The sequence below is a fragment of the Mchenga conophoros genome, linkage group LG3 (genome assembly GCF_057382185.1).
Source record: "Mchenga conophoros isolate Kocher_MC1m ecotype Shallow Benthic linkage group LG3, M_conophoros_male_GT1.1, whole genome shotgun sequence".
NCBI classification, from domain to species: domain Eukaryota; kingdom Metazoa; phylum Chordata; class Actinopteri; order Cichliformes; family Cichlidae; genus Mchenga; species Mchenga conophoros.
The window spans coordinates 18,833,416-18,905,504 of NC_140528.1; the positions used below are offsets into that span (position 1 = coordinate 18,833,416).

The window sequence follows — 72,089 nt, forward strand, 5'->3', positions numbered from 1 at the left end:
TTACCTTGTTTCTTCCTCTTAGAGTTCTTGATTTTTTTTTTAAATTGCAATAACTTTATGTTAATTTCAGTGCACTTTCACATTTCTTTAAATTCAAACTACAGTCCTGTGAATAACTAGAAACACTTCTAGCAGCACAAATGTGAGCTAATTGTTTTCTGCTTGACTTTATCAGTCTCTCATATTGTTGTGGAGGAATGTTGGCCCACTCTTCATTACAACGTTGCTTCAGTTCTTTGAGCTTTGTGGGCATTTATTTAAGCACAGCTCTCTGAATGTCCCAGGTTGAGGTCTGGACTTTGCTTTTCAGCTATTCTGCTGTAGATTTGCTGCTGTGTTTGGGATCATTGTTCGACTGCAAGACCTAAACTTTACCTATTAAACAGTTAACTCTGTATTTTACACTTTATGTGAATATTGTTGCAGATTTCAATTATTAATGTTTTTATAACTTTGTTCTTTCTTATATTTAATATTATACAATATTTATACTTCATGTCTCTGTCTTCTTTTGAACACTCCAGCACAGCATCACTATAACTTTGTCCTCACTGACAATAAAGCTGTTTTATATATTTCATTGCAAATGTTTCAAGCAATTTGTAGCTGTATCTTAAGATATTTTGTTAATAATATAGTATTTTATATTGTTTTTTTCCCCATATTTGAGAAATATTTAACATGTAAAAGTCTGTTTATGTACAATTTGGTGATATTAGCCCTGATTATTGGAGGAACTTGTACATGAAGCAGATTTCTGAGACTTCAGATTTGAAGGTTGTTGTCATATAATCTAAATGATGGCAGATTAACGTTCCCTACCTCTGTCCTACAACCACAGGACTCCTTTGCATTCGACTGATAGAAATTTCAAGCTCAGTGTTAATGAAGATTTCAAAGGCCTTAGTGCAGGGGTAGGGAACGTCTAAAACCTGCAGGGACACCCGCCCTCGAGGCCTGGAGTTCCCTACCGCTGCCTTAGTGTGAAAGGAATGAAGCTGTAGCGCCTCCCAGTGGTTGAAAAGAGGTACACAAGAGGTTTTTGCAACCTGCTGTTTAATGAAGGTAATCAGCTGGGACAAAGGTACATTATGAGAATAATATCTCTGACAAACCTCTACCTCAATTAAAAGATACATTTTGATTTACATGAATGCATTTCATCTTCTCTGCAAAGGCTACACAACCTTCTTTGCCATTTGAGTGTGTGCAGTCCAGCTGAAACCAGCTCATTACTGATGGCATGAAAACCATCTGTGAGGTAACATTTTTACTGTCATTCATTCCTGTTGAAAACTTGTCACGTGTTTGCTTAGGTTCTTCTCAATAATCCTCCCGTATCCTGTGTAAAAACTACCCGAGCTTAAAGTATACAGACTGCCGGGAGGGGCGAGACGGGAATTTTCATTGCATATATATATATATTAAAATACAGATAGCAGCAGCCACGAAAACATAGGCAAGAGAGAGCATAGCAGTGTCGTAGATGTAGCCAAATAAGACAGATAAATTAAGATGGAAAATCCCCAAAACAAAACCCAATCTTTAGTGTGGGAGCATTTCCATGTCATTCCCAAAGGTGTAATTATTTTCAGCGACTGCAAACTGAACACAAACTTTTCATAACTGAGTTTGTTTCTTCAGTTGTATTTTGGTAATGCTGTTGTACAGCAGGGAAGCAAACACAAGTGCTAACGCTAACAACATCCAATCAGGATTTATTGGTTAGATCAAAGCTAACATCTGCATTACATGTGAGCACTACACATGTTATTTAACATATATAACGTATAAGATTTTTACATCTTTCTCTTTCCCTCGAGAAGAACTGCTAAAACTGTAGAAATAACATTACAGAAAAGCAGGACATGCTCAAGCAAAACATTATAGAAAGTCTGTCACGGTTCTGGCTCAGTTTGACCCAGTATTTTGAGTTGTCATGTTTTTGCAGGTTTAGTTTAGTTCCATGTGTCATTTTCTGTCTCTCTCTCTATGTCGAGTCTGCGTCTTAGTGTGATGGTTTCTTGTTCCTGTTTTATTGTGAAGGTCTGCGTCTCATGTGAGTGTGTTCAGTTTGACCTCTGTCTCGTCTTGGTGATTATTCCCAGCTGTGTCCACCACCTGTGTGTAATTCCCCTGTGTTTCTCTGTGTATTTAAGTCGTGTCCTCTGTCATTGTAGTTGCTGGTCCGTCTGTGTGTCCACCATGTCTCACCCGTGTGTTTGTGCTCTGTAGTTTAGTTGTTTCCAGTCTAGTCTAGTTTAGTTCGTGCTCCATTTGCTGTTTGTCCATATTTATTTTTGTGTTCAATAAACCACCTTCACTTCTCCACTACTGCCTGCGATTGGATCCTCATTTATTATTTTCACACGGCTCTCCTCACCCGCCGTGACAGTACGGACCAGCCAGATATGGATCCAGCGGCAGTCACCCCACCTAGGGAGCTTCAGGAGGCCGTTATCGACTCTGCTTCTAAATTGATTTACCAGCTGTTAGAGCATGAGGGAGAAGTGTCTCTTTACACTGTGGAAGCCAGCCTACAACACCTTATTTCCAGTTACCCCTGGTTATTGGACTCACTGCATCTGCTCGTACAGAATTTTGTTCTTCACGAGCTTCACCTACACCCCCCCGCCGCTACCGCTCGCCTGCTCATGCAGTGATATCATCAGTGACAAGTCAGGTGATAGAGGCTAATGCAAAATGGTGTTTCAGTGAGGCACAATTTATTATGACAATACATTTTTTTTAAATACTCAGTGTGAATTAAACAGGTTAAAGGTCAATGCTCTGTTGTAATATAAAGACAAAATGATTGACAGCAGCCCAGCAATATCAGTAAAACGCAAATTAGCCACATGGTGCTATGTAAGGAGCTCTGTGATTGGTTAGGAAAGGACAGACTGGCCACCTCGATTTTTCTTCACTGCACATTGATCCATAGCTTTGCTCTGTAAAGGCTAACAAAGTGCTTTTGCTTTACAAAGACATTCAGCGTCGGTATTCACTCTTTTAAAATGCCACTGAACACTGGAGTGAAATGGAGCCCTGATCCTCAGAGTTTTATTGTTGCTAACATTTCTTATAGATAGCACAGATAGTGCCCCACTGCAGTAATCACTCATGTCTAGATATTCCTGTTAAAAAGGAGTTTTTCCTCCCCACTGTAACATGGCAAACATAGCAAACGGATAATCCAGCTGAAGCTTCAGACAGCCGTCAGACAGTGAAACACTGCCATCTGCTGGACGCGAGTAACACAGACGCTGAAGGAAAAGCACGCACACTTGGAAGACTTGACCATTTGCACAAAATGAACGTCTGACACTGGACAGATGAGAGAATGTGGATGGTCACACCCTCGTGCATTAAAGAGGGCTTTCAGTTCATTGAAAACACAAAACCAAACACACAAAAGACACAATGAGACAGCTGATCAGTTTGCTTCACTAAATCATCGACACAAGCCGTGTTGTAGAGGGTACTGCAGCCGTGGCAGGTTATCATCTTAATGTGGCCCTGACACTCCATCGTACTCCACAAAGCTGTGAATAAATGAAAAGCAAAGAGGCATCATCACTAACATAATAACTGTAGAAGTTATCCCGCTGCATTACATTTATCAGGATATCGTAATAAATGTTCATATGTTGCTTTGACCCATCATTGTTGTCATTAATATCGCTACGTGACACTGGACACTTCCTGTCATTCATATGTCCTGACTTTGTGATCAGTGTAGCAGCTTGAAAATAACTGCTTGGTTAACAGCAGGTGTACAGGCAGGTGCTCTGATCAAATAACATGTTTGGCTAAAGAAACAGAAAATAAAAACATGTAAATAGGAACACCCACATCTCTACTTCTTCTTCTATTTTCCATTTCACACTTACAAAAAAGTTCTCCTGCGTAGGTGTTGAGACAAATATATGTCAATTTAATACTTCAGACAGGCCCCAGAGCAGGTCTGAACAATTAGTCCACTTAAAATCAAAACTGCAATTTGAAACCATGCAATTAGCAATTTTGCAAAGAAAACTTGGCTAGGCTAAGCTAAGCTAACTGTTAGACAAAGTAGAGGAGTTGGAAGAGTAAAGGATTCTGGTTAACTCCAGTTCAACTTAACATTAAATTAAACTGACAAATATCATGTTTATATTCATATCTTAGTCTTCTGATGAGCTCTATCTTATAAATCTATTAGACTCAGATGAGGTCGGCACAGGGACAGGCCTCGGGGGTCCAGGCCCACCCGGTGAAGTCCTTCTTCCCCAACATCTTCTGATGTACTTCATTTATACATTTTGGTAATGAAGTACTTAAACTACCACCTCACTGATTAGTTATTGCAGTGTGAGTTCAGTTCAATTAATCAGGTCACAGTAGTTTAGCACTTCTACAGCAATCATGCAACCAGCATGACTGAGGAGGACACTGGGTGGACGGGCTTTGCAGGTCAGACTTTGAAACTCTCTTTTATTGTCATTATGCCAAAAGCAGTGAAATTATATGCGGTCCCATTCAGTGCAAATAAAGAATCTGTGTTTACTGACAGGACAAAGCACTGAACATGATTTCATCTGTTAACCTGGACAAATTCCAAAACAATTCCTTATTATTTCTTTTTCTTAAGTAAAACCAGTAAAAGCTTCTACTTCAAAAATATGGACTTAACACTGAGATCCTGATATTTTAGACCAGTTGAATTTAGATGATCTTTTTTAGTTCGTTCAGTTTGCTGGTTCTAACGACGACGGTCTTCATCAGTTTTAATGTCACTGTGACTCATATCTCTGCATGGCTGTTTTGTTCTGAGTGCACTATGACAATGAAGTTAAGATCCGGTGATCAGCACAGCAGCCTGGGAGTGACTGCTTGGTTAACGACAAGGTTTACAAGACCTGATCAAATGTCACACTGGAAATATTTTGCAAGTGAAACAGCAAATGAAAAAATGTAAATATGTTAACTGGACCACCTACATTGTTTCGAGAGCAGGGGTGAACTAAAGAGTGCGACCCATCACTTCAGTTTCAGCATATAATTTCTATTTAACACTCAAAAAAATCTGTTGTACAAGTATTAAAAATATATTCACAAATGAAATTGACATGCCTGAGATGAAAACATTACTCATACAAGTTGTCAGGTAAAGTCTATAGCACTGTTACATCTAAATATGGACACGGAGCTGGGACGATGTCACAGATCTGAGCCTCTGCACCTTCACTATACGTTTGTGTATGTCAGGCCTGTCCTGTATCTCTCCACCACCTGATCCAACACACCACCAAATCCTGATCAGCTGATCATCTCTGCTCCTCTAATCACCTGAATATCCAAGTATCCGAAAGTGTCCATCGATCTGACAATACAATTGTAAAACCGATCACTGACCTGTGCCCTAATGTGTTCTGTGCACTTGTGAACACACTTCCTTATGGAGTACGTTTATTAAGGACACTCTTTCATTAGCACACAGGTTCAATAACACAACAAATAACCTCCAATAAACCTTTTAATAAACTGTCATTGGAGGCTGATGTGTTCTCTCTTGGCTTGTTTTCTTGTTGTGTGCCACACAGAAAATAAATGCATGGTGTCTTAACTCACTGATACGGGGATATCAATGAGCACAGAGTCCAGCCAACGATGGCACAAAGTCAAACCTCCTTCAAGGAAACTGGAGAGTCCAACACTGGCATTGAGGCTACCCCAACAATATCAATATGGTGTAACTTCCTGCTCTAACTCAGGCTCCTTCCCCACAAGAAAGATGATATTTTATGTACTCGAAGTCAGACCTGGAATCTGTGGGTCAGACTTCCTGGGCCCCCGACCCCTGACCTCTGAGATTTTCATGTCTTGTATTTTATAATATTTATCTTTTGTTCTCCTGCCAAAATTGCAAACACTGTCATCATGCCATATTGCACTGTTGTTCGATCAGCTTCATTAAATATACTTTTATATATACTTTTATCCTTTGTTTTGTTATACATCCATTTAAACCCTCATATGAAATTATTACAACCAACTGGTAGTAAAACAAAAATAAAAAGATTGTTCAACATTTTAACTGCAAATGGTCAAAACACTCACTTTATTTGCCAAAAATTATACTTAAAAAAGGGAAAAAAGAAGTGTTAATAGTTTATTTGAAAGGTCAAAATATACCAACCACATCTTTTTATTTTAAATCTATTTGTTTGTGCATTAATTTTTTTTCTAAAGCCAGATGTGGAAAAACAGGCTGCATCTACATGCAGGTTCTTGTGGTCAGTGGTCATCATATTTGCATTATCTTTCTGAGTCACAAGCAGGGAAGTGTTAAAGTTTCCTAGAAGTGGTGGGCCAGTGATGTAGGTGTGGATGCAAAGGATTATTTGAGGTGGTGCTGATCAGAAGTATAAAAATCAAAGTGTCCAGATCCAAACACACTTTGTTCCTCTGTGACAGAAGTGAACTAGAACTCACAGCAGCATCTGAACTGCAGAAGAGATCTCTGCTCATCTCCGTCTGCATTCCTCTTTTGCTAAGAACTTATTATGTATCATTTAAAATGATTTTCCTTTTAAAGCTGGGCAGCAGGCTCACGTTGAACATCTCCATAAACTGTCATAATTCTGCTGCTACACTAAACACTGCATTCGGTGAGCACACTAAACTTACGTAAGCTGTATATTTGCACGGTGAGAGACCTGTTTTTGCTGAGTTGTGTTCAAATACAACAAGATCTTATTTAAACTGACTGTCAGATGTTGCCTATCCAGTTATGTAATGAACCCACTATATACATGAACCACAGACCCTTCACCACATCTTCATCACCTGCTGTTCCAGACAACCAACTTATACCTGAACCACTGCAGGTTAATCATCATCATTAGTAAAGGAAAAAAAAGGTGAGTGTCTTATTATTTTTATTTTGCAGTGTGTCACTGTTACTACAGAGCACACTGAAACATGTGACAGGAAAGAATAACTGAGTGCAGAAAGGCATTTATATTAAATCGGATTTAAACTTTGTTCTTAATGAACCGGATCTATTATGACCTGGACTTTTATCTATAAAATGGGCTTGTGAAACCCAGAGGAAAACTCTCTCAATATATCTGTAGATATAAATATATATTTATCCAAATCACATCAAGTAAAAAAGGCAAAATGACAAAATAAAAAAAAGAATAACAAAAAGTATAAATTAAAACACAAAATTTTAAGGCAAAAACAAATATCTTGATGTCTTAATACGATGAATATAAAATATAAAGTAATACAACAAGGTTAAATATCTAAACATTTAAACTACTTCAGCTTTTCAAAGCTTCTTTTTCCAGTTGAAAATGACATCATCACGCCTGAATCTGCTTCCAGGAGCCGTCCAGATCAGGCTTGTTCAGGATATTTAGAAATCGTCCTAACAGTTGAAAAATAAAAAATAAACAGAGAACAAAGTAATATATATGATTAGAAATAAATAAAAAAGAAAACTATAAATAAAACGACTTCTTTCATTTAAAGAAAAAGGTCTATCAGTCCTCTTGTCGTGTGTGTTTGCAGCTCACAAAGACGACTTACTGAGCTTCAGGATCCAAAAGGATGTATCTGCCAAATTCTTAATGTGGAAAAACGTCCATGTGTTTTCTTCTCCAGGAGACGATGAAGACACTGTTTGTCTGCATGATGCTCGTGCTGCTCTTTGCTTCCGGATTTTCCAAAGTGAACAATTTTCAACCAAGCGAGCACCGACCTGAAGAAACACCTTATGAAAAGTTTAGAAGACAGCATGTAGATGCTAAGATGACTGAAAAGCTGTGTAACACAGAAATATCAAATAGGAATATCTACAAACTTGACAACAGTTGTAAGGAAACCAACACATTCATCCTCAGCATTCCAGCAAAGGTCAAATCCATTTGTAGAGGTGATGGGAGGTACGATGAAAATAGCGGCATGACGTATAGTACCGCAACGTTTCGCATAATTAAATGTAAGCTAAAGCATCAGGGAGCCAGGAAACCCAGCTGCCAGTATGAAGGCAGGCTTCTCACTAACAGGATCATTGTCGTGAAATGTGAAGGGAAGTTACCTGTGCACTTCGATCGGGACCTTCTACCCTCTGAGAGCAACGATGGCGAGCAACTGTGAGGAAAGAGTGGTGTGGAGGGGGGGCGTGGTCTGCGATGCTGCTGCAGGTCAGATGGATGTACCTGCGCTGCATTTGCTATCACGCCTCGCCAACTTAAAAGGCTTTGTGCTGTCTGAGTTGTTGGTGTTGTGGATGTGTTGGCTGGCAGTCCACAGACAGACTGATTTACACAACTGTGGAAAAAATTAAATTAATAAATAAAATAAATTGGAAAACATAGATGTGTCATTATTTCATATAGATTTCAAATAACATACCATTTGATGTCAACATGTTTTAGTTGCATTTGCAGTGCTCGTGCTGTTATATTCTTATGATTCTGTTCATTTTATGAGTGTATCCTTCAGCCTTGCTTCACATATTTACTGCTGCTTGATCAGCTTTAGTCCTGCTAGCATCAGCACAGGTAGAAACAGATCACACATCAGAGAATCGGCCGTGCATCTAAATGCAAATGGAAACTAAAAATGAAAACATAGATAACTGAGCTGAACTTCATAGATCTGAAAGTTGACCAATGCATACATAGTGCTAAAAATCAGGTATCGGGAAAACACATTATTTTATATTATGCTGATGTCAGGGCTCTGAGTGCGGGCAGGTGGAAATGTGGATCCAAATGCAGGACTCCGAGACGAAATGTAACTAAAACCACAGCTTTTATTGCTGGCATGAAACAAAAACAGAAACCAAACCATGAAACCAAGCAGGAACACACAGGCAGGGTCTGAGGGTACGACGCGACACCAAGCGTGGGAAAACACAGGGCTTAAATACACAGGGTAGTAATGAGGGAATGGGCCACAGAAGGGAGACACAGCTGGGGGAGCTGAACTTCATAGATCTGAAAGTTGACCAATGCATACATAGTGACAACACATTATTTTATATTATGCTGAAGTCAATTTTTATCCAATTTTATAACTATATCATATAATAAAGTCTGTTTTGAAGTTTACTATGGTAACAATGCATCTTTTTAGGCTTTTCAGAAACACTAACTTCATAGGTATGAACCAACAAACCATTTTTCATCATGACAATAAAAAATAAATCTAAAGGAGATAAACATCACAACTGTTCAACCAAGCATTAAGTCCATTTTGAAACAAAGAACGATGTACACTCAGCCAATCACATGGCAGCAACTCAATGCAGTGTAAAAGGTGAGATGTAAAATAAAACAATTAAAAATATTAATTAATCTTAATCAATCTTAAAATATGAAGCAATCTTCTAACTCCCCTTTACATACAAAGCTGTGGCCAACCTTACAAACCATTTTGAATTTTTTCCAGCCGAGGCGTTCAAAATAACCAAACTGCTAATAGTCACGGTTTAATTTGGGCAGCTGCCTGCCTAATATAATGTAAAATCATCACAATATTTTACACAAAGAGAGTAAATGTATCCTTGTACTCAGCTAAGACAGCTGGGCTGCTGTGGCTTGTGTTTATGTTCAGAGTGACATCTGATTTAAAAGCAGACTGTCATGGTTGCGGCTGTGTGCAGGCAGGATGAGGACCCAAACGCAAGCTCACGGAGGCAGGAATGAACTCAAAACACAGCTTTATTGCTGGAGAGAGAAACCATACAACCTAAACGAGGAAACTATAACGTAATACACAGAGAAACACACGGCCATGAATGAGGGAGAACGCGACACAGAACTGAGGGAGACGCAGACATAAATACACAGAGGGTTAACGAGGGAAGTGGGAGCACACGGGGAACACAGGTGACACTGATAATCATAACAAGACACGGCAGGAGTGAACGCAACACTGACGGGAGACTGTCAAAGTAAAACAGGAAGTACACGGAGGTTCAGAGAGGAGGAGAGACAGCACGGGGAGAGCACGGACATAACAGGCTGGGAAAACATGGAATAAAACTCAAGGAGGGGAAACGAGGGCTCACAGATACACAGAGGGGCACACAGGAGGTAATCAAATAAGGAACATCTTAACAGAAACCATGGCATAAATAAAGAACAACACACAAAACATATGAAAACTAAGAATGCTGGGCCAACATGGCCCAGGATCATGACAGACAGCAAAAGACACTGAGCAGCATATCAGTCAGCATGGGAAAAATGCCATAGATTTAAGGAACCAGGCTAAAATAATTGGTTTCTAGTGGGTTCTATTGTAAGTGCTCTATATTTCAGCATGACATACTGTATGCATCCTACACTGAGAACCCTTGAAGCTGATCATCAGGGTATGCTGTGTACTTCTTACACAGAAGATAAAATAACATGCAAAGATTTTAGATGGTTGTGGTTGGTCCTTACACACAGATGTAAGGTCAAAAAAAAAATCACCCACAATGGATCGTTCACAGACGCTGGTCCAGTGGAACCCACTTCCACAAAGGCTGCACCTGCTCTGGCAGAACAGGAAGCATCAACTACATAGTAGCTATTTTCATAATTAAGACATCAACTATAGGTGTTCCCAAAATGTGCCATGTTGTCTGCACACCTGACAGTTCAATAAGTCCTGTGTTGATTACAGATGGTGGTTGTTTCCAGAAACAGCACTTGCATAAAACAAGTACAGAGCACTTTATGAGCCAACCTGCTTCTTTAATGAGCATTTAGGTTGTTTGTATTCAGTGTTCACAGATAATATGCTCATTAAAAGGGGGGATCCACTATGTCCTTCTTCACAATCCTGTCTGCCAACTTTAAGAAGAAATCAGAGTGACGCAGAAGCTTTAAAACAGTGTTCAGAATAATCAGTGATGCTTTTATCTGAACTGATGACAGATAAAGATGAACGTGAGTGTGGCAGAAGAGTCAGTTCTCCCTCTTTCTTGGAAGTATACAAAAGTCTGTTGTTTCTAAAAAGTTCATAAACAAACAACAAGTTCTTACAGAATGAAACGTGAAGCCTGGAGACGAGCAGTTCAGACACGCTGTTATTAAATTCTACCTGAGCAGGTTATAGTTCACCTCAGTTACGGAAGAACAAATAACACTTGGCTCTGGGAGCTTCAGTTTTTATACACTGTCGTAGCACCACCCTAAGCCATCATTTGCATCAACACCTACATCACTAGCCCAGCAGTTCTAAGAAACTTCTCTGTTTGTGGTTCAGAACCTAATGTGACACCAATGAGCACAACAGCATGCAGCTGCAGGTTGTTGTTCATACCTGGCTTTACAATAAAGAGCCATGTTTGCAGGCAGCTGTTTGAAGTTTTGTGTAAAATATCATTTTTATAGAAATAAACCAAATGTGTCTAAATATATTAAGTAAACAATCAGAATAAGAACATTTTGAAATAAAATCCAAAAACTGCATCTGGCTTAGTTTTTGTTGAATAAATAATGACTCTGTGTAATATGTCATGTGTTGTATATGTAAGTTGTATTAGTACAATGAAGCCAGGCTTTCTTTGTGTTAGCTGCCTGACAAAACCTAAAACTCTAGTCAGAGATTGCAGGTGTCACAACAGACATGATCAGCTTTCTCTGTCGATCCTATCTTTCTGTTTCACACTCTGTGCACTCATATAAAAAAATCTTTAAAAAAAACAATCACATGACTCTTCTTCCACACAACATGATCCCTGAGTGCCGCCTGCTCCAACCAGACATGTTCTCACAGCGACGATGGTGATAATTAAAATCTACAAAGAACGTGATAAACATTATTAAAATGCAGCACTGTTAAAGCAACGTGATTAATGCTGCATTAAAATGAGCCTTTAGCACATAGAGATGATTCAACAGTTTCATTTGACTTCATTGTTTCTAAGGCAGATGCTACACCAGTGAAGGTGCACTTAGTTTTCACACACTGCTTCTGCATTGTGTCTTAGTTTTAGTGGATTAAATAATGACACAGTGTTTGTTTGTTTTTCTTTAGTAACAAATGACCTCAGACCAGCTTATAATATTTTATAAACAAATAAGCATAAATGCATAAACTCAGCCTGGAATCACATGGGATAAACATGGGATGTGCATTTTTTTATTTGTTTTGTGTTACTGAGTCTTGCAAGAATGCCAACCTTACCAGCAGCAGCTTGGTTTTTTTGTTTGTTGTTTTTTTAATTGAATGAGTGCTGAAAGTTGAGCAACAGCTGTGACAACGAGAGAAGATGGAGCCAATCAGAAACAACTGTGAAAATGTACAATATGCAAGCTAAGAAAGCAAAGTGTAGCAATGTTGCCATCATTTTTGTTATTGTGGGATTTTTTTCAACATTCACTGAAAATCACTTCTCTCATATTTCCTCTTTATTATTTTCATCACTGTTTAAGAAACGTAACAAAGTCTTATAAAGCATCTAAACCAGCATCATGAAGTGATGTTTAAAGATGGCAGCAAGCTCACAGCATCTCTCAACTCAAGAGCAACATTCAAAGTGCACAGGCTGAAGGAAAGTATTGATTTTATCACATGCAATTACAATACGCCTTTTCATCTGTATCTGGATGTACAATGGGTATCGTTGTTTGTCCCAGCAGTTTACAATACAGAATGTGCACGTCTGTGGGGCTTTTATAAAGATTTCTATTTGCATTGATACAATTGCTTGGATCACAAATTGTTCTAACTTGATTAAAGTCACCAATGATAAAGGTATTCTTGCGCTTACAGTTACCATTATTATCTCTGTTTGCTATCAGATCATCACATCCCCCTTGTGGGATCATGTTGATGATATGCTGGTTTTCTGAACACGTCCGTTAGTCATGCAGAGCACAGTGCCAGAGAGCGCCACCAGCAGGAACATGGAAGTCTTCATTGTATTTCTATATCGAAAAAGTAAACAGAGTGAATATATAAATCAGTATTATTTCATTTCATTTATTAACTTGTTTATTTTTCCATTTTCCTAAATGTTAATCGTGCTTAACTATTAAAGTAAAAATACAGATAGATAGGAAACTCTACCTAGGAAACCTTTTGCATCTCTGTGAATAGATTTCCCTGGACCTGCCCCTGTGTTACCTGAGCGATCAAGTGTGTGAGGATTGGAGCGAGCTTTTGTGTTTCTTGTGGAGTGTGAAGAGGAGCGTGGAGCGTGGATGGAGTGAGGACTTTGGAGCGTGTGTGGACTGCAAGTGTCTTTCCCCCCTCCTGTTCGTGTGTGGATTCCCGGAACCCGTCTTTTCCCCACTGTGTAAATAGATCACCTGGTGCTTCTGTAAATAAAAAACCTTTATTGTTCCCTACTCAGAGCCTACGCGTGAGTCCGTTCAGTCCCGTTGTGACAGAGGGTAAGGACGTAAATCGACTGGTAAAGAGGGACTGGTGAAGAGTCTGCAGCCGCAGCACCGATCCATCTGTCCATCTCCTGTTCCCTTCTCTGATCACTCGTGAACAGGACTGCGAGTTTTGTAACTTAATAAAAGCAGTAATTTGTTTGCCAGAGGGCCCCTTCCACGTCACACCCTGTTCTTTCCTTCTTGTCTTATATGAAAATTCACTTTGTGGAGCTTTTTGGGAAATTGTTAAACTTCAGGAAGATTCTGAACATGCCCCATCGTTTAGCCAGCTCTTTGGAGCTAAGCAGGTTCAGGCCTGTTGTTGTAAGTTTTATAAAACGATCTCATTTAAACGGATAATCCAGCTGAAGCTTCAGACAGCCGTCAGACAGTGAAACACTGCCATCTGCTGGACGCGAATAACAAAGACGCTGCTTTGACGGGTGAGGGAGTTTCAACAAGTCTGCAACGACTCAAGCATCAAACTACAGAACTATTGTAGCGGACATGGTGCTCTAATGACTGCTTCATTAACGCAGGTCAGAAAGGATCAAACATATCAATAAATTATGAAATTAAAAAATTACTGTTTCACTGCACACACAAACCTTCTCTCATTAGCACAACACTGCCCAGGCCTCAGAGTGTATTCCTTATAGACTATTAAACCTTAGCATGTTATTTTAAAGTCTTACAGGTGAAACAGCCAACCAGTGATCCTAACTGTAATTTAAAATATTCAGCTGCAAAAATGCTTTTAGCAAATAGTTTTTTATGACTGTGCTAAGATTCAATACTAGATTTTTGCTGGTCTGATTAAAAGGTTAAATGTAGAAGTTTTGGGATCATATATTAATACTTCCAAAACAATAAAGTTGTTGTAGAGAATCTATGTTCATTATTGTTGCTCATCATGGAAAGACAAAGACATCAGACTCTGCTGAAAAATTTTACACTCCTACTCTCTGCACACAGCGGTCTGAGGGACCTTCCAGGATCGGGGATTTTATTTATTTTGTTCTTTTTCGGTCTTACTGGTTAGTAGGTGGTGATTTTCTACCTGTTGATCTCTCATTTGGAACATGATTTGCTGTGGAGCAGATTAGGTTCAAAGCATGAGTTGACCTGGCATTATGTCTTGGATTACAAAAAAATCCCACATTAAACCTTGAAGTTAGCCGGATAAGACAGCGTTCTGTTTCACAGTAAAGGCCTCAGAGAGTTGTTGCTAACCAAAGTCTATCTTGTACAGCCACGCAGCATCTAATGACGTTTTGTAACCTGTCACTACAAAGGAGCAGTGAAATGATTGCTGTTTTAGCGCACACACACAGTGTGGTGATCAGTATAAGGACATTAAAGTGATGTTGCAGAAAGCTGCATCTGGTCAGAAGGAAAAAAAACACGCACACTTGGAAGACTTGGCCAGATTTGCACAAAATGAATGGCTGACAGTGCACAGATACAAGGATGTGGATGGTCACACCCTCGTGCATTAAAGAGGCCGTTCACAAAACCAAACACTCAACAGACACAATAAGACAGCTGATCAGTTTGCCTCACTAACTCATCTACACAAGGCGTGTTGTAGAAGTAGAGCAGGGCGATATGGCCAAAAATATTCATCACGATATAAATTTGAAAATGTGCGATAACGATATAACTGACACGAGACAAAATACTTTACAACTCCACTTCATTTGTGCAAAAAAACAACAACAATCCATGTATTTTCACTTAAATAAGCAGCTGCTTTTCATGTGCATTAAACTTATATAAAAATGTAACAGTGCAAATGCAAATTCCTCCCTGACAGTTTAACCAAAAGGCATTTCCAGTGGAAACTGGCCGACATATCCTCAGCACAACCATGTATAATATCCACAAAACTTAAAAAGAGGTTAAACAAACACACAATACAGTAATATTATGTTGAAGCACAGTACGTATCACTCCGCGAGGCTCCTGCCTACGATAGCCGTAATGCTCCAACAATCCATCAAGCGGTGCGGCTTCATAGCTTAGCAAAGTCGTACTAAAACATTTGACAGATTTTCGAGCGCCGTGCACATAAAATCGTTTCCAGGTCAGTAAACACAACCAGGATTCATACAGTGGCTTGCAAAAGTATTCGGCCCCCTTGAACTTTTCCCCATTTTGTCACATTACAGCCACAAACATGAATCAATTTTATTGGAATTCCACGTGAAAGACCAACACAAAGTGGTGCACACGTGAGAAGTGGAACGAAAATCAGACATGATTCCAAACATTTTTTACAAATAAATAACTGCAAAGTGGGGTGTGTGTTCAGCCCCCTTTGGTCTGAGTGCAGTCAGTTGCCCATAGACGTTGCCTGATGAGTGCTAATGATTAAACAGAGTGCACCTGTGTGTAATCTAATGTCAGTACAAATACAGCTGCTCTGTGACGGCCTCAGAGGTTGTCTAAGAGAATATTGGGAGCAACAACACCATGAAGTCCAAAGAACACAGCAGACAGGTCAGGGATAAAGTTACTGAGAAATTTAAAGCAGGCTTAGGCTACAAAAAGAAACAACGTCCCACGGAGCACTGTTCAAGCGATCATTCAGAAATGGAAGGAGTATGGCACAACTGTAAACCTACCAAGACAAGGCCGTCCACCTAAACTCACAGGCCGAACAAGGAGAGCGCTGATCAGAAATGCAGCCAAGAGGCCCATGGTGACTCTGGACGAGCTGCAGAGATCTACAGCTCAGGTGGGGGAATCTGTCCATAGGACAACTATTAGACGTGCACTGCACAAAGTTGGCCTTTATGGAAGAGTGGCAAGAAGAAAGCCATTGTTAACAGAAACCATAAGAAGTCCCGTTTGCAGTTTGCCACAAGCCATGTGGGGGACACAGCAAACATGTGGAAGAAGCTGCTCTGGTCAGATGAGACCAAAATGCAAAATGCTCTGTGTGGAAAACTAACACTGCACATGACTCTGAACACACCATCCCCACTGTCAAATATAGTGGTGGCAGCATCATGCTCTGGGGGGGCTTCTCTTCAGCAGGGACAGGGAAGCTGGTCAGAGTTGATGGGAAGATGGATGGAGCCAAATACAGGGCGATCTTGGAAGAAAACCTCTTGGAGTCTGCAAAAGACTTGAGACTGGGGCGGAGGTTCACCTTCCAGCAGGACAACGACCCTAAACATAAAGCCAGGGCAACAATGGAGTGGTTTAAAAGCAAACATATCCATGTGTTAGAATGGCCCAGTCAAAGTCCAGATCTAAATCCAATCAAGAATCTGTGGCAAAATCGGAAAACTGCTGTTCACAAACGCTGCCCATCTAATCTGACTGAGCTGGAGCTGTTTTGCAAAGAAGAATGGGCAAAGATTTCAGTCTGTAGATGTGCAAAGCTGGTAGAGACATAAGGCAAACCGGATTATAAGGAGCACTGTCAATTTCCAGAAAAATCAAAGGACTGATTTTTAGAGTGCCTCATTTTCCGAAAAGCACAGTAATAACATAATAACAACGGCCCGCTAGCATGCTCTTGGTTGCTGAGGGCTATGCTGTGGCTGAGCTGCAAGATTAACTCTGCAAAACCAACTTTCATCAAGTAACAGGGCTCTAGAGTGCAACCAATTTGGTCGCAAATGCGAATCCGTGTAAATGAGAGCAGGTACACTGATTCCACACAAAGACGTAAACACAGAACGGACCGACGCATCAGAATCAACTTTGTCTTTCTCGGCTTTCTCACCCGACGGCTCGTAGACGGACATGCTGTCGGAGCTTAGCGATCCTGATGCGTCCGGTCCGCGCTGCGATTACGTCTTCTTGCGCTGATTCTGAGCTGCAGGTTTTGTCTCTCCAACCTACTTGGTAAGATTTTGAGTTTTTGCAGTGCATGTGACAATCTGATTGGCTTAGGAGTGATGATGTCACAAGGATGTCACAAGGATGTCACAAGGATCCTTTGAAGTTTTTCTATAAATAGGGGTGAGAAACAGCAATTTTCAGTTCGTTTCTTCACAGCCTTTGTGTTTGCAGCCTTCAAACGTTGACTACAGAAAAATTTGGAAACCTCTCAGAGTCATCGGATACAAACGCCAACATGTATCCAAGATTACGGCAACCGAGACAAAAAGATTTCGCCGCCTCTCCTTCCACGCGTGGCCGGCCAATTTCTCCAAATGGCCTCTTATCCATCCAAAGGGCATTACAGGAGAGTAGGAATGAAAACAACCATCTCCAGAACAAAATTCGACAAATTGAAGAAGAAAAACGTCACCTGGAGAAGAAGTGCTTACAGATGGAAGCACAAAACAAACACCTGGAAGAAACACTACAGCGCCAGCCCGACATCAACATTATTAATGAGGGCTGGGGGATCAAGTTTGCTCAAGCCAGAGAGCAGATTGTATCCCTCATCAAAGAAAACAAGAAAAAGAGCGCTGAAGTTAAAGAAATGTCCGAGCAGCTTCAAGGCAGGAAAGCCACGATTGATAAAATGGAGTGGGATCTGCAATACATGGACCAAATGAATCACCTGCTCCAAAGAAAGCTTGATGAAGCTGAAGAAAAAAATAAAGAAGTCCTCCAACAGAAGGAACAACAGGACACAAAGCAAAAAGACCTGCAGCGCGAGCTCCAAGGCATGCAGGAAAAGTACAGAATGGTGAAGGCAGAGTTGGAACAAACATTGGTCCAAAATAAAGACCTCCTTCAAGAGAAAGAGCAACAGAAAGAAAGACTGCCAGAAGAAAAGTGCATTATCAAGGACTTTGAGAGTAAAAATCAAAAGTTGCAAGGATTCTGTGATGAACTGAAGGTCAAAACAAGTGAGCTGGAGGGAGAAAAGGAAACACTAGAAAAACGATGCTCACACATGCAGAAAAAGATTGATCACATGGCCAAAAACAACTCAGAGCTCATTAAGGGGATATTGTTGGAATTCAACAACTTGAAGCGGGAAAACACAGAAATGCAGGCCCAAAAGCAAAAACAAGACAAAACGCATGAGGACCTGCAGTGTACGCTCCGCGATATCCAGAAAAGAAATGAGCAGCTAGAAGGCCTGCACAAAGAAGATCAAGTGAGAAATGCAGACCTGCAGAAGGCAAAGCTGACACAGGAGGCAACATCCAAAGACCTCAAAGAAAAGCTTGAAGAAACACAAGCAACATTAGAACAGGTGGAACAAACATGCAAGAAACTAGAGAGGCAAAACACAGAAACCATCGATGAGTTGAGAACCCTCATCCTGGACAAAAAGGCGCTCGTGGAAAAGTCCATGAAAAAGAAGAAAAGATTCTTCAGCTTTTTCCGGTAGAGGGACAATACTGCTTCTTCAACTGATGTAGCCTCGTCTTGCTCCACCTCTGTTCACCCCCCCAACCAGTCCCGGCAGTTGACTGCCCCCTCCTGAGCCTGGTTCTGCCGGAGGTTTCTGCCCGTTTAAAGGCAGTTTTTCCTCCCCACTGTCGCCTAGTGCTTGCTCAGAGGGGATTGTTGGGGTTTTCTCTCCTCTACCTTGTTTCGTTATTTACTTGTTAACTTTTTGCTCTTACCTCATTTAACCTTGTTTCTTTATTTACTTGTTAACTTTTTGCTCTTACCTCATTTAACCTTGTTTCGTTATTTACTTGTTAACTTTTTGCTCTTACCTCATTTAACCTTGTTTCGTTATTTACTTGTTAACTTTTTGCTCTTACCTCATTTAACCTTGTTTCGTTATTTACTTGTTAACTTTTTGCTCTTACTTCATTTAACCTTGTTTCGTTATTTACTTGTTAACTTTTTGCTCTTACCTCATTTAACCTTGTTTCGTTATTTACTTGTTAACTTTTTGCTCTTACCTCATTTAACCTTGTTTCGTTATTTACTTGTTAACTTTTTGCTCTTACCTCATTTAACCTTGTTTCGTTATTTACTTGTTAACTTTTTGTTCTTACCTCATTTAACCTTGTTTCGTTATTTACTTGTTAACTTTTTGCTCTTACTTCATTTAACCTTGTTTCGTTATTTACTTGTTAACTTTTTGCTCTTACCTCATTTAACCTTGTTTCGTTATTTACTTGTTAACTTTTTGCTCTTACTTCATTTAACCTTGTTTCTTTATTTACTTGCTTGTTTAACTTTTTTTCAACTTATCTAACAAAATAAAACAGTTGAATTTATCCTTTGAGTATTGTTCATCTAATCTTTACAGAGTTTTTCCAAAACACTTTCAAACATTCAGATCTGTCTTTCATTTTCTTCTTGAAACCTCATGAACGGTGAACTAAAAACTCTGGAACATGGTTTGAAACACTGAAATTGTTTCAGCTGAAACTGGCAAAGTCATACGTGCGTGTGTGAGTGTCACAGGTGATATGGTGTCATTAGTCCGGTCATCATGTTTAGGCTCATTCACTCCAGAATTATTTAGGCCAAATCTTTAAAACAGTGTCACTGCACACACATTTCAATCACACAAATGCAGGATTAATTCTTTGCAGTATTTTATCTGATTTATTATGAGAATGTCACGCCTGATCATTTGCACCCACAACATCAAAAATGGGGGCAAAAGAGAGGAGATCACGTTTAATCGATTATAACACGAGGTCAGAAATATAAGTGCTGACATGAGTAGTGTCCACAGAAGCCTCTGAATCTCAGCTAAAAACTCATGTAAACCATGTCTACAAACACCAAACAAAGCAAAGACACCAGACAGTTAAAAGAGCAGTTACTGCACCATGAATCTGTGGACAGGTAATATCCATATTTTGATTTATGATTTTCTGGAGTTAAATGTGAACCAAAGCATATTTTCAAACGTGTTATATGCTATAAAATACTTTTAAAAATTAGGTGAGGGAAATAAAAAATCTATTTTTCTATGTTTGAGTCACAGTAACTTTTAAAGTGTTTGTGCTAATAACATCATGTACAGTAAGACAGGCATGGAGAACAGCACTGACTGGGAGAGCCTTTGAACAGATGACATTCAGTTCAATTCAACATATAAGACTTTAAGAATGAACAAGCATCTAAGTAAAATCTATTTATTTAGTCTATCATCTGTGATATTATTATGTATAATTATAATGCATTGTTCACCTCTCTTAAATAAACAGGCAGCCTTAATGTATGAAATATTCATTCATTAAAACACTAAAATTTGTCTGTTGTCTCAGTGGCTGATAGTGCCCACAGGCATCAATAGCTTGAAATAGCTTGAAGCTATTTATAATTTTTATGTTTAATGGGTGGGTGCTCACGATAAACAGATTTTGAATGAAAGCCCGGGAACTTCAGTACCACAAAAAGTGGCTATTCTCTGTGCCCATATGGATCAGTCCCTCTTATTACCATTATTCCCTTAAGCCTCAAGTTGGCTAGTTAAGTATCTGTGGAAGGCTGTGAATGACCAGAATACGAAGCTCAGCTCTCGTCCGTTTGGAGGCATCGCCGTGTGAGCAGAGGTGAGCAACAGGGAGGAAAAAAGTGATATCATTCAATTTATGAAGTGTGAATGACTGAAATCTCTCATTTGCGTGTGGCTCCAGCATTTCAATTAGGTAAGCACTGCAAGTACTGCTAAAAGAGATAAGCCTGCCTCGCATTGCAACATGCAATATCTGCAAAATGCATAGGTCAGTACCCCCCCTCCCTCACAAAAAGCACTATTTATTAAAACAGGGCAAATCAGTGTGAGGCTGCAAGACAACAAAAAAAAAAAAGCACTGATCAGGAGTCAAAAGTTGTGCGGGTGATCTACTAACAAAGCACAAATTCATGAGCACAGACGCAGCAGTTCATTTTACCGATGACCAATGCAAGCTGCCAACAGCAGCGCAAATTAGTGGGTTGCAAACAAGCAGATGAGGGAGCGAGTAATCCACTAACAACGCTGGTGCGGCTTGTTATTTGAAATTTGACAATTATAATACGGTACCAGCACATGTGAACAATTCAGACCGGGGAGAGGCAGTGGAAGGAGAATCGATGTGTTTGATATGAGGGTGAAGTCTGCAGTCAGGCATCTGAACTCGGATGAATCCTGACAGCTCCAAAAGAGCACAGGATTTATCTGCAGAGGTGCTGCTTTATTACAAACAGCTTCACTGTATCAAAGGTGCATTCTGAGATGACCTTTTGAATGTGCTGTACGTCGCAAACAGGCCTTGTGCTAATGAATTTAGTGCTGTGATGTGTCTGTAAATGCTCACATCATCACATCACTTCACACTCAATTTTTTTTCTGCATGCCGTGTGTATTTTTTCCGAGACAAAGGAAAGACTTTGGCATGCAACAAGCTGACACCAACAAACAGGACTTCAGGGAGTCTAATGTTTCTGCAAAATCTCAAATTACATTCAGTGAAGCCTGAATGTCATTGTTGCAAGATTCGAGCATTAATCTAACATGCTTCACTTCCACAGCTGTATTCTCACATTCTCACAAATGTTATGCAATGGAGTCATTATGCAAGAGAAGACGACTCGAAGAAGTGAAACAGCCTGCTTGAAATCTGATCTATGATGTTGCAGGGCTGCGTATGCAAACTGCTGACTAAAGGGGTTTATTTACAAATGGAAGCTTTGGTGCAGTCTGCAGTGTTTATTATGGACCGATTTCTGCGCAGATATGTGAAGAAAAACACTGAATTACTGCCTCTAATACATCCAGAGCCAGCTATTCTCCCCTTCTGCAGACATATCCCACGTTAAATTCTGCTCTCCTGCATTAAAATTGAGGACCGGAAATAAGCAGGACACTGCTTTAAACATTTTAGGTAAGAACTTTGTGACAACCGACAGGATGGACACCAAATTTAGGCATGATTAAAGCTGTCAGAGACCTAAAACAACTAATTCAGAAGCACTCTGAGATGCAAAACTTCATTCACATGAAGACACGTTTATCATATTATTCTGCAGCATTAGTTGTACTTTTCTTACTGTCCTACATGCCTATTTGTGCAATTCAAGAACCTTTTCTAAATGCATTACTGAAACATACGCAAACTCTAAATGCATTACAGAAGCCTGCAAACCAAATTGAGAGCTGCGAAGTTATTGCATTAGCAGAAAACTGACCTGGGGTCACAAAGGAAGTCCGTACTCTCTCCATCAGCTCTCCACACCAGCCACTCTCTGAAGGAAGGGTGACAAAACATGCGCGTCTTGTCCCTCCGTTTGATGAGAAAGCACGAGAGCAGCTCCATGCGTTGCTGAAAGTCCTCCCATTGTAGCTCCCCCTGGACGAACCCCGCGTTGATGGCGTTGAACAGCTGCTCGTCAGTCAGGGGGTGCAGCGAGGCGAGCGATACGTTGAGGATCGGCAGTGAGCGCTCAAAGGCTGAATTGGTCATGAATTTCATGTTACACTGTAACTGGTACAGTTCTGCCAGTGAAACAGGCACGACTTTGTAACTGGCACTTTTGATCACGAGGTGGCCTCTTTCAAACAGATCCAGGGTGAGTTTGAGATACAGGTAGGACCCTTGGCTGCGGGAGATCAGGTGGCTACTTAGCTTGCCGACTGTGATAGGATCGGCCTTGCCGTTCAGGCTAATATTGTTCATGATGTCCTTGCTGCCGTTGATACGATACTGGATATATGCGTTGAGGTCATTGCTGATCTCTTTGTTGTCAGAAAAGTCATCCAGGGAGATTTTGGAGAAGGGCAGGAGGCTGGTGATCTCCTATTGAAGACAAGATAAAGACAGAGCGTGACATAAAAACATACATCTGAGCTTCAATGTACTATTAAAGTGTCAATGCATGAAAAAAAGTAATTTGGTGCAGTGTTTGCATTACAGACACAGCTGTATTACTCAATACCACAGCCAATAAATAAATAATTTAATTAATTAAAAGCAAAAATATTCTTTGCATCCTGAGCTGCCATTAAGAAAAACAAAATCTGCCTGTTTTTCTTTTATTTCTATTATCAGAAGAGTTTCTTTGAGCAGTGGGGAAGCAAGCATGCTGAGCTATCAGGCCAAAGCAGACACTTGTTACTGTTCAAAATGTGGCTGTGAGGAAAACAGGAGTGGGGAAACTGAGTATTAAGAGGCAGGGGATGGATGGGATGGTAGCTAGCGGGCAAGCAGAGGTCTGAACTAGGGCTCACATTTCAATCTGTGTCCCAGGGGTTGGAGAAATCAATGCACCTTAATCCTCCAATCCTCTGCCTGTCTGAGGCTAGAGAAACATTGCCTCCGCAAGATAACATTTTTCCTCTCCCTCATCATGAGAAGGCAGCGCAAACAGACAAACACACACAAGCACATGTATGCACACGCTCAATAAAACATACCGAACACAATCCACAAGATTGGGGGGAGGGGGTGCAAACAACACCTCAGAGATTGTCCAGATATTAGTCTAGCAGGCAAGGGCCAATATATCGAACCCTTCCTCCGAGGTGAGATGCTATTTGTCTGTTCAAAGCACAAAACAATAGCGTGACAATTTCATCTCTATGCACAACTCTGATTCTGTCTGCAAATAAGAAACATTTCATGCCTTCATATTTTCTTGTCTTAACAATGCTATCTTGATTATTCTTCCATGATTCATTTTTGCTATGCCCCGAGTTAGTCGGGCAGTAAAGCAGATAAGCTTTATTTATTCACTGAGGGGTTTTTTGCAAGAGACACCTGAGTACAAGCGACAAGTACAAATGTACACGCATAATATTACAAGTATGAAGTGATAATGCTTTAAAGTCGATCATTTAGTGCTTCCAATTTCAAGCTAAATTGCAGCTTATACAAACACTAAGCTGCAGAGTTTCTGAACTTGTAGCCGAAAGCTTAGATAGCAAAGCCATACACACACAGACGCAGGTTTACCGATGGCTTTTGCATATTAATGATGGCCAAATGGTTCAGATAACTTACAAAGCCGAATGTAACCACTGTCTGCACTGAATGGCAATGCTGCTGACTGCTGTGTCCAGAGCTTTAATGTTAGGGGAAACGGTATGAGAATACAGCATGGAGCGTACAGTTTGTGCTTTTGATCTTTTGTAGGAACTTGCTCTAAAAACTTTTGAAGGAAGTAGGAACCATCATCATTAGCTCATATTTCAGTTTCAAGAACCTTTGAGTAATGCAAGTGTATGGTCATTATAGTCTATTGCATGGAGCAGGACTGACAACCATCATGTCCAAACAACATTTTATATACATTTTCTTTATTTACTGTATTTATTTCTCTATTTATTTTATTTTGAATGCTGTGCATGGTCCAGTTATCGTAGAATATCTTCAGTTTATCATTAATTCTGTTATTAAGCATTGTGCTGTCGTTATGTGTCATGGCATGTGGTTGTACGAAGCCCTGTTTGTTCATTGTTTTCATTTTGAATTCTGCTTTTGTAATATTTCTCATCACGTCCCACCGGACATAGAGAATTCAATTTTGGAATTTCTTTGTGATTTTGCAACCATTTCCTGCATCTTACCCAAATATGTGGACTCGTAGCCCCCCCCCCCCCCCCCCCCCCCCCCAAAAAAAAAATAAACAATAAAAAGAGAGGACATACAGGGTTTTTCTGCAAAAGACTGCCAACTCTCTTAAAAACTATTTAACTGACTTCTGTTACATTTTTGGAAAATTAGACATTTTCAGTCAGTGACTAACAGCCTTTCCATTGCACTTAAAGGGAACTTACTGAACATCATAGGAGCCTGATTTACAAAAACATTGTCAAACCGACTCCGAGGTTTTCACATGCGAAGTCGTCATATAGCTCCCATTAAAACAACAGTGCCATTTGATTCATTACTGCAGACAACTGCTAAGTGGTTACAGTGGGAATGTGAACAAAACAGAAATATAACAAGAAAAATATGATTACAAGAAAGTAAAAGACACATATGGCATGGTTAACAATGTGCTATCCTTTGCCACAGACCAGCATGTGCACAGGATTCACTAACAGAGGTTATAAAAAAAACAGCTACTGTTACATATGCCTTAAACCACACGTTTCCTTTCAGCACAGTTGTTACTATGAAATCTACCACACGGACAACAAAAACACATCTCCGATAACCGACTGCAACCTTGTTGTTGTTGCTGTTCTTGCTTTGCCAGCCTCCAGGTGGCTAAAAACGTCACCCTAGCAAATTCACACAAACAGTAACTCCCTCTCATTAAACACTGTTTCACTTTGTCAGAAGACATTACAACACATATGTTGCAGTGTTCTGCTTATGGATGGATGGATGGATGGATGTTGCAGTGTAGTCGAAATGTATTACTTTAAGTGCAGTCACCTGGAACATCTTTCCACGTCAAAAAACCAATTCTAATGCATTAATAGAAGAGCATAAGAGGTGAATACAAAATATCAGCGCTACAATATATTGATTCACCACACTGACAGGGCCTTGCCTGAATTCTTAATAGCTAGGCTGAATTCACTATATAGTACAGCCCACACTGATGGACAACACTCGACCCTGGCTTCTGACTGAGCAATAATAACTCAAATTCCAGATGTCAATCAAAAACCACATTATTATCCAAGGCTCAGTGCTTTCTTTTTTCCCCCAGCAAGGAAAATAAGTTTTCATGTAGTTCATCAGTAGTGTCAAAGCCTCAGTTGTCAGCAGCGTGAATTTAATCCAAGTCCATAGCATTTCAGGAACTGGTCAACCTAGTGTCAGCTCAAAGTGACTCATTGTGACTCATCTCTCTCCTGCCCTGCAGGTCATGTGTCTCAATTCTTTCCTGAATGTTGCTGGATATGCCTGACTCTGTAAAGAGTAGAATAACAAGCGGGAGCAGCTCAGGAAACACTTGTCAAAATGTAAAAATGTGCAGGGTCTGGTGACAGTGAGTGAGTGCCTAGAGAGGTGACGGCATGTCCAGCTAGACATTTGTTAAAATGAGAGAATTTTGATTCATTTCTTTTCTAGGGTTGCCACAGTGTTAGATTTTCCGATTTAGGATATGAAATGTTCTGGTCAACAAATCAATAAATGTGTTTTACAGTGTTTTATGGATTGGGAAACAGGGCCAGTGTGAACTGTAAGTGCAGGAGGACTGTTGGCTACAACCGGCATACTTTTTTTTCCTGCACTATAAGCCATACTTAAAATCCTTTAATTTTCTCAAAAATCGACAGCGTTGATGCTTTATCAGGTGTAACTATTAAGTTCAACATCCAAGCATCCATGAAAACAAAATTTATTAAATTTAACGGAGTTAGAAGTTAGCTCACTAGTTCCACCTAAACATGATATACATGACTAAGAGATTTCTGAAAAAATTTAAATGTACAGCTCTGCCGTCCCTTTCGACATAAATGAAGACAGAAAACTAAACAGCAGTGACATTTATAGGGTTACTGAAGCTTGGCTAGCTGGTATAAAATGATATGCTAGCGACACAGCTATGTTAGCATAACATAAACACAGTGAAGCTAGAGGATGAAGGCTAACTTTTTTTCACTCATAAAAGTTAATGTGAGGGTTCCCGAGGGTTAGGGACAAATGCAATCGCATGGCGGGATGCTGTAAACGGACCAAACTTCAATCAGGAGAACAACTGAGGTAATCCATCCACAATACAAAGGTTAGTCATTAATATGCTGCAACAACATGGGAATAGAGCAGCTGCAAGAGAATTCAGCATTTATGAATCAATGTGGATTGGAGGAAGCAAGAAAAATGAGTTGACTTATCTGACTGTTTTGTTTCGCTTAATGCGCCTTATAATCCGGTGCGCCTTATGGTCCGAAAAATACAGTATATTAAGTAAGTGAAAACTAGCACTAATAACATTAAAATATATTAAAAGGTAAGACTGTAAAAGCACTTAGTTAAAGATGCTTAGTTAAACCAGCCTGTGCAAATTTCATTCAATTTGTATAAAAAAATATAACAACAGAAGTCTTGAGTGTTCAAACTTTTTGATAAGCTTCAGCTCAGAGCGCTTGGAAAGCAGATAGTAGAGGATAAGAGCAGACACAAAACTGGTAATTAAGTTAAGAATCAAGCCCTTAACAGCTTGCCTGTATCCAGTACTTCACTCAACAGTGTAACAGCCAAACTGCACCTGTGTGAGTTCATTGTGGGAAGCGAGTCTCTGAGTGTGTGAGAGAAGCAGCTGCAGCAACAGAAGAGTGAATGCCATTAGCAGTAGTTACTTTAATCAGCCGTAAAGTGTGCGGATAAGCAGAGTAGTTACCGAGAGGGAAGAAAGAGTGATAAACTTTTTAAAACTAAAACTCATCACCAGTATAATGTGACATCTGTAATTCTGACTCGAGGTGATTATAACAGTGAATATTTTGTCATCTGAGTGAACTCAGAGCCATGCTTTATAAGTTCTTTCTTACCACCAAGTTGATTCGAACAGTGACAACCAGTTTTAGCCAGGAGGGGAACTTGGCAATGATTTTTGTGATGAAGGATGCAATGGTGTCTCCATAGTCTGGTTTGTGGAACTCCGCTTCATTCAGCCCGTCTATTAAGATTATGTAATCTTCCTCTGGAATCCTTCGCTCTGCAAAGACATTTACAAATAAACTAAATATTAAAATACTATGAAATGAGATTAGTGGTCTCATACACGATGAAAATGAAATAGTGCAATATACAACTACAGTGTTTTACCTTTCCGAAGGTTGGCCAACGGTTCCAGGACTCCTCTCCGGAAAGCAGCCATGGGGTCTTGGACACAGGAGCGCAGACTGAGCATGCTCTGGAGGTGGGGCTCTTTCAGCAACAGCTCCCGGTACGCACTCAGTTGATGAGCTCTGCACAGAAGGGCTGCGATGCTGTGCACAAATTCTGGGACCAAGCAAGTGTACGTGTTATCTGCCTGGCAATAATGATAAGCCACCACCTGGAAGACAAAAGGAACGAGAACAAACGCGAGTGAAGCCATTGCTTTTTGAGAATCAGGAAGAATTAAAAATATGATTCACTGACTGATGGGTACATTTGATAACTTTAAAGCGTTTACAAACACCAACATCTCTGGTGACTGAAAAACTACCATGACAAGGTAAGTAAGTGAGGCTTTTGATACCAACAAGCCTCCATAAAACTACATATTATCTCTACAATGTCAAAGACATGATTTTATCCTTTCATTATTTCACACAGAAGGGATGATGAAGAGATTGGGCAACGGATGAAAAGCTATAAAAAGAAGTGAGTAGATCCCAGGTGGATATCTAAAGGTAGAATCTTCTGTACCTGAGCAGGTTTCCGCAGCATTCAAAGGAGGTCTGATTTAAAAGGAAAATGTAGGGACAGAGGTGGAGAAGAAGGAAGATGACTGTACTAATTACAGTCCAACCTGGAGGAGCTGACACACTTCCAGGCCCACAGGAGGAGGAGCAGGTGATCGGTTCCTCTGACGGCTCAACCTCAGCTGTTGCTGTTTAGTTCTCCACAGAAAACCGATGACCAGCTTCTAGAAAAATGACTAAAGCCTCAAGATATGAGACTTTTTTTTTAACATTTAGCATCAATAAATGTTTTGGACCCAAACTTCTCCCCACAGCACAGATCTAAATGCATATTTATGGTTCTTTCTTTTTCAAATAATAACATATAACTCACATGCCAATAAAGGCACAATTAAAGCTAGCGCAAATTAGAAAAGAGGGAGGTAAGATTTTAAAAATTATAGCTGAACTCCCTGGATGTATATAACCCATCTTTAGTAAGGAAAACATGTGACATCCAGTCAGAAGATGGACCAACTGAAACAATAACACAACCACTGATTCACATCTTCTCCAGAAACTGTCAAAAATCACGACCACCAGAATTTTTCTCTGATGTTATGCTTTACCCTAAAAGCAGCAAACGTCTGAGAGAAGTCCGAACACTCCTTTCTGTCATTTTTGCGTCACGCGTTTTTTGAGCTTCATCACAAATGTGACATAACAAAGAGGGAAACTGATATATTGAATGCCTATTATTGTACAAAGTCAAGTAACCTGCTGTGTGCATGAACACAACTCTTAATAAGGCCCATACTGCAGTGATGATTTAATTTAGCATACAAGTCACGCAGACTACCGCCTCATCAATGAGCAATACGAATCTCGACACACGATGATGCAAGGCTCTGCAGTCAAACCTCGGTAGCTCATCTGCTGGCAAAACAATAAATGCATTTTCAGAAATGTTACCTAAAGGCACGTCTCGATAATAAGAATAAAGCAGAAAGGGTAGTAGCCTCAGTGCTCCTGTTATGAGACCACTTTTAAATCAATGATTAAAAAAGCACTGGCAGAATCTGACAGAAGCTGCTCAGCGTTGCATCACACATCACAGGAACAGAGCCCCTGTGAAGGCGCCTATTGGAAACACTTTTCACCATAATTGGCTCAAGAGATACTGCTTGAGTTTCACAGACATTTACATGAAGCTCACTGCATTACCCTAGCTGTCTGGTGCATGAACTGTCCCCTTTGACAGGGTCACTAATTAGGAGGCCTCCCTGACAGGATAAGAGTATTAAATTCTAAAGGTGTTAGAAGGACAACAGGTTGTAATCAGTACCATTAAACGCAGCAGAATCAGTAGGAGACGTCACATCCACTGAGAAAGTCCTTCACAAAGCTGCCACCTATTAAATTACCTTACAACCTACCATCACAGCACTATTCAAACTCAACTGACTACAACAGTGGATCACAAATCTTCTCTGAATCCCGGTGGCCCCCAATCATCTTTATTAGACCTGCTACAAGGCAATAGCAGTGCCAAAGTCATCAAATGGTGCTTTTAGCAAGCAGTATTTCCAAAATGTAGTGAACGTGCACCTGCTATGTGACTGAACCCTCAGCAACACAAGAAGAGGTGGTGCGAGTAAAGATGCGGGAGTGAAAAATCGACAGAGAAATTTCAGTGGAAACAGAGCGAACAATTCCAAAACTAAAATAAAAGAGTCGTAGGCAAAAACCGCACACTGCTTAGTCGGCGTGCATCGAGAGAGGAACATTTTAAAGTGAAACATCGAGGACTTGTCTGTCCACTTCACAAGTCTGAAAGAGAAAGATGTGCAGAAATATGCTCAGTGTCTGGTATGCATGTTTGGGGGGGTTTCGGTCACAGACAAGTGGTTAACAATGTTACTGACGGTGTGGGGGAGTAACAGAACACATGTAAAGCTGTTACCGTGCAGTACTTTATATCTTGTGAAAAATGTTGACAAGCTTATACAAGAAAACACTTAATCTTCTGCTCAACAGTGCTGACACGTAAACTTCCCAGAGAGGCAGTATTTAGACTTTATTTTGCGATCCTTGTAACGCCAGAAAAATCAACAGATGGAATATTCATCTGTCAAAAAAGTAAGCACTGTCCTCAGTAGTCAGTGTTGCTCCGCTTCATGGAATTTTGAGGATCCTTATCATGTTCAAACATCCCAGTTCAACACTTGAACAGGCGGCCTTACAATATATTTAAGCACCTATTTGAAGTTGACACAGGAACGGATACCAACCAGTAATTAAGCAGTAGTAGTGCCATACATGTCGGTATAACTGATAGCCGCCTAGATAAATGGTGTTGCTATTTGAAACGTGTGTTGATGTTTGTAAATTCCTAAATGACGTCTAATATTGATGAAGCTGGCTCTGTTTGACGTTGGTGTGTGTTTACATTCTGTGCTCTCAGGTCATGGCTGACAGGGCTCGCTGTGGGTTGTTGCTCCCTGAGGAGGTTCTAATCACTGACTAGTAAACTGCAACCTACCCTTATTGTTATGTATAATTTTATGCATCATTCAACAGAATATATCACAATTATCTGTGGTCACTATTAAAGAGGAGTTTTCAGAAGTCAGACTGAAGCTGTTGTAGAAGTACTTGGTAAAACCTGAGATGCTTTTTGGTCGATTTTCCTTCTTTTTCCTTTTTTTTTTTTTTTTTTTTTTTAAAAGAAAGGAAGAAACAACAAATCCATCCATCAAAAACAAAAAATAATCTACTCACTGTTGAAAATTGTTAAAATTACTTTTTTTGATCCAGTGCACACACCAAACATTTTTTCCCTGAGTAAACACCACCATAACTAGTGCAATCTTTTTTCAGCTTCTTTGATTCCTGCTTCTTTGTTACTGTGAGCTCTCTTAGATGTTGAAAGGCGCACCTTTGCAGCCAGGCGTTTGACAGCCTCCTCCCTGTGCCGCTGCATCTCGGGAGTTCCTGGGCAACTGCTGGTCCTCAGTGTGTTGGCAGCACTGGATGGTGGAGTGGGCTGTGGAGGCTGGCTGAGAGGAAGTTCTGTGCTTTGTCCTGGGCCAGCTGGAAGACATGCACATGGTCACCAATATATAAAGTTATTACATTAATATAAACTAACATCTCTCTATATATGTATATGCTAGCATTAATAACATTAGTTGTGTGTGAGGGCATTCTTTTGTAAGGTAAATGTAATATTAGTCAACTTGATTTTATATTGCCAACGAATATATAATTACTTCCCTCCCACACTTTGCAAGCTAATGTTGAAATGAAATTATAATAACATTAGCTAAACACGAGCAGTTAATGTAGTGCTCACATCCAAAGGCAAATACTAAAACTAATTACTTTTCGGGGAGGCGCTGGGACTGTTGGAGGCGATCTGACGCATGCGTCCTCCATGGCAGCTCAGCGCCACAAGTCGGGAGATGATGGCCGTCTTCCCATACCCCACGCTGCCCACCACCACAGCACCGTGGTTCTCTGTGGACTCGCCGGCCTTCAGGACATCTTCCAGATGCTGAAAGAGCCAATCTCGGCCCACAAACACAGAATCTGTGGTGATGCTGGGAACCTCGAACAGCAAAGGTTTGAGCATGATGTCCACGGGTTTGTAGGGAGCAAAACGCGCTGAAGGAAACGGGAAAAGAAATGAAACAGATTAAAATTGTTTACACTACTTCTATTTTTTTTCCCCATGTCTCCGGGAAGTTAACAAATGATTACTTCTTTTAAATGCTGGAAACTTTACTGTAATAAATCGTTTTCCGTTGCAGTTAACCTACAAACATGCTTTGAGCATCTCCCGCATTCTTCTTCCCAGAAGGAGCCACATACATGAAAAACCCTGAACACTGTAGAGGATACATTTTCAATTAAGTGGAATCAGAGTGAAGACCTGAAAGAGGACTCTTATCTGGTCTACTTCAGCACTAATTAGATCTCATAACACTTGTTAACTAACATCACTAAATGACTGCTACCTTTAGTGCTAATGCACCTTTCAACATTACAACTATCACTGCTGTTAGCTGCTAGTGTTTTCACCTTGCGAGTTTGCCTGTGTTCACAAAAGCCTATTGTAATTGGAGGGGCAGTTGAGAGTGTTTATATTGGCAGGTGTAGGTCTGTTTATGTTTCTAGTGCCCTACAATGAAACCAAAAAGCGAACGAGCTGGTTCTGAGACACTTGAAATGATCACCACCTTCTACTATACCAGCAAAATAAGTACAGTGTTTGAAAAACTCTAACTTGAGCAAAAGGAGTATCGACGGGAACTAGAAAAAGAGTTATCTTTTATTAACCTCTCTTTATTGGATCCCCTTAGATTTCAAATCCATCTTCTTGAATATAAAGCCCCTAATGACCATGACTTGCTTTTTCAGTATCCTAAGCCGGAATGACAAGCAGAGGCTAAAGCTGCTTCGCTCCTGTGGAACCAGCTGGCTGTTTAGGGTTGGGAGCCAAACCCAATCTCTAATTTTAAGATTAGCCTCAAAACCTTTCATAGATTTATAGTTAAAGCTCGCTCAGCTAACGTCTGAATCACCCCTTACTTATTATGCTGCGACAGGCCTTTGCTTTCAGGAGGCCTCACATGGTGCACCGACATCCTCACCTCTTCTCCATTTCATTGTTCATGCATGTCAGTTTGTGTATTCTCTCTCCCACAGTTGAAGCTTTTCTCCTTCTCATCTTTTTTTCCCCCTTTCTTTTCACTCTCCTCTCATGGCAATCAAACGAGTGCTGCTCATCCCGAGTCTAGTTCTGTCGGAGGGTTCGCCCAGTCAAAAAGGAAGTCACTAAATGTTGCTCAAATCAGAACTGTAAGGTCCTCAGCGTACTAGGTTGAGTTTCCTAAGATGGCACATGTTGGGATTTTTGCAATATATGAATACAACTGCAATGAACTGCACTGAAATGTTGACCTACTGTTGCAAAATTTAGGTAAAGGTGGTGCCATCACACCCAAATCTGAAAAACAAATACCATAAATCATATAGATAGGGCTGGATCAGCTGACCCTGAATCCTCCCTTAGGTATGCTGCAATAGGTGTAGGCTGCTGGGGGATTCCCATGATGCATTGAATATTTCTTCTTCAGTCACCTTTCTCCCTCAAGATGTGTTAATAGACCTCTCTGCACTGAATCATACTTGTTATTAATCTCTGGCTCTCTTCAACAGCATGTATGTTATCCTGTCTTCCTTCTCTCTCTCCAACCGGTTGCTACAGATGGCCGCCCCTCCCTGAGCCTGGTTCTGCCAGAGGTTTGTTCCTGATAAAAGGGAGTTTTTCCTTCCCACTATTTCCAAAGTGCAGGGTCATATGATTGTTGGGTTTTCATCTGTATGCGTTATTGTAGGGTCTACCTTACAGTATAAAGTGCCTTGATGCGACTGTTGTTGTGATTTGGCGCTGCATAAATAATACTGAATTGAGTTGAACTGAATCTCCCATAAAATTTATAGAAAAGAATCCAATTGTTTAAGATTGTTGCGTATGTACGAATTCATGTAGAAAAAACCTGCTCAGAACCACTGACCATATGCTTATGTATCAGCTTCATGTTTGAGACTGAGTGAAAATGAAAGAGGACATTTTCAAAAGGAAGACTAAATAGTCTGAGTATATATCCAGTGATGACTTATTCAGTAATTCATGTTCCCATGAAATATTTAATCTGCAGGATCTCTCAGAGGATTCAAAACACATAACCAAGATAAAAGTTAGCTGGGAAAAAAGGCATGATTTAAAAGCCAAAAAAAGGCTTTTGAGGATAATGTTAATACCCATAAGTGCTGCATTGTTTACATTGCAGTGTTCAAGTATTTGCACAGTTTTGTTGTTGGCTCTGCACTCAGACGTGGTACTTTGGAAACTTCAGAACTACCGTTGGCTGCCTATTAACTTCAGGGTTTTTCAGAGTCATACCACATAACATTATCCTATGTACTGCGATATTTTACACGTTTATTTTACAAATATCTCCCCTGAGTGCCTACAGCAGTAGTATGAATAGCCCAGTCACCTTTAGCGTCCTGAGGGGGCCTTCCTCCTGTATTATGCCAGGGTAGGCGAATGGATGTCCGGAGGGGGGTATTGCGCTGTTCATCAAGAAAGCTCAGGTCTTCAAGCTTTGTGGAACTGGTGGCTGTAGACAAGAGAGAAGACATACACACACACACACACAAAGAGTGAAGCTGACAGTCTAGTACCTCCCGAGTACATTTGTCATCACAACTATAAAGAGAAAGACAGAAACACACACTAGAGTAAAACCTTGTGGCACTTATGCCATGTCTGAGGGTGGATGAGTGAGGAAAGAACAAAGCCAGTGCGCTCTGACATTTGCAGGGGCAGTGTGAGCAGCTACCAGCATATACTGTGGCAGGAAGAATAGCAGTATTCTAAAGTCAAGAGCAATATGCACCGATTCTCTTTGATTTGAGCTGACAGCTGGACACGATATAGCAATGAGAGGTCCATCCCCACAAGCACGCCTGCTAGGCTGTACGGAGAGGGCAGATTACCTTTACCTTTCATAAAACTACAACGAGTTATAGAAATGCTTCACCGCGGGTTTGGCACTCATCACTGTCAATCTACAGGACGCACAGGTGTAATCTCAGGACTTTTGTGTACTACAAACTACAATATCTGTAAGTCATTTGACGTGAAATGAAATAATAAAATTAATTAAAACCAGATCACAACTTGAGTTGTTATGGAGTTCAAATCTACTGAGATTTCATTAGGATTTAGCTTCATTTTGAAGCAGAGAGAGAACAAGTCTCAAAGCAGGCAATGATTTCCATCCCCAAACACAGGATATCTCCTGAAACTACTAGTCTACAGATTAAAACCACTTGATGAGCCAGTGATTACAACTCAGCTTTTAATTTGAAGTCTAAGACACGGTCTGTTAACATAATAAAAATGTGCATTAGTGCGGCGAGGCCTCTCCTCCAACTGCTGCTCGTTTTTCAACTATGCTATCGCCGTTGCGATCCACGCTCTCCTGGGCTTAGTGAAGAGCAGAATCAAAGCCTCTCTTCTTCTTCTTTATCAATATCAGCTGGGAAAGACTGTCACTAACGCTCACTTCACTCCCTCACTCGGTCGCTAACTTACTCTCCGGAATGTCCCGCTAATTAAAACCGGTCTGCTGGCAACGGGAACTGAGGAAGCTGCCATCAACGCAACTTTGACTGGAACAGGAGAAGGGCCTGATGTTACTTTTACTGCAGTGCATTGTGCATACACAAACATCTACACTGGATAAAGCTTAAGGAATTGCAAACACAGTCACCAGATCTCAATCCAATAGAGCACCTTTGGGATGTAGTGAAACAGGAGATTCACATCATGGATGAGCAGCAACTATATCATGCCATAATTTCAATCACTCTGAGGAATGTTTCCAGCACCTTGTCTTTTTGGTGGAGATAATCATAAGATAAAATTAAAAACTAATAGCAATACTGTAGCATGAAGCAATTATGCCCTAAATGAACTCATGATTATTTGTTTGCTTCTGCCTTTAATCTCTGTGCTCCTATTTAATATCTATCAATAAAATAAAGAGAAATTTATAGATTAACCAGACAGCTCATTATCTCAGATGCTGTTTCACAAACACAGGACAAACAATAGTCACCAAGGTTCTGGCACAGAATGAATGCACTAATGATGAATACATATTATGTTTCGCCGTGGTAGCTTCTTTTCTCTCATTGCTTCTTTAGACTCGTTACTTTTTGGGGGTTTTTACCGAATACAATTTCCTTGAACAGAAGTGCCGTCTCTGCTATGCTGTGACCCCAAGAAAGATTTTACACTGTGTGACGAAACCCTGGGAGAGAGCATCAAGGACGCGATGAGACAACTTCATTTATGGCCTGAACCAATCTAAGGTGCGTGTTCTGCCGGTCTCAGAGGGCAACACTGCATAACTATGACATCAGCCCATAAACTCTGGGAGGACAGACAGACACAAGCACACCGGTGCTCACACGCAAACCAACACACATAAACAGCCAAACATTTTCTGGTCTGTTAAGCTTTATGAGCCACTGTGCGCCTGGACCGTCCAGGTTTATGTCACACACAATAATGATGAGATGTAAAAATGGTACGGACTCTTGGAACAATAGAATCATCAGGGAACAACACATCCAACTGTGGGCTGCAGAAAATATCAAAGCAGTGGCCACTGTGTAAAATACATGCGCAAGCTATGAGCTATGGTATGCAAGGAAATATCAGTACCGTGAGCCTACCATGTACTACTCCTTACTTCTTCTATAGCTTGTCCTCATCCCATCTTACTCCATTACTGCCTTCACAAGTTAAATTGCTTAACTGCTACTAATTGTAAGGGCCTAGAGTGGACATTACACAGTTGCATTTCTCTGGTATGTTGAATAGGAACTGGGACTAGATTTTATCAAAGAGAGAAAACAGTCTAGAAGTAGACACACGGGAACTGTTACTATATTTCATCAAGAATAAACCCAAGGGAGGCAGGAGTCAAGTATCTGAACTTCAAAACATTGGCAGCTGCTACATACAGACTAAAGAGGTAAAGCAAAACAACATATTCAAGGAAGATTCTAGAGGAAAAAGTCTCATGAGGTCTTTTAAACTTTGAGTCGTCTCTGTCTAGGCCAGGTGTTTGACCTGAGTCACTCATGTTTTTATGCTTCTTTTCACAGCTCAGCCCAGGTTGCCCCTGCTGTGATTTTCCCTCACTGGCAGAATTGTCTGCTTTCAAAATTCAATGTAACAAACATTTCATCTGTGCTCTAAACTGTTTGTCTTTTCTTCTCTTTCTGTTTGCTCCTTTGAGTTGGACTCTAATGTAGTCTCACTCTTTTGTTTCTACAGCCTTACAGTTAACATACCACTCTGGTCCGTCAACGTTTATTCAAGTGTACATTCATTCTATCAACAAGCATGGGCAGCCCTGCTAATTATGGAGTAAAATCATTAGCATAAGCTTGCATTAACATTTGAGCCATAAAATATACTCCTGATTAGTTCAAGATTCACTTACGTGTCAAAATACAGATGCACCGAGTCTATGTCCATGCGGAACATGTACACGGCGGTGCAGGCAAATAGTCGCAATCAAACTTACAGCTACATGCTAATATGTTGCTAGTGTGAAGTATGTCAGGGAAAGCTGGGTATAATTCTTTGTGCCTCTTTGCAATAGCAGAGCACTTTATTTTCAACTAAGTGTGAGAAGATCTTGCAACTTACTGCAGCTTGAGGGAAAGTTTGATCATGTCTTTTGTAATAAAAAATAATATTTTGCATTTGAAAGGTAATTTTTTGGGGGGGGTCCTGCGCATCTCTAGTCAAACCTGTCCAGGGCGTACCCCACTAGGATAAACTGCAGGCAACGCCTCCAACCCTGAATGGGATAAGGAGTAAAGAAGGGAGGTGGGTGAGTGAGTGGATGATAAAAGCTGTACATGACTCATACTGTCAGCTTAGCTACAAACTGCATTTAGGCAAAATTATATATAGGAAAATGCTAAACGTACTGCTGTTTGATTCACCAAAAATAGGCCGAGGTCAAAAGCAATAAGGTATGAGGAGACCTGGGAATAGTATGGGTGAAAAGACATAAGGGAAAAGGGGGTGAAGGGGGAAATATCAACAACTGTGACAGCTGTGTGGATATGGTAAGCTGAACCACAACAGGGAGGCTCCAGGGCAGGAATGCAGAACAGATCAGCCAGACCGGAGCGTGTGCTTAGGTTTGACATGGCGAGGCAGTGGCGAGCCACACCACACAGCAGCTGTCTAATCCCAAACTTCTGCCTTGATACTCCTGTTCTGAAAAGCACAGTCCGTTCTTTGAACTATTGACTTCTTATTTCTTCTAAACCTACTACAGATGCTCTCACTCTTCGGTGTCTATCACTCGCTTGGATTAAACTGACATGCCACATGTCAGCCTCTGGCACGCCACATGTCAGCCTCTGGCACAGGTCGTATCTCACGGTTACGATCTTGACAGGCAACACAATGCAGTCACAGATGAAAAGTATACAGAGCATTTCCTGTATACTTCTTGAGCTCCAGATGTCAAGACCTCAAAAACCAAGGAGTCTTACCTGCTACAGAGTTTGGCCTCGGCATCATGAGGGAAGCTGATGTCTGTGGCGGGTACGCAATGGGTCCCTCAGGTGAGTGACTTGGAGGGTGTGGTGGCCCTGGAGCACCCGCAGATATGTTAGGGTGCTGCTGGTCTGTCCTGGATGGGGTGTCTGCAGGTGTTGCTGTGGCACTGCTGGAGTCTTCTTCGGCCACAGGAGAGCAGGTGTCCGCCCGCACGCTCTGTGCCAGGCCATGGCGACCGCTGCCTCTTAGGCTGCCATCTTTACTCCACTCCAGGCTGGAGCCGCTGCGGTCATCATTCTCTGAAGAACTAGTGATGGTGGCTGAGAGCAGATTTAAATTAAAAAAAAAAAAAAAAAAAAAAAAAAAGAGAGAGAGAGAGAGAGAGAGAGAAGCGATTTTCAGCAAGTGAGGGAGGTGAAATGAGGGGAAGAGGCACAAGATATATCTGAGTAATGGTCTTTATGTGCGATGAACATTTATCCGTCTTAATCTCTAGTGAGACACCGAGCTGTAATGGAACTTTCAGCTTTGAGTGGCTTGGTGGTTTTGCTGATTGCCCTATCAACAGTTCTCAGAAGCTCATTTTATATTTACAGCGATCGTCTTCCTATACTCGTGAAACTCGGAAAGTAATATTGCACAGATTTATAGAACGTAATGTATTGTTATTGTTAAGAATCAGCGTTTGAATGATTTGGAATCATCCAGTGCAAACAGCAACTGCAACTGCAACAACTAGTCGGAGGGGAAAATGCAAAAGAGCAGGAATAACAATATAAAACCAAACACGGACATTTTTTTTTACCCCTTCAGTTTAGACAGGTGTCTCTTCTAGAAGAAGAACTCCTTTAATCTCCCCTCGAGCCAACACAGCGACCTACCACAATCTTAAAAGCAAAGGAAAGGACTAACTCTCCATGATGACAGGCAGCTGGATACAGGAACATCAGCACTGTTAGTGGACTGGAGCCGGCCAGCCAGCTGGCCATGTTTGCATCACACACTACTAATCTGGATTTCATAATGGCGCAGCACGTTGCATCACCACTAATATTAATACAACAAACACATCTTGGACCCTGTGATTCCTGCGCTGGTTTCCTGGGCAAACATGAAGTCCTCTCATGGCAGCAGTCACGATAAACCCTGCTCGGACCACGGCATTAAAAGTCATCGTGATCTGACTGGCTAAACTACAGGACCTTGCTAAGAAGAATATGTAATTATTTATTTAAGCTTAGTGAAAATTTGAATTTTTATTTTATAAACAACTACATGCAGTCAAGTCCAGGCCCCTCGTGAAGGACCTTCTGAGGGAGCTGTTTTGTAAATGTTAAGACATTGCAAAGTCTCACTAATTCCATCAAGGAGCTTTTAATGCAAAACAAAGCCAAATTAATGTGCTTCTGAAATCAGAGTCAAAGTGAAACTTCAAAGAACAGAGAACATTAATCACAGGCATCAGTCTGACTTGTGGACGCACTGTGACTTTGTTCTTTCTTTTCCTTCCTGCACAATTTTATTAAGGAGTGTGGGTGGGATGTTGTAGACCAGTGGTACTTTACACCCCCTTCCCAAAAACACTCCACCCGCCCACTCAAGTACATAGCAGACTAGCATGCCATAGTCACCGATGTAACAATTTAATTTAACATCACTCTGCTGCAGATTTAAAAGCCCTCTGCTGCAGATACAGCTCAAGAATCTGCTGTTAGCAGTGAAGCAGCCAGTCAGTCACAGCTTCAAAGGATAGCTAAACACAGCTAATTAGACTCGAAAATTACATGCACATGGCATTTCATAGTTTGTAATGGGTGTACAATAAAGGGGTCGTAGAATTAGGGATCAAGAAAGGAAAACAAGCTGACCATAGTTATAGCACATGCTGCATTTCTGCAAAACTGTGTTCTGTCCGTTTCAAAGTTCAGGTGTTTGATAGTTGCTCATAACGTCTTCATTACTGACAGATTTTGATGCACAACTAGTGTTACTTTCTGCATGTCTGTGTGGGTCTGTGGGTTTGAGCAGCTAATGCACCCTCCCAGCAATCTGTCTGTGACCACAGCAAAGAGCTGAGAGAGACGGAGGCACCGATTTCCATTAAGAACTGGGTTTTATGCAGCATGACTTTACTTCATACCAGCTCGTTTCGCTAACTTTCCTGAAACCTGCTTACTGAAGTTAACAACCACACTTGCAGAGATGGCATTCTCTCACAAAACTCATTTTGAGTTAACTAAAGTAACGTAATTGCGTGCAACTGACAGCAACACATTTGGCACCAGTGCACATCTTATCCTGGGTGGTGTCAAAGCTGCAAGCTGGAAGATACTATATCGCAGCTTACATAAATTATTCAGCACGTTAGCAATGATATTGCTTTGGGGGGCAGAATGACTGAATCATGGTAATCATTTATGTCAACTCTGGAGTATTGGAAATCCAAATTGTTGTGTTGGATCTTGCTTTGGCATGCATTACTTTCTCCTGCATAACTATAATTTTCATCAGCAAGTCCGATATTCTTATTAGTTCAAGAATATCAGACAAATATAAGGGCAAGGGAAAAGTTTAAAATCTGGCACCCTGTCCTCTAGTCTAGGAGTGCAGTCAGGGAAAAAAAAAAAAAAGGGGGGGGGGGGGTTCAACAGTGGATAAATACAGCATCATAGAGTTACAATTTGCTATTCATTCCTCACTCAGAATGGAATCCCAGCATTTTTATAGGCACTGGAGGCTTTGTGAGTAGAAACGGCAGTTGAATTAATGCATCAATAGACTATGCCATCTTCCTGTCAGCTTGAGTAAATCCCCTGACGTCTTTTAGGGCTATTACTACAGATACAGCACAACGTCACACTGTGGCAACTGTCACCTTAACGCCGTCTCATGCCGATACAGCTCTGTCTAAACCCAATGACGTACACGGGGAAGGATGAATATAATGTGACACAGATGGTATTCGATCCCAAAAGGTTTCACACAACGAGTAGTGACTGACACTGCACAGGTGTGTTTTCTTTGTTCTAACTCATAGTGCAGATGAAGCAAGTCAGATTGCAAATTAAAATTAGAAGAGCTTCACAGGAAGTGATTAGTGATTATAAGCAATGCTGCAAAGGGGACTGGGTGTCCATGCTAAAGTGCAAACTAATAGACTACTAAGGAATCAGCAGAGCTGTTGGTATTATTAATGTTCTCATCAAACCCAGAAACCAGTGCAGGCACTGGTAAGCTACAAGTGATAAATTGGAGGCTGGTGTTACATTTTTGTCATTGCTATGAGCTGTGCTACTAGTGCATCTCGCACCAAGCTGCTCAGTCATGCAGGACACATGGTTGAAAGGGTGAGGTGGGGACTAATTTGCACAGGTCCATGCAAACTAAATGAGGAGGCAATGGTGAGGCCATATTTCTGAGCTATGCACAAAAGAAATTATTTTCACTGAAAATTTCTTTTTTAGATTTATGTAATTTGGATTAAAAGAGATGATGTGAAAAGTAACAGTTTAATCAAAGACCATTCATTTAAATGAAATTTAAGTGCCACCTACTTCCACCTCTGACCTGTGTATAGCTGCTAGATTATGAACAAAGTAAGACATTTTTAAATGCATACAGCGCAACCCTGAACTTCTGTACACATTACCCCGTAAAGAGTATTCAAATATCCTTCAAAGTCGACATTAAATGTTGTTTAATCTGTCAGATCCTTAGTACAAAGTACAAATGGACCGATCAACTGGCCAGGGATCGGAATCAGACGATATTCAACTTCTCGACATGGAGTAGTGACTGGCTGATCAGCTTCCAGTATGTCTGATTACAAGCCAGCTAGTTTCATATATGTGCACAGTGCCACAGACATATAGGCACACACACTCACAGACACACACTAACCTGTTGTTAGAGGCAAACCGCCTCACTGTGTTTCCAACATCAAACTCCACAGACCCTTAAATCACCCTCACCCAGCTGAACATTGAATATTTTAAAGAAAGTAAGGAAGAAGAAGATGTTGTTAAAGTTAAAGCTATCCAGAGCTCATAGCCAGCCCCAAGCCAGCAGCCTTGGTATGAGTAAAGATCAACACAAAAGAAAAATTCCAGAGATGAGTAAAAAAAAAAAAAAGCGAGAGAGAGAAAGGATCAATGCCCTGTGATCTGGTGAAGTTCCTGACATTTGTTTTGGTATATGAATCTGTTGTACCTGCTTTATTTGTAAAGGTAAAATATGTCAGGCAGTGTGGATGCACAGCAACTCATTATTAGACAATTCTTTGAACTTGTTTCCAATAGACACATCATGCTCATCTGATCTGATCTTCTTTTGCTTCCTTAAAAAACCAGTCAGCTGCAGACCTTTTTGGCCAGAGCGGCGATAACGACGCCCAGGTTGGACAGTGAGCTGTTGATGGCGGTCATCTCTTTGAAACGGTCACCCTGAGACTGGCTCTTCACCATTCGTTCACTGCCAGCCAAGTCCACCAGGCACAGAGTGGCTACACACACAGAGAAAACCAACTCTTATAGGAAGCAGTGATCCGTTTTTCCTTCCATTAAAGGTAGTTTTAATACTTTACAAAACACTTCTTTTAGCGCTCAGGGGCTCAAACATTAACGTTGAGTCATCAGAGCAGATTTTGCACTGGTTACAGTAACAATAACTAACCAGACTAAATATTATAGATCCAAAAAGAAGAAACCACATTCCTGATGCTGGTACTTCCAGTGTGATACATTTGCACTTGACATCCCTGCCGGCATTAACTCCCTCAATATCCAGCTGGAAGACTGAGTGGGAGCGAGACGAGCGGTCATTCTGGGCTGTCTGGGCAGTGGAGCGATTCTGATTGGCCAAAGCAATCAGACGGAGAACCTGAGAGGACGAGGGAACGTTTTAAAACATAGAGCATCGATAAAGTTTGATGTATTTTCAAAGTTTGGTAACAATTTGTCAGCAGATTTGAAATTAATTTGTTCTGAGCTACAGATGTCTGTCTGCTGTACCTGATCCTCATTGGAGACCCGCTCATAGGTGAGATTAGTGATTGTCAATTCGTTGCTGGCTGTCTTGCGGATCTCATGCTCAGGTCTCTTGCTGGACTTGCCGGTGAACACAAGGTCCCTCAGGGTCTCATTGTAAATTTCGACGAAGCTCGCTGTGAACGTGAACTGTGAAGTGAGTGGGGGTTAATGCCCCACACTCTTTTCTGTCACTGCTTTGAATGCACAGACTGGTCTTAATGTTGATCTTTGTAATCTTCAGTGTTACGACCCGGCTCAAAAGCCGCAACATAAAAACAGAGATGAATAGCAGAGTGTGGGTGAGAAGAGGTTTCATCCTAAAATGGAAAACCAGGTTGGCTAAAATGGCTGGTGCCACCAAGGCAAAGACTAGTGCACTGCTGGGAAGCTTGCCTCAGGTATGCTTTTATCCACACCTGACTAGGTGTGGCCAATTAGCACCAGCTGAAAACACTGAGACGATTAGAAGCTGCAGAGGGACGTAACATTCAGTATTGATATTTGTAAATGTAAACTATGAGGATTTATTTATTTTTAATTCTTTTCTTTTTTTTTCTTTTTTTCCCCTCTTTTTTTCTTTTTCCAAATAAATGTCCCGATTGAATAATGAAACTAACCCAAAGGAGAATTCTAACAATATTAGACAGGCCATTCAATATGCTTTATCGTGGACAACTCGTGGCTAAAAACCCACACACACACACACACACACACACAAACCTCTAATCAAACATGAAAACGGATAATCCAGCTGAAGCTTCAGACAGCCGTCAGACAGTGAAACACTGCCATCTGCTGGACGCGAATAACAAAGACGCTGCTTTGACGGGTGAGGGAGTTTCAACAAGTCTGCAACGACTCAAGCATCAAACTACAGAACTATTCTAGCGGACATGGTGCTCTAATGACTGCTTCATTAACGCAGCTCAGAAAGGATCAAACATATCAATAAATCATAAAACACAAAACGTCTCTTATTGCCCAGGGCTCAGGAAGTGAGTGTGTTCCTTATAGCCTATTAAACCTTAGCAGGTTATTTTGATGTGTTACAGATGAAACAGCTATCCAGTAACATTCAGCTACAAAAACGCTTTTTTATAATTACTTTTTTACAGCTTCGCACTTTTACACAAGTTTTATCATCAGTGTCACAATGGCTGCTGCTAAAATTGAGTACAAGATATTTGTTGGCCTGATTAAAAGGTCTTGATGCGTGCTCAATCATCAGGGAAGTAAATCTCCAAAAGTTGATTCTGTTCTTCTGGACGTAGCGTTTTCAGTCAGAGAAACCAGCCGACTGAAGGAACAATGGGCTGGGAGGTCAGTTCCTTAATCATGATTATGCAAATTCTCATGACCATTGATCAACAACCACTGATCAATGGTCCTGAGTACCATTCACAGAGAGTTGGAGAACGGCTGCAATCACAGCATTGTAAGATGGTGACAGATGTACCCTTAGGCCCCCTCCTTGATTCAGAGAGGGTCTTTCCCTTTTCACGTAAATGGCCTCCTTGACTCCGCCCTCAAACCAGCGTTCATTGCAGTTATTGTTGACAATCACATTGTGTCGTGTAACCATCCAGCTCACATATTCAATGTAAATGATTTGTTGAACTGAAGACATGATGAATGTTCCTGCATTAAAACACATCCAGCCTAGTGTTCTCACTCTCCCTAAATGGATCTGTTACATTAGTGATATATGGGAGTTGTGTTTCAGTCTTTTCCACATGAGGACATTTACATTTAGTTTTTGCTTTACTGATGAGTGGCTGGTTAACCTGCAGTGGTTGAAGCATGTGTCGGTCGTCTGGAAGAGTAGGTGTAGAAGACGTCTTTAATGAATGTAATGCTCTGAAGGTGTCAGTGATTACTGTGAATTCATTATAAAAGTGGATTTCAGTGAATAAAGTGAATAAAGACAGGCCCTCATGGTGACGCTCAGGTGTCCATAAAGTGTAACAGGAGAGCTTTGTCATACTTTCAGAGATTTTACATGAGCCAGTCTTTCAAAAATTACATAAATAAATAATTCATTCATTCATCCACAGGAAACACAATGCTCATATCTGAAAGTAAACTCTGATATATATCCCCGACTAGAGTTACTACTAAATAAAGGATCGCCCCAAAATGACTAAATATATAAAGACACTCTCCAGAAGAAGTTAAAGGGATTTTATTTATTGTACAAGCAATATCTTCATAAGAATTACAAATTCTGCAGACATATTACCTTCTTACTGAACCTGAACAACTCACACACAGACGTGTCTGCTGCTTATCTTTGTTCAAACATGATGTTTTATCTTCTCTTCAAAACACATTACTCATCTTTCTGGCATCGTGTTACATGAAAACACCTGCATTCTACCTGTGTCATTGTACCACAAAGACAATGATTGCAACACTGTGCTTGCAAAATAGAAGAAATAAGACGACCAGCAAATACATAAAAGATGGTAAAAGTGATTCCATCTTTGTGTCTCCTCCCATTGTTTCCCCAGTCTGTCTAGTTCCCATATTCCCAGGACACCGCTGGACAACAAGTGGGTATTCCAAGACTGAGAGACAGCCAGAGTTGGCAAAAGATCAGACATTCTCCACTTAAGTAGAAGTAAAAATACTATTGTTCCAGTGAAAGTTAAAGTACTGATTCAACTTCATTACTCAGCTAAAGCAAAAAAGTACAGGCTCGAAGCGCTTACAGAGAAAAGCAGACAACAGAATACAACAGAATGCTGATGGCGGCAGTAACACACACTTGGAGGAGAGGCTCCAGCCGTCCATTCCAGCCCTATCCCTAACATTAACTCTAACCATAACTTTAACCTTAACCCTATCAGGTCTTGTTTTACAAAGCGATTCATGATTAGAACAAAAAACACATTTACACATACCGATGATTTGTCACATAGCATCGTTACCTGTTGGGATGAGAACGTGTTGTTTCCAGAGCACCACAAATTGGGGTGTCTGTAGCTCAGGTAGAGCAGGAAACCTACTAATCAGAAAGTTGCTGGTTCAATCCCCGCCTGCTCCAGCCTGCATGCCAAATATCCTTGGGCAAGATGCTAACCCCAAGTTGCTCTCCGATGCATCCATCGGGAGGATGAATGCGTATTAATGTTAGATAGAAAGCACTTACAGAGAAAAAGCATAGAAAAAAGTGAGTGCATGAATGAGGCAAGTTGTAGAGAGTAGAAAGGTTTTATACAAGAACCAGTTCATTTACCGTTATATTTTAGTTTCATTTTCAGTTCTGTACTTTTTACATGTAATATTGATTCATTAGATTGACTACATGCATTAGACCTAACTTGCTGACAGCAAATTTAAACAACCGTAATAATTTATTTTCAGCGTCTGAAATATTTATTTAGTTTGTTTTTTGTTTTCTTTTTGGCTCCTGATATTAGTCAACTACTATTTGTCAATGTTGAACTAATAATGAATCTAAGAAAAGCTATTTGTCACGGTTGGCCAGCGTCAACCGTGGGGATGTGAGGAAGGAGGAGCCAGGCACGGAGCTCTGAATGCAAGCAGTGCGTTTATTTACAGTGAATGGAAAATAACAATAAATCCGCAGTGCGTTCCCGACTCCCGTGAAATGTCCTCTTCCCAGTGCTAGTGTTCCTTGTCTCCGCTCCTCAGTGTCTGAGCACCCCGTGCTCGCTGCCCTCTCGTCTCCACGCTTCTCCTGGGGAGATAACAAACAGGCAGCCGTAAGACACATACAATGCGGCAGACTATCCGTACTGACTGGCCGAGAGACTAACGTGAAGTCACGCAATGATCCAGCGTCAGAGAGAGCGCCACCGCATTCTCAAGTAGCTCCTCTGACAAGGCTTGATCAGCTGTGTGATGGTCTTCAAGTGTGGCCAACCACCTGGCAGGGCCACACCCACCAGGCCTGAAGGTGCCTGTAAACAGGTGCTCTCAGAAACTCCGGCATCCACACACACACACAGATATACCTGCAAGCAGGGAGAACGAGGGACAGCACACCAAAAACACACATGTCCATAACTGCTGGGTCGTTTAGACTCCTGAGCTGTGCACGAGGGGTCGAACACCCACTGGAAGGCCAGGCACTGGTTTTCAACCGTAAAATACCTGATGTGCTCAGGTAACCTGTAGCGCCATGAAACCACTGTCACACCAGGGCGTATAAAAAATGATGCTTTAAGAGACTGATGGGATCGGGCAGCAGGGAAAACATCCACAAAATGCTACTTTCAGTTTGACTCCCTAAGACTACCTAAACTAAGTAGAGTCATTACATGCTTGTTAAAAGCAAACTCTCATATAGTTTTTAATGTGCTTCTTTCATTACAATGACTAGATAAAGAATGTGGCCCTGTCTCTATTTAACACTGGCTACCCCAAAATGTTTCCAAACCTACAACCGTAACTTTCACTGAGAGATTTTTAGATACGGTTATTGAAGCTGTGGGGTTAATTTTTTAAGTAACATGAGAGAGAGGCAGCAGCATACTGTTAGATTATAATATTATTTTATGCCATGTTAGACCCCTAACTAAAGATTGTGAATTATTATGTAGTTTTAGTTTGCATTATTCTCCTGAATTAGAAGAAGCTGATAACTATTGCATTAGTTAAACTGATTTGCATTAAAGTAGACTGCTGATTTATTGTGGATGAATGATATTGTTTTATGATGCATAATACTGCTGCAGAAAGCCATCGCCTTATTTGTCTGATTAGAAGAGAACAGAGCATGCTGGAGTTTTCTGCCCCAACTCAGCAGGAGCAGATAAACGGGGAGCCAAGGTCGTAGCTTAGGCGCCGTGTGAGAGAAAAGCATGTGAATGTTTAGGCTTTTATGATAAGGTGGGAGAACCAGAGGCTATAAGAGTTTGATCAATGCTCCACCATTTTGAGATCTGAGGCTGTCTGCATACGGTGTCCATCTCCCACGCGTGTGATCATTAAAATCATCGTTTGACTTAACCCGGCCGGACCAGTGTTGTTATTGTGGTTTTTTCTCTTGTCTCTTGTCTCCATCCCCATATTTTGAACCATAACAATACACACAGAGCATCAGTGATAGAAAGCTAGGCTAACATAGGGTAGCTACCTGTTCAAGGAGAAACATGTATAGGCCCATCTCAAGTGCCAGTGAACATCTAAATGATTCAGGGAAGACTTTGGAGAAAGTGCTGTGGGGAGATGAAACCAAATTCCAATTATGTGGCTTTAACTGACCTTTTGAAATAGGAGTGTGATGCAAAAAGTAGCATCCCCGCAGTCAAGCAGAGAGATGGAAACATTATGATGTGGGCTACAGGACGACTTAGTCGGGGTTCCAAGCAGTCAGGAAATGTGACATCGTCAGACTGCAGGCCACGGATTGGCTTGTCAGTCGCGGCACTCAATGAGTCATGAGACGGTGTCTTTCACTAAAATCAAAACTGCAGTTTTTTAAAAACCCTGCAACAAGGCAAATAGCTGCACAACACCGTGGTTTCCAAGTGTGACAAAAAGCCACAGATACATCATTCACACATTCACACACTGGTGATGGCAGCTACATTGTAGCCACAGCTGCCCTGGGGCGCACTGACAGAACATTGCAGAACCTTCAGCACCTCGTATGAAAAATATTTGACTGTGTGCATGCTTTTAGCACTGTTTGGATTTGAGAAAATCTAAAATAAATCGAAATTTGCTTTTAGAAGTTGTTTTATAAAGTTCAGTGGTATATTATGCATACAATAGGACATCTATTTAGATTTACATCTTCCACAGAAAAAACTGCACATTACTGAAACTTAGTATACTGGACTTTGTTGTTGTCCCACACAGGTTCAATTTCGAGTGGTAGATGGCTCAGTGCTCAGTCAACCAAGATTTTATGATAGTGGGCACAATGAGATAGATAAGCTGCTTGTAAACAGTACTTTTATGCTCTCTTTTTCCATTTGGATAAGAAAGAAAGAACCAGGAAACAAAGGCAAACAAATAATCTGTGCCTTTATCCCAGATTCACATTATAGGAACAGCTGCTCAATGACCACTGTAGTCTTTGCTTACAGCACTTTTATCTAGATCTATGCAAAGTGATCCACTACACCTACTTTTACAGTTAAATCATTTTATGAGCACTGATGCCATTTTAATCTGAGTTTCTACTCAAATACAATCAGTAAAGAAAAACACAGTCTGTGACGTTTGTTTTGAAGGAAAAGGTATTCCCTGCAAATGTTTATCTGTGTGAGACTATTCAGAAAACAGTCATTTTGTTTTATAGGTGAGACACTTGGCCTCTTTTTTCCTTGTTCTACGTTTGTCTTTTGTCCGATTACTCTGGAACACAAGATGGAAAACTGATATTCTCATGTTAAAAATATAGAAAAAGGATTTTATCACCCATAAATGTTAACTTCTCATGCCTCTAAGCACAAGCAGGAGCAGAAGTGCCCTCTGCAGTTTGTGTGTGGAAGTGCAAAAGCTTACAGCACCTGGTTTTCCCAGGCGGTCTCCCATCCAAGTACTGACCAGGCCCGACCCTGCTTAGGTCACGATATCGGGCAAGCAGAGCTGAAGAGGAGGATGCAGGAGGCCTGTGTGTGTTCAGCAGCCTGCTGCATTGGAGTTTGCCTGGTAACAGATGACTCAAACAGCCCACACACCCGCTGGACGTGACCGCAAACATGCCCCCCTACACCTTTTACATAGCCCGGCTGCTCGAGTTCTTTTGCTGGTTTTTCCCGCGACCCCCCACCTTCTTCAAATCCAACAAAAGTGGTATCAAACGTTTATGCTACGTTTGTGCTGTAAAAATTTTTGTTTGTGCTGCTATCATTTTAAAGATATTCAAGAAAATTTCTAGAGGTCCCCAGAGGTCAACCAGCCCCCCCACATTAATTAAATCAAACAAAACTGGTGTCAATCAACTGTGCTACGCTTGTGCTGGTTTGTGCTGCTAAAATTCTCGTTTCTGCTGCTTCTGTTTTAAAGATATTAACGAAAATGTAAAGGTCAAAAGGTCTCTTCAGTATCCTTCCTGATGGCAGCAAACTGAAGACGCTGTTGAAGAGATGAGTGGAGTCACCTGTAATGAAGAGGACCTTTCGAATGAGGCAGGCACAGTAGATCTCCTGGGGAGGGAGGCAAGAGAGGACCCTGCAATCCTCTCCACTGCTCTCACTACCCGTTGTCATATTTTTCCTGCAGGACCCAGTGCAGGAGTCATACCACACAGTGATGCAGTTGGTGAGGATACTTTCAATGGTGCTCTTTAGAAGGTGCTCATAGTGGGGGTTGAATCTCTTGTCAGCAGAGTGAAGAGAATTGTTATGTGCATTATTATTCAGCCCCCTTTGGTCTGAGTGCAGTCAGTTGCCCATAGACATTGCCTGATGAGTGCTAATGACTAAATAGAGTGTACCTGTGTGTAATGTAATGTCAGTACAAATACAGCTGCTCTGTGACGGCCTCAGAGGTTGTCTCAGAGAATACTGGGAGCAGCAACACCATGAAGTCCAAAGAAACACGCTGATGGACGTGTGGACAGCAATGCTGCCTTGAACAGTACCGATGTTTCAGGGCTGGGTGACGTTGTTGGGTGGGACATCTACATCCTGACATATCAAGGTTACTTTACTTTTAGGTCAATTTGCTTTACAGAAAAATAATAGCATTTGTCATCAAGATATTTATATGACTGCACTTGCTCAGGTTTGTCCGGATTTCAAACTGTTCTAAAAGTCTTTTGATTCAAATCTGGGGCTGTGTTATTGAAAGCAGCAGAGAAATCGATGAACTGAAGTCCTTTACTCTCTACATGTTTGACAATCAGGTGAAGTAGAATCAAAAGCACGTCCTCCACTCCTCTATTGGGCTTATGTGCAATCTGCATTGAATCAAGCTGAAGTTCAGTGTCTTCCATAATCACATTTCTGATGATTTTTTCAAAGACTGAGGTGAGGGCAGCAGGCCTGAAGTCGTTTAGAACTTTTGGACGACTAGATTTAGGACCAGGAACCACAACAGCTTCTTTCCAAAGAGAGGGCATGAACGATTTATTCAGAATAACCTAAAATATGGGACTGAGTTGTCTGTGACGGTTCTCAGTCATCCAGGTCATTGTAGACTAAGGAGCTTGCAAAGAAAAGCGTCTGGACTTCTTTGAGTTGCTTGAAGACGTCTCACCTCTCATCTGAGAAGCTTCTTCAGTTCTAAGGGTCAGTTGGTGGGGAGTCCCAGATTTAAACCCAGTGGGAGTTTCCCCCCAAAGAGGGACAAAGGACCCCCTGATGATCCTCTACGTAATCACATGAGCCAAGGTGTGAAAGCGGGTGGGGGTCCTAATCAGCCAGGGTTTCGGGTGAGCTCATTGTGAAACCTGGCCCCACCCTATCATGTGATTTCCTGAGGTCAGATGGCCCAGGATGTGAGTGGGCGTTAAGGCGTCTGGGGAGGGAACTCAAAACTGGATTATAGATTATTTATATTATATATTGATATTATTTATCTGAATATTTATTTATCATAACTCTGTTTCTACACTCACTTTATATGAGTGCTTGTTGTTTCTTGTATATTTGCTGCTATGACAACTCAGTTTCCCTCCTGGATTAATAAAGTTTCTCTGATTCTGAAATACAGTGAGCCATTATATTTGTAGTTTCTAACTAACAATATAAAGGCTCTGCAACCGATAGTGCCACAGCACGTCCCACTGGCAGCTGAAGGAGCTTTTATACAAAGGACTTTGTAATTGAAGCTTTATTTATACAGGTCGGCTCATTGAGACTCAATGTCTCATTTACAAGAGAGACCTGTTCCAGACACACATATTAAAATTACAACAATAAGAGAAAAGTTTGTGTAATGTACTCAGTCACATTAAAAACGAGAACAAGTTCCCAGAGATGGTTTCACAAAAACATGTGTACGTCTTTTGAAGTCTGCAAGTGAAATCAACGGAGAGCCTTAAATCCTTCGGTTATGTTTTCCATGAAGACAGAGCAGAAAAGGAGAACGCCTTCTTCCCAAGCTCTGCATGAACTGATGGAACAGTGAATGTAATGATGTCCTGAGACTGCAGGCTGTGACTAAACTGTTTGCCTAACATGTACTCTGATGAATAGGAGGCAGTAACCCAGAAACAGATTGATAGATAAAATGATACTAATGGACCATCCTGTGTAAGACCAATGAGGACCAGTTAACCAGAGAACACAGAGTATAGTGGTGTTCTTCTGTTGTAGAGAAAGATTAAAAATATAAGACACTGGCTCAGCTATGATATTTGCAGCCAAGTGCAAGAAGGAAGGAGAACGATTGTGAGGACGAGTTTCTGGTGTTGGGGCTATTCAAAGCCTTACAAACCTCTTCTACTGTGACAGGTGTGAAGGAAAAGGTATCAGTAAGCAGGAACTACGAGCAGAGTTGTGTGCAAGAGGTTTACCATCAGATACTGTGCTGAACAAAGAGCAAGAAGCAACAAAGTGTTTGTTAAAGCAACATTTCAGTTTTGTGTGACACAGGAGTGGAGTCGATATTTAAGTGAGGAGGAAGCTCTGAGGAGTCACAGCTGGCAGAGACACTTTATAGTTTGCCAAAACCTCCTACGGTCGTTTGGACTGTCAGTCGTTAAAGTAAAAAATAGTTACATCTTGATGATGGAGGCAGTAATCCGATTACACAGCTAATGAAAACGTAGCCAATCAGCATCAGAGCCAGACTTCCTGCCCAGGCCTGGTTTCTCTCATGTAGGAGATCGGCCGGTACTGAACCAAACCAGGCCTGTCCCGACCTTTCACCCTGACCTGGCAAAAAGGGGCGTGTCTGTCCACAAAGTAGACACGACTCTCCTGTAAATGTTCCCAAACTGACATTGTCAGCCTGTTTAATACGACCCCAGTTCAAACTGATGCGGGCTCGGAGCGTGAGATTTTAGTGTTTCTCACAGCACCAACTATGCAGTGATCACTCAGGTCGTTGGCAAAAACTGCAGATGTGGAAAACTTACGCAGCATATTAGTTAAAAAAGGTCAATAAGAGCAGATTTATCTGGGTGTTTAGGATCAAGGCGTGTGAGGCTTTAAATAATTTGAGTCAGTTTTAAAAACAAGCAGCGTGCCTTAAAATCATCAGACACAGAAGAAAGCCAGTCCCAATGAAAATCATCCATCTGAAAGACGTCATTAAAATGCAGCTCAGATAAAAGTTGAACCAGAGACGGTGATGTGCTGGGGGAAGCAGGTGGAGGCTGATAGCAGCCAACAACAGTCTGATTTCCAAACAGATCAATAGTTAAGGCCAAGATTTCAAATGGCTGAGGTGCAGATGGAGAGAACAAGACTTGAGCAGCAAGACAGAGCTTCACATAAACTTCCAGACCTCCGCCTTTTCTGGGACAGTCTGAGAGCTAAATGTTAAATCCATCAGTTGCTACGTTTTTATCCAGTAAAGATTTGGAAAGTCTCAGAAACAACAACGATACCAGCACCGCTTGAACAGCCCAGATTCCAATCATATCCATGTCAGGAAGCACACGACGTGATGCACGTGTAACCCAGACAGTTTTTAACATCTGCTGGTGTTTCACATTCAGCCAGAGGCCCAGGGTTAGGTTGGATACCAGACAATAATAAAAGCATCGTTATTAGACTCTAGAGCTCGTTTATAGCTGACACCACATGTAGAGTTTAAGTTCACACAGAGACGATGACATTTTTCTAAAACCAGCAAACAATAAACAAGAAATGTAACAAGAGTTTCAGAAGAAGCTGTTTTACAGAGAAATGATTCCCTGAAGACAAAATTATTATTATCATCTTTATTTCTCCAGGTGAAAATTTAATTGAGATTAAAAATGTTGTTTTCAAGAGAGACCTGGCATCATGGCAGCAAGAGTCAGAAATACATCATAATTCAAACAAATACAAAATAGGAGAAACATCCTACATAAACTTCATAAAGTTTCATTAACAGACTTTGAACAATGGACTTCAAACTTCCCCCCAAAACAACAGAAACACATTTGAAGATAATGAATGACATTTATCCCTCTAAAGAAGGACTTAGACTACGATTTAATATGAATGAGAACATGTTCATAAATGGATGCAATCAAAGATTTCATCAATCCCTGATTTAGAGACAACAGAACATTTGGTTTGATTTCACAAGATAAGAATGACGACTGAGTTGGAAGATTGTTTTACGTTTAGTCAAATCTTTCATACATAAAGTTGGATTACAAAATCATCCCCTAAATTTGTTGTTTTATTCAAGGAATTGAAATTATAGAGAAAATCTGTGAAATGACTTAAAGAAAACAAACCACAAAAACTCTATGATGCTCTAAACCCCCTGGTTTAGGTCGGACACCTTTCTGATGATGAGTGCATCTAAAACTTCCTCAGAAGTCAATGTGCCATATGATTGCATTAGCAATAAATTACACACTATATAGAACCACTTCATAGGATTATATTTGTGCGCAGATGTTTGCAGCTATCAGCGAATATTTATCAGCTATTTTGAAACAAAGAAAGACTTTTTATCCATAACAGCAAATGAACTGTACAACAGAAAATACAAATGCTATTTATGGTCTCCTCACAACAATGATAAGAAAAATAAACTGGGCCAATATGTCATGTTTCTTAATACAGAGACACACATGTTAATGTGATCTCTGGTCTCCTCTGAGTGGGAGTTATTATAACTGACTGTAAAAAGTCAGCACAAGGAAAATAAACTGCACCTAAACTTGGTTTATATCTGACCCAGACAGACTGCAGGTCATAACTTCTTACCTGAAGTTCAGTTCACCTGACACTCGGACCGGCAGCCGCCTCGGGTCTCTGCTCCTCCTGCCTCCCCTTTCCCTCATCCACCTGCTGCCTCTGTGGAAGCTCCGCCATAGCCACCACCAAACAACTGACTTATTTTTACACATCGACCAGCATCCGGCCAATCCGCCATCTTTCATTGTTTATACCGTTACAAAAAAATAAAAAAACATCATCGGCCCATTAAAAACGAAAAATCACCATCAGTATGCCCGATGGCCAGTCCAGCTATGGTCGTGCCATCAGTTAACCCTTCACGTGGCAGCTGTGACACGCGTGCCCAGGGTTGCCGACCCCTGCTCTAAAGCATCTGATTTGGATTCCTGAGATCAAATATATTTTCCTTTGTGTTTGTTTTCTTCCCATTTGTGGCTTTAATGTAGTGTTACATCCTGTTTGTTTGCTTCCATCTGTATACATGTCCAGATTCACTGTTATGTTTCTATTCTTACATTGCTGTGTGATCACTGTTCCCTCTGCTGACTGATGTGACCTTTTGTATCTCACACTGATACTTGTCATATTTGTATCTGCGCCTAAAAGATAAAAAGTTTTCCACACTAAAACACAGCTCCACCTCCTGCAGTTCTCCCTCTGAACCACTAGATGTCTCTGTTATCTAAATAAAGACGTGCAGCACAGCAACCACAGCAGCGCTCAGATCACACGTGTCCTGTTATTATGTATAAAAGCATGAAACAGGTGAGACAGGTGGGATCAATATTAATGTTGTGGAAATATATGAAAAAGCAACAGAAGAGTGAAAACATTTCGTGTTTCTAGAAAGATCTTTCAGCTCACAGCTGCTCACAGACTGTATTTACAAGTGACAAACTGCAACTCTACAGTACATCTACAGTATATATCAAATATATTCTGTATTCAAATCTATTGAGTGATGTTTGAAAGTCTTTCCAGGTGAGTTTGATCCAGGAGGGTCTGAAGCCAGAGTCAGACAGAGACTGTGCAGAGACTGTAGAAGGACAGAGCAGCAGCAGAGCAGTCCAGATACACTGATGATCCTCTGTCAGATCCAGAGGGACACACAGGGATGATGCTGGACTCTATATTGTGTCTGACAGTGGAGCTGTTCTCAGAGCAGTTCACTCTGCAGCACTGACAGTCATCTGCACTTCTTCTCATTCCTCTGTCAGTCACTGCTGGATGAAGCTCTCCTCTCCACCTCCCAGTAACATGGCCCAGTCAGAGCGTCTCTACACACAAGCTGCTGCTGCTTCAACCTCTCTGGATCATCAGGACACAGCTCCTCCTCTCTCAGCACACACACCGTCCTGTTTACCATCATAGCCTCCACCTGCAGAGAGAAGAAGGAAGAGCAGAGGAGATAAACGAGTGTTTCCAGAGACTCTTCATCAGCTGTCAGTCAGTGATGCAGCACATCCAGTATAAAGAGCAGCAGGGACTTCAGTGCTGGGACTGTACTAGGACTCATTGTTGCTTCACTTTTTCTAATCTTTGGATTTTTATTGAAGTTGATGAAAATGTTTTTCCCTCCTAGTTTGAGTTTGGACTTTCATTCATTAGAAGAACCTTGGTGTGTCCACTCTGAGCTCTGTAGGAACCCCAACAACAAGCCCAACAATCCAGATGGACGGTTCCAGCTGTTAACTGGAGGAATTCCATCCAAACATCTGCTCTCACTAAATTCTTCCTCACCTACAGACTGTGTTCTTCACTGCTTTAAACTTGGAAATGAATGCAGTCATTGGTCTGCGTGCTGCTTTGTTCAGAGAGCTGATTGGCTGTTGACAGTGTTTGATCAGAGCGTGTCAGCCGTTACCATGGTGACCATAAAGGTCAGAAACAGGAAGTGTTTGTGTCCAATCCTGAAGCCTGTCACCATTCTCCTCTCACAGCTTCACTGAGAAGCTGCAGCTTTACAGGAAACACTGGATCTTTGTTTCATACTGACTGTGTTTAGTACAATACTGCTGACAGCACCACCCACTCACTCCATCACTCTACTGACCCCAGAGTCTCCAGTCTGTAGTCTGGACTCTGCTGAAGATCAGACAGCTGCTTCACATCTGGATCCTTCAGGTTGTTTCCGTACAGGTGCAGCTGTCTCAGATGGGAGGGGTTGGACTTCAGCGCTGCTGCCAGATAATCACAGCTGATCTTTGACAAACCACAGCTCATCAATCTGTATAAAGAATGAAAGATGTAAGTTTATTAGACAAAGTGTGAGCTTGAAATCATTCAGTGTTTCATCATCTGTTCAGAGCTGAAGAAGGTTCAGAATGTAGAAGTTTAGAAAATGGAAACTCCAAACAGCTGAAGCCAACAGGAAGCAGCTTCAAACAGGAAACTGTGCAGAGTTTCAGACTATATGTCCTGATGCAGCCAGTTGGATTTTGGAGATTTGAATCTCTGTTCTGTGACTAAGTCCTTGAATCATTTCTTCCAGTTGGTCCAACAAGACAGACTAAGTGTTGGACATGTGTTGTGGCTCCATTAGGGGAGCTTCTAAATGTGATGTGATGGCCCCTCTGGGTCTGTCAGGTCACAGCACTGAAGAGAGCTCAAACTGGGCACACAGTTGTTCCAGTCTGGACCAAAGACTATATACTGGGACTGAGGGACTGCTTTGACTGCACCCACTGGGACTTTTTAAAGGCTCATGTTCTCACTGAGATCATCGATTTCTACTTACATTTCTTTCTGGGAAAAATGGGGATTACTTTGGAAACAGGAAGTATTTTCCCAATAAGCAGCCCTGGATTAGTAAATCACTCCAACATGTTCTCAGGCAGAAGAAGCTGTCTTGTTATGAGGGAGAGAAGAAAAAGATTGAGGCACAGAAACTTGTTGAAAGAGAGATAAAGCAGCTAAAATCAGGTGTAAAAGTAAAGCAGAGGATGAGCTGAATAAAGGACACTCAAGGCTGGCTTGGAAAGGAATGAAGTCCATGGTGGGGATGCAGAACAAGGAGCAAAGATGAATGTGATGCTGAATCAGCAGAAGACTTGGACTCATTGGATTCCAGCTTTGATATCATTGATTTCAATGAAGAGCTTTGTGATTGTAGCAAAGGGCTGGTAGCTCTGAGAGTCCCACTGATGAGGTGTTTGTGTGGAAATGTCTTAGTGGGAGCAAAGAGAGAAAAAGCCCTGGTCCTGATGCTGTGGGAGGGAAATGATTGAAGTGTGCTGTGAGGAACTGACTGGGAGATTTTCACACATTTTCCAGTCCTCCTTGGAACAACAGGAAGTTCCCAGCATATGGAAACAAAGGTTAAGTGTCCTATGGCACTCAGTGATGATGGTGCTGTGGCCCCACCACCTCCACCTCTTTGTAAAGGAACTAACTGTAATCTGAAGCTTCAAATGGAACTAAGACTTCCTCCACTAGGTGGCAGTGTCTGATGAGAAAGTGTTAGTGGAGCTGGCCTGGAGTCAGAAACAGGAAGATGCAGGATTTGGGCTGAAATGGGGAAAAGTGGTTCGCACTAGTGCCTTAAAGCAAGAAGGTTGTAGGTTGAAGCTTGTTGGCCTTTCTGTGGAGGTTGGATGTTCTCCCACAGTCCAATGAAATGCTGCTTAGGTTCATTGGTGCTTCTAAATTGGCTGTAGGTGTGGATGTGAGAGAGTGCTTCTCTGTCTCTCTCTGTTGGCCCTGTGATGGACTGCTCACCTGTGCAGGTGGACCACGCCTCTTGCCCTATGACAGCTAGGGCACAGGCTGCAGCCCTGTGAGCCTAAGCTGAATAAACAGTTAGCAAAAATGATCCATAGATGGCCTGAAATCCCCCAGTTAGCAGTTTGGTAGATAGCTATGACATGCTAATCCCATCCAGCAGCTGTATTCTACCTGTAAGCTGATCCCTGCTGAGCCAAAGCACTTTTTCATATACAAATTACAACCTTTAATAGAAACCTATTGGTCAGCATCTTATTAGCCTGCTGTTAGCTTCATTCCACAGAAAACTGAGAGAAACTAACAGAGTTGATAAAGAATAAAGAGAAATGTGCTGATTTAAAGCCTTTGAAGTGCTTCAGATGATCTCTGTCCACTTCTGTCCACTCATTCATTCATGTAAGCTTTCTAATGCAGCTTTGATCTTCACAGTCTGCTTCATGAAACTCATTCTAACCCTGAATGTCAGAGTGTTCCTCCTTCTCTTTCCCATCATTCATGCTGGCAGTGGAGGAGATTTGGATGTTGGACTGTGTTTTGGATGATGTGTGTATGTTTGTGTTGGACTGCTGTCTGTAAAGCAAACGCACATTTTGCTTTGGATTTCAGTGTCAGACAGACTTTAAGGTGGAATGAAGAGTTGGAGAGTTTCACAGTGAATTATCCAGTGGAGGATTTTTCTTCTTCTTTGAAGGTTTGAAATGTGAACATTGTTCTGCTGCAGTCAATGGACTAAACCAGAGAAGAAGAAAACAGACTTTACCATGAAGATCCTCAGTGTGGATCAGTATAATATCAGCCTGATGTCTGCAGTTTAGTGTCAGCACAACTTTCACATCATATTCATCTCAGCACAACTAAAACATGCTGACTGACCTCAGAGTTTCAAGTCCACATCCTGGACTCTCCAGGAAACCACACAGATGCTTCACTCCTGAATCCTGCAGCTTGTTGTTGTAGCTCAGGTGCAGCTCTCTCAGATGGGAGGGGTTGGACTTCAGTGCTGCTGCCAGATAATCACAGCTGATCTCTGACAAACCACAGCCCCACAATCTGTATAAAGAATGAAAGATGTAAGTTTATTAGACAAAGTGTGAGCTTGAAATCATTCAGTGTTTCATCATCTGTTCAGAGCTGAAGAAGGTTCAGAATGTAGAAGTTTAGAAAATGGAAACTCCAAACAGCTGACAGAGTTCATACGCCTTTGTCAGGGTCAAATTCAAGCAAGACCATGTGAAAATTAAAACACATCATCCTAGGTGAACTTAAACACCTTTGTTCCCCTTTTGTTAAGACATAGAAAAGTACACCACACAAAAATACTGCAAAAGGAAACGGTCGCCTTATATACATAGTGTATAAACTCAAAATGCACATTTCACTTCAAATTAAGATTAAGGCTTTGAACAGATCACATAGTTCAGTTCAACATATAAGACTTTAAGAATGCACAAGCATCTACTTAAAATCTATTTAATTTATCATCCATGATATTATTTTGTACAATTCCAATGTATTTTGTTCATCTCCCTTAAATAAACAGGCAGTCTTAAAGTATGAAATATTCATATACAAACACATATAAATGTGTGTACTGTCTCAGTGGCTGATAGTACCCCACAGGCCTCAGTGTGAGCTTGAAGACATTTATAATGTTTAAGTAGTTTAATGTGCAGGTGCTGACGATAAACACATTTTGAATGAAAGCCGGGGAACTTTGGTAGCACAGAAACAAGTGGCTATTCTTTGTGACTATATGGATCACTCACAATACCATTATTTCACACAAAGGCACCAAATTAATACTCAAAAAAGCTGCAGCAATACACACAAATATAAACAGTACTTGGTGACTGTTAAGTCTAATTGTTGAATGTTGCCATTGTGTTTCTTAAATTTGTACAGTCTTAGTTCAAGCAGTAGGATCAAAGCCATTCCTTTGATCCTGGCCACCTCTCCAACCTCTCTGTGCTGGGGGAGGTTTTATTGTAGATACATCCTATCTGAAAGATCGGTTTCTTTTGATGTAAACTTCCTGGGTTTACGACCCTTTGGTCAGCAGGAGGTCTGACACACACACACACACACACACACACACACACACACACACACACACACACACACACACACACACACACACACACTTACAGAAGTTCACACATATACATAAAATGCTTTGTCTTAGAACAAAGGGGGCGTGGCTTTGTTCTGACGTGTTTTGTGTGAACTGTCTCCCAATAAAAGGTAGCAGGAGGAGGTCAGATCTGTGGTCATTTTCGTGGTGGACACAGACGAGGCCTCCCTTGCACAAATAATCGATCGATCGACTGTCTTGTTTTCTTCATGATGAATAAGTCTCTAGAATTAGCGGGGCTTGTGGAAACACAGACCCAACAGTGACAACTTTGCTTTTAGCCTTTAACCCTTCTTGACTACTTTTGATGTGGCCTCTATATTTTACCTTTAAAAACAGTTTATCTTGCCAATCTGTTATTTTCTCATTTTGACCAACTGTATCAGCACAATTTATCTAAATTCAGACAAAATTTAAAATACAAGTAGAAAGTGATATTTTGACTGTAAAAACCACACACATGTTTAACGAATCATCTTCATAACTTGAAATGCAAATAGAGATTGTACATTTTTAAAAATACGCACACGTTTTGCAAACAACAAAGTTATATGGTACTATTTACCAAAAAATGCAGCCAAGGCTCAGACGTTTTTCATATAATCATTTCAAACTATTTACAGAACAATCAGGTGTCAAACAATAGTTTGTGTCACTCTAACACATATGAGAACAGCACAGGGATAAACCTGCAGGTCTGACAGCAGGTGTGTCACTCAGCGTTTACACTGCAATCTGCCTTTGTTGGCTTTAAGGCAGCAACTGTGACGATCACTAGTAGAACTGACACACAAAACAAAACAACAGCTACACACTAAATACACAAGACAACAAACTAACTTGAGACCAAACACGGTAAACGTCACAAATCTCTCACGTATCAAAACTCTCTCTCTCTTTCGCTCACTCGCTCTCTCTTGCCGGTCACTCCTAAAACTTCCCCCTTTTGCTAAACAACCAAATGTCATGTTTCCATATCATTTTTGATTGGTCGACATGGTACATTTTCCCACCTATAGGGCTTTGGAGCGTGATGTCACGGGAGATGGGCCATGCCCCCTTCCGCCATGACAGTAGGCCAGCCAAAGGATACCATTTCAGCTCTGTGGGGCCGGGCGGCGCTGCTGCACTGGGCCCGGTCTGGATGGGCCTGGGCCCCCTTTCCCTGGCGGGTCGCGGAGTATGGGGGTGCCTACTGGGGTCAGCGGGGGAGCTGGCCCCAGGGAGGGGTCACTTGCCCCTCCCTTCCTTCCCTCCCCATCTCCAGCTGCCTCCCTCTTCCCGCTCCACCACAACCACCCACACATACAGGGCCTTGGAGTAGGGGTATGTCACCAGGGTGCAGAGGAGGCTACCCCCCCCCTCTGTCCCCTTCTGGCTGCCTCTGCCTCAATTTTATCCCACAACTTAGACATTCACATTACTCACACTCTCATTACACATACATATAGGATCTTGGGGGTGGGCACGATACACGGAGTCCAAAGTACCATCAGGGTGTACACCCCACCCCTGGCATCGTTGCCCACCTCTCAATTTTAAATACACGTAGACATTGAGGGCTAGCAGGAGGGACTATGCGCTTACCTGCTGCTCTCTGGCAGGTAGCTCCATGCCCTCCTGGGTTTTAAATGCACCTTAGAACACACATGCATCAACATTACAATGAGTGGGTGGAGGGAGGTTCGGAGTCTTCTCTCACCCCCGTTCTCTGCGACCTGCTGGAGCAGGGGGGCTAGGACTAGGAGGAGGAGTTGGCCGTCCGACTGCGGTCTGGAGTGTGGAGCCTTCCTGCTGCTGCGGAGTCGGGGCGGTCTGCCTCCCCCCACCGCAGGGAAAAGGGAAACACCACCTGGGTCTGGGTGCAGTTCCCCCCTCCAGGGGCAAGGGTACCTAGACCCAGTTCGTAGAGTACGCTTGGGGAGTGTGATCGTGTGTACAACGTCTCTTTATGTCTGTCTCCACGTTGGTTGAGTGTGGAGTAAGTGCATATGAGAGCATGAGGGTGGGAATGGATGTTTGTATCTGTGTGTGCCTGTATGTCTGTGTCTATATGTCAGGTTGGGTTTCAGACGCCACCTCTCTGGGGACATCTCAGGCCCTCCAAGGTTTGGAGGCCTATCTCCCCCTACCACCACTTCCCCTGCCAGTGGCGGACCCCCTCAGACATCGGTGCGTTGGTGGTTCTTTGTGTCCGGGGATGGGCGTCCAGGTACACACCGGCTCACTCCTTGGCGGCCGCTTATCGGGGCCTGGAGCCTGGGGCTCGCTCGGGCCACTTCGGAGGTGGGGTGCCCCCGGCCTCTCGGCCTGGGGCTCGGTCACTCAGGCGCAGCTGGCTGCCGGCGGAGCTCACGGGCGCATCACTGCAACTCCCCCTGGCTTCTGCTCCGCGGCTGCTGAGTGAGCCCTCATCTGGGACTCTCCTCAGCTCTTTCCGGGACAGTGGCGCAGCTGCCCCTCTGTTGGTCTTCCTTGGTCTCTTGTGTTCTGGGGGCCTCTGGATGTCTGGAGTTTTGATCTCCTCCACACCTGCTTCACGCCCTGGAGGACGGGGCTGTGGCCCCCCCACACCCTCTAGCAGATTATTACATGAAGGAACCTTTTAAAAAAACAAAAAACAAGCGCGTCCATGCTCACAGGTGTACACACGGGTGATCACACCCACAAACTACACCCTTTTTGGCTCCTACCTCAAAGCACACTGTGTTCTGTTGATCTTATGTGCTGCACAATAATGTTTAACATTTAGTATTTACTGTCATATTCCCATATATCATTGTGATGTTGTTTATTCTATTACTCTTGTTCTCTTCTGCTTGTTTTCTTTTTTCTTTCTCAGCAGGTGATCCAGGTGATCGATATATGCATTTTTTTTTCTCTGCCCGTTCTGTTGGTTTTTGTCTTTTGCCCTTCTCCCCCGTCCCTCTTCTCAGCTGTTTCTCTTTCCCTCTTTCTTTCTCCCCTTCTTTCCCCCAGTCAAGTCTGTCCCGTATTCAGTAAGTGAAAATAAAATAAACAATAAAAGGTGAATCAAATGGACCATTACGGCAAGGCTGGGATGGTCAGTTTGGTAAAGTAAATTCGTTGGGCATCTTTCTTTGCCTTTAGACAACAATTCTGATGGCAAAAGAGCCAAACGGGACAGGCCAAAAAAAAAAAAAAAAAAAAAAAGGATACCATTTCAGCTATGGATCGTACGTGTTGTGTTGTCGGTTGCAACGTTAGATCACACGATCGTGAAGGCAAGAAGCTGGATAACGGGCTCTCTTTTCATCGTTTTCCGTCCTGGAGGCAACGTGAGGGATCCCATGTATCCGATATTACTAAACAAAGACGTCAGGCTTGGATTGCAGCGGTGAGACGAGCGGATATCGAGTTCTCTGCAATCCCCAGCTTTTTGTTGGTTTGCTCACAGCATTTTCTTTCCGGTGAGTTCTAAATTAATTCATATCACTCTTGAAAGGCTTTTAGTGTTATTTTCAACGTGCTGAGGTCATAGATAATGAGATAAAACATGCTAATGTGTGATGCTGCAGAACCACATCATGTCGACTGAGTAGCTTATGATTTGGCATTATTGCAGGCTAACCAGCATATGAAATGGATGTAACAAATCCAGACTGGGCACCAACACTGCACATGGGGCATGACGACATACCTGTATCAGACTCGGACCGGCACTCAAGGCGTACGCAATGGAAGCGAAAAAGAGCACCCATCGGAGGTAAACAACCCCCCCCCCCTCTAAAAACATACTAAATTGCTATCACTGTACACTAATCCGCACATAACTTCCAGATGAATCACACACCTGTCATTGGAATATTGGTGTACATTTACCTTATGTCTAATTTTATCTTACAGGCTTTCGTTATGCAGCTGCAGAGTCTGAAGGTGTGCCCCGTGCAGAAGTGATTGATGAAGATCTGACAGAAGACCAACAGCAAAATCACAATGTCATGGAGGCAGTGGACAGCAGTTGTGTTGGACAAGTGGAGGTTGAGGTACCAGCTGCAAATGTGGATATACTGAAGAAATGTAAACCTTTTAAAATGATGACAGATTACAAACTCTCAGCTGTGTCTGTAATCAAACCTCTGTAACTTTGCTTCACTTCAGCAGCATCAGCTCATGTTCACATGTTGATTCATGGTTTGCTTCAGTTTTTGATGGACTGCAGAATATTTTGAAGGTTATCTGCTATAAAAAGCCAGAACAGGAAAATCTGCTTCATGTGTTTCTGTTTGATCCTCAGTGACTTTGACACAAAGGCCTCTGCTGTGATGATCACACCTCTGATCAAGTCTCACAGTGTCAGCTTTGTTTTTATACATATGGATATGTGCTGATAAATGATCAGAATTATAATATTTCCCACTGTCTGCTGTGTGCCGTGACCTTTGACCTGCTAAAGACAGTCAGCTGTGGATTATTCATTGTTGTGTCTGATACTTAGAACTGTGAGGAAGAACACTACACAGTTCATCAGGGTCCCCTCTCTCTGAATCAGGAAAGGTGGGCAGGCCGCGTGTGGGCCGCGGGCCATACGTTGAGTCTCACTGTTTGAAATGTGAACATTGTTCTGCTGCAGTCAATGGACTAAACCAGAGAAGAAGAAAACAGACTTTACCATGAAGATCCTCAGTGTGGATCAGTATAATATCAGCCTGATGTCTGCAGTTTAGTGTCAGCACAACTTTCACATCATATTCATCTCAGCACAACTAAAACATGCTGACTGACCTCAGAGTTTCAAGTCCACATCCTGGACTCTCCAGGAAACCACACAGATGCTTCACTCCTGAATCCTGCAGCTTGTTGTTGGAGCTCAGGTCCAGCTGTCTCAGATGGGAGGGGTTGGACTTCAGCGCTGCTGCCAGATAATCACAGCTGATCTCTGACAAACCACAGACACTCAATCTGTATAAAGAATGAAAGATGTAAGTTTATTAGACAAAGTGTGAGCTTGAAATCATTCAGTGTTTCATCATCTGTTCAGAGCTGAAGAAGGTTCAGAATGTAGAAGTTTAGAAAATGGAAACTCCAAACAGCTGAAGCCAACAGGAAGCAGCTTCAAACAAACACAACAAGAGAAAAAACTCTGAATGTTTCACATTAAAGTCGTACATTTATCATAAAAACAGGACAAAGACTTGAAAAAGTCGTGTTTTTCCTTCCAGGAACCACAAGGCTTCACTTTTAAAGGTGAAGTGTGAAAGAAATGGACATATTTGAAGTCCAACACCTTTTTCCAGTCACATTATTAAAGCAGACAAACTACAAGCTCATTTTCATTCCAACAAGTCATCTTCTGACCTGGACTAACAACACTGGTCTCTATGTGCAGCTGGCTGTGAGACCAGTGCTCAGGGAGCGTCTACAAAGTGCAACACTGAAAGAACATCACACACTAGCTTTGTCCCAAAACGTCGGCTGCATCCTTCGGAGGACCCGGTATTCGCGGTCTACGTGGGCCGGGTCCTTCAAAGACCGAAAAGGCTGGAAGTGCGAGGCTGTGAAATGGGACGGTCGAGCCTTCAGATTTGCGTCACCGCTGTGTTGGTGGAGTTTAATAAACTCGGCCGTCTGCTCCTTGCTATCTAAAATATAACAGGACACTGGCGTAAATTCTCGACCGTCTCACACTTCTGTTTAATCAGTTTCCTGTTTAACGTTTATTCAGCTGTGTGAAAATCCCGGAGGAACTTTGATCTCAGCCAAACCGATTTACTCCGGAACAAATAAAACACAGAAAAAAGGCAAACAATTACATTTTTAAGTTATCCGAGTGACTTATATATCGTGTTTCACCTGAGTAGCGAAAGAGCGGGGTCTGAAAACGATGAAGCCGGGCGTCCGCTGCTCTCGCCGGCTGGAGTGACCATTGAACCCCCCGGCTTGCTAGCGAGCGGGTGGGGAACAGACGTCTCCGAAAACGTCGGCACACTTTTGCAAATATGCGATGTCTTGATAAACCAAGCAGATATTTGAAGTTTACACAGCTACTTTCTCACCTGAAAATATGTTAAAAGTTTATTTTGTGACCCAGAAAGATTAATAAGAGTAATTTGAAAACTTAGTAGCTGCCGCCATTGTTGGCAGCTGAAATTTGGCTGGGCCGCGCTATGAATTCTGGGATATGGTGGGCCACGAAGGACACACCCGACGAATCCTTCAAATTCGGGGAAATGAAGGACGCATTTGTCGGGCACATTTGAAGGAGTCGACAAATACGGACAGCCTTCATCGCCTGGCTGTGATGTAATCGGCCTTCAAATGCAGCCTCTGGAGGATGCAGCCGACGTTTTGGGACACAGCTACTAATTTGCTTCCATCATCCAACCTGAAGAGGAAACAGAGACGCCTCCCCTTCAAAGTAAAAGCTGCTCCTTTTGGACACAGTATCAGAGAAAGTCTACAGTATAACATAGAAAAGACAGAACAAAGTTTTGGTTGTTTTAAATTGTGCAGAAATGAAACTACACTAAGCTCAATTATGTGACAGACATTTCATCCCATGTCAGTTTGGCCTCATCCTGGGCCGGATTATCCAGCACACACTCTGACCACAGGTCCATGTTGAGCAGGATGAGCTGCTGGCTAATCTGGAGGCTGTAGCAGCAGCTCACAGTCACAGTGGGTTTCCACTCATGAAAAAGCTCTGGCTGCTTCATTTCTCATCTCATATCAGAGACTTTAAAGCTTCACTGAAGCTGTACTGTGATGCTTCCATATTCCAGTGAGGCCTCCATAATGATTTCAGCTGTTCTGTACACACACTGTGTGCCCTGTATGGCTCAAAGTCTCTGCAGCCTGTTTTTATCTGCTATCATCAGATCTTCATCATCCTCATTCACATCCCTCACACACTCTACAGCCTCATCAGCACTGACTTCATCTTCACTGACTGATGGAGCACAACATGAACCTGTGGAGGATGAAACACTGTCCTGTCAAACATCTCCCCGTCACCACTCCACTTCTGTCAGCCTTTAAATGAACCCTGCTCAAGTCTGTCACTTCTGTTTGGAGCCAAAAGAGGTTAAAGATTACGCCACTACATTCTTGTCTAGAAAATATTAAAGTGTATTTGGTGACACACAAAAAAGGGTAAAAGTATAGTTTGGGTCCACACATGTCCAAACCCTGGTGTGTAGGCCTACTTAGTATTGAGAAAAGCCCACTAAAAGAACGCCCACCAGACCAAAGCAATGGTGTTGACTTGATCAGCATTAACCCCGCCCCCTGACTTTGATGGGTGAAGCTGACAAATAAAATGTATTTATGAACAGCGATGCAGGGCCAGGAGTAGCAACGTGAATTAAATAAATACATCATTAAATAATTCATTAAATGTGTCAGTAAAATAATTAAAATAGAAAACAAACCAACAAAATATGTAATTAACTAATTTGAATTGTACATAAATACTTAATGAATTATTTTAAATGAAATTAACCGATAATTCATTGTGATTTTGTTTTGTGTTTTGATGAGCTAATAATCAGCTCTCTTTTTCTCATTGTTGTTCTAAGCCGCTTATCCAAAGGTAAGGCACTACCTGTTGAATTATTTCCAAAGTGTGCCAAATTGGACATTACAAATTAAAGTCTACTCACTGAAATTACTGGGGAATGTCTGCTTTGATTTTGATGAGAATCTCATGACAGTACTGAGGATTTAATGCGGTTGGACTGCTAAAAATGATTGAATGCGGTTGGACCGCTAAAGGATTTAATATGGTTGGACCGTGGAAAGCAGTTGGACTGCTGAGTGATTTTAGTATATTAGGGAATTTGGTTATTGTTTGGGGTGGAGCCCGTATTGGTTATAAGGTTGGACCTGCTTCAGTCTTACACTTTTTTGGCTGTTTTACTGTTGTTCCAAAGTATTATAAATTGTTCAAGAACGTCAGTTGGACTGATAGGAAGCACAGTGCTCAGAGGTAACGCTTGCCAATGCCAAGGACGCTTAGGCATTGTCCTCGAAGAGGGATAGTCAGTTGGTCACTGTGGAGCTTGGGGCACTCCAGAATAACTAGGAGTTAGAGTCTCCTTACCGTTTGGAACGGTAGTCTGCGCTTTTTTGGCCAGCAGAAGTTGGACTTCGGGCGTGTAACTTTAACTTAAAACTTCGGGGTAAGCCTTGGCTGTGAAATGCCAAAAATAGAGCTTCAGGCAAAGTTTGGGTTGGTTGACGCTTTTAAATTGAGTTAGGGATTTTAGAGATGAGGCCAGAAACTGTTGGACAGATACTGGTTAATTGATCACAAAAAAGTTGGACTTTATCGGTTGGACCGTTAACTTAAATTTGTCGAAATTGTTTAGGCGCTAAAGCTGCCAGATGTGACAGTGGTTGTAAATATAAGACGTCTTTGTAATATAAAATAAGAGATCTCTGTGTGAAAGGAGTCTGAGGCAGTGCTGGAGCTATTTTTAGACTGTGTGTGTGTGAGTGTGAAAATGCAAATTAGTCAGCAGTGAACTGTTTAAACCACAGTTGGTTTTACAAATACTGCTGCAAACATTGTTGAGTGTGTGTTTAAGACGCCATTTATGTTCATTAGAGGGCTATAAATAAAGTTTTGAGTTGCCGTAGTGGATGTATAGTAATTGACTGAGTTTTGATATATAAATATAGTGAGTGCACTGTATATATTTAAGACTAACATATTACTTTTAGGAGTAACCTCTCATCAGCAATAAATGCTGGTGTGTTTTATTTTTTCTATTCTATGTGTGTGCTGTGAGAATTAATAGAGGTTTCAATTGTTTTCTTTGACTTGATCTTTCTGATTATGAAAGGCATGTCTGAAATACTCTTAGGAAAGCGTGTTGTGAGTATATTCCTCAACTCTTGTCACAGTTTAAGTGTGTGAATGCTGTGAGTAGCAGGCTTTGAGTGATTGGGTGTGATTTGTACAAAATAATAAATAATAATAACACTATGAAAGTTGATAGTAGAGTGAGTGCAGAAGTGGAAGTGTGAGAGAAAAGGCGGTGTGTGTGTGAGACGATCTGACAAACGCAAAGAATTTAGTATATTTAGAAGTGTGTGCGTGAAATAAGGGTGAATTGTTTTAGATCAAGACTTAGTAAAACAAGAGTTTTATTAGCCTGTAAAAAAAACAAAACAGGAGAGATAGAAACAGAAAATATGGTTCTGAGCAGCTGCAAGGTTGACAGGAAATGGTGTGTGTGACAGGAACTTTGCATGCCCATAAAAGGAACTGACTGTGACAAGTGAGCACACAGAGAGAGAAACATACGAGTTAAACTCCAGGCAGATGAAGCAAATGGAGGTTTTAAGAAAAGAAATGAAAAGGATATTAATTGTATGCTTTAGTGTGTCAATACAGGTGGACTTCTTTCAACCTAGAATCTTGAGTACAAAACCATTGATTAACAGAATTGGGAGGAAAACAGGCCAGATTTTGGCTTAAAATTTTACAGCTTGACCTCCCACTTGTCCCGATCCTGAGAAGAAGCTCATAGGACAGTTAATCTCCTGATGAAGACCGACAGAACATCGTGGACTTCAAGAATTAACAGCAGGCAAAAGACAGTGCAACTGAAACTACACTGACGATACCAGCAGCAGCATGGAAGAAAAGCACGTGATGGAAAATGCACGGTGAACTGCAGGCTGGTAAGAACAGTGTGACATAACTGTTTAAAGACACTGAATGGGATATTTTGCCAGGCTGGGATTTAATCTAAAAGGAAAATACTGAAAAGAGCAACGGAGAAGAAACAGAGAAGAAACAGACTGTGTTTGCTGGGGATCACAAGACAACAAAGGACACTAAGAGAAGGGCACAGGGGCCAGTGGGAAGGTGAAGCCCAGACGAGTTTGACTGCGAGAATAGAGGGTACAATTGGGTTGAAATTGAAGCCGGAACTCAGGATGGTTTAGGGATGTCCACGTCACAAACAAAGAGGTAAACAAAAAGAAGGTAAAATAAAGAGAGAAAATAACTGACAATTACATTAATGAATAGAAGACACACATACAGATATTACATAGATTTATTTTTAGGATAAAGGGGAGAGCTTATACGTAGAAATGACTTTTTATACATATTGCATTTTGTGCCTTTAAGGGAGTTGTGGCTCAATTCGTCTCTTGTGGGTCACGAGCCTTTGGCTAGCGCTATGATTAGCCAATCTACTGTGAGGATGATATGAGTTATTGAAGGATTGCACACGCTTACAGACACAGAGTCCATAAACACACATGACAGTATTGATTCCAGGCAAAAGGCCTCAAATTAATTTAGCGTTTAACTGAACTTGAGCTGGCCCTGTAACAAGTGACAGAAAAGAGGAACTGAATAGGAGTTTCTTGCTTTAGAGAAGGACCAAAGGAAGGAAAGCATATATTTTGGTTAAGTCTGATAAACTAGAATGAGAAGGTATTGTTACATCAAAGGAGCAAGATGAAATAAAAAGGCTGTACCAAAAACAGGTTATAACATAGGAAATGTGAGTTTTAAAATGAAGTTAGTGTTAACACACAGGAGTTGTTTCAAGGCAGCGTTTAGCTGTGATAAAATGTATGCAGGAGTAATTGCTTATATGTTTAAACTTAATTGATTAAAGTGGGGTTTTTTTGGATCTTTTAGTAGAATAGGCGCTTATAATGATTTTCTTGTGAAAGGAGATTCTAGGTCAGAGTGGAGGCCTTGCAGCAGCGAGACTTCT

General features: G+C 41.5%; 2 protein-coding genes across 2 annotated transcripts; both read right to left on the reverse strand.

Moving 5' to 3' along the window:
- Positions 1 to 3,334: 3,334 nt before the first annotated feature.
- On the reverse strand, positions 3,335 to 39,717 carry LOC146577549 (protein TANC1-like). Its single transcript, XM_085267675.1, has 9 exons — positions 39,641 to 39,717; positions 38,722 to 39,173; positions 34,623 to 34,745; positions 31,939 to 32,220; positions 31,493 to 31,647; positions 27,992 to 28,223; positions 27,715 to 27,881; positions 22,452 to 23,059; positions 3,335 to 3,545 (listed from the first exon to the last, which is right to left on the reverse strand). Exons 1-9 carry the CDS (start codon positions 39,715 to 39,717, stop codon positions 3,509 to 3,511), a joined length of 2,133 nt encoding a protein of 710 aa, XP_085123801.1. The 3' UTR covers positions 3,335 to 3,508.
- A 14,839-nt stretch (positions 39,718 to 54,556) lies between these two features.
- On the reverse strand, positions 54,557 to 61,411 carry LOC146577550 (ribonuclease inhibitor-like). The gene is made up of 4 exons (XM_085267676.1): positions 61,398 to 61,411; positions 60,126 to 60,302; positions 57,583 to 57,756; positions 54,557 to 56,907 (listed from the first exon to the last, which is right to left on the reverse strand). The coding sequence occupies exons 1-4, from the start codon at positions 61,409 to 61,411 to the stop codon at positions 56,895 to 56,897; spliced, it is 378 nt and encodes a 125-aa protein (XP_085123802.1). The 3' UTR covers positions 54,557 to 56,894.
- Positions 61,412 to 72,089: the final 10,678 nt, after the last annotated feature.

Bases quoted from the DNA above. Each gene is read 5' to 3' on its own strand.
- LOC146577549 (XM_085267675.1), bottom strand. From the start codon at position 39,717: ATGGCCAGCTGGCTGGCCGGCTCCAGTCCACTAACAGTGCTGATGTTC. The intron at 39,174-39,640 runs GTTAGTCCTTTC...ACCATTACTCAG, and splicing joins GCTGCCTGTCATCATGGAGA to ATATATCTTGTGCCTCTTCC. The intron at 23,060-27,714 runs GTAAGAAAGAAC...TGTCTTCAATAG, and splicing joins CTGTTCGAATCAACTTGGTG to GAGATCACCAGCCTCCTGCC.
- LOC146577550 (XM_085267676.1), bottom strand. The intron at 57,757-60,125 runs GTCAGTCAGCAT...TTCTTTATACAG, and splicing joins TGTGGACTTGAAACTCTGAG to ATTGATGAGCTGTGGTTTGT.